The sequence below is a fragment of the Papaver somniferum genome, chromosome 4, assembly GCF_003573695.1.
Source record: "Papaver somniferum cultivar HN1 chromosome 4, ASM357369v1, whole genome shotgun sequence".
Lineage (NCBI taxonomy): Eukaryota > Viridiplantae > Streptophyta > Magnoliopsida > Ranunculales > Papaveraceae > Papaver > Papaver somniferum.
Genome location: NC_039361.1, coordinates 55345915 through 55418003, shown reverse-complemented (window position 1 = coordinate 55418003; position 72089 = coordinate 55345915). Strand labels below are relative to the sequence as shown.

The 72089-nt window shown below is 36.9% G+C and overlaps 5 protein-coding genes and 1 pseudogene across 7 annotated transcripts; 2 read left to right on the top strand and 4 right to left on the bottom strand.

The window, feature by feature from the left end:
- Window positions 1–9382: 9382 nt before the first annotated feature.
- Window positions 9383–13449, bottom strand: LOC113275556 (zinc finger BED domain-containing protein RICESLEEPER 2-like). 2 transcript variants are annotated; one of them, XM_026525089.1, is made up of 3 exons: window positions 13293–13449; window positions 11000–13010; window positions 9383–9929 (listed from the first exon to the last, which is right to left on the bottom strand). In XM_026525089.1, the coding sequence occupies exons 2-3, from the start codon at window positions 13001–13003 to the stop codon at window positions 9909–9911; spliced, it is 2025 nt and encodes a 674-aa protein (XP_026380874.1). In that variant the 5' UTR covers window positions 13004–13010; window positions 13293–13449; the 3' UTR covers window positions 9383–9908. The 2 variants fall into 2 exon arrangements, with proteins under 2 accessions (XP_026380874.1, XP_026380873.1); XM_026525088.1 differs by lacking the exon at window positions 9383–9929 and adding an exon at window positions 10198–10888 and having other exon boundaries at window positions 13293–13448.
- A 37-nt stretch (window positions 13450–13486) lies between these two features.
- Window positions 13487–18807, top strand: LOC113275557 (protein BCCIP homolog). Its single transcript, XM_026525090.1, has 9 exons — window positions 13487–13622; window positions 16592–16775; window positions 16953–17065; window positions 17144–17377; window positions 17482–17691; window positions 17826–17876; window positions 18011–18103; window positions 18195–18245; window positions 18346–18807. The coding sequence occupies exons 2-9, from the start codon at window positions 16628–16630 to the stop codon at window positions 18442–18444; spliced, it is 999 nt and encodes a 332-aa protein (XP_026380875.1). The 5' UTR covers window positions 13487–13622; window positions 16592–16627; the 3' UTR covers window positions 18445–18807.
- A 455-nt stretch (window positions 18808–19262) lies between these two features.
- On the bottom strand, window positions 19263–22997 carry LOC113272550 (annotated as a pseudogene).
- A 10248-nt stretch (window positions 22998–33245) lies between these two features.
- LOC113273890 lies at window positions 33246–35871 on the bottom strand. The gene is made up of 5 exons (XM_026523471.1): window positions 35147–35871; window positions 34904–35057; window positions 34442–34767; window positions 34030–34146; window positions 33246–33724 (listed from the first exon to the last, which is right to left on the bottom strand). Exons 2-5 carry the CDS (start codon window positions 34949–34951, stop codon window positions 33400–33402), a joined length of 816 nt encoding a protein of 271 aa, XP_026379256.1. The 5' UTR covers window positions 34952–35057; window positions 35147–35871; the 3' UTR covers window positions 33246–33399.
- A 78-nt stretch (window positions 35872–35949) lies between these two features.
- LOC113275555 (zinc finger protein VAR3, chloroplastic-like) lies at window positions 35950–40016 on the bottom strand. Of its 2 annotated transcripts, XM_026525086.1 has the most exons (6): window positions 39468–40016; window positions 39244–39361; window positions 38683–39071; window positions 37240–37356; window positions 36936–37034; window positions 35950–36337 (listed from the first exon to the last, which is right to left on the bottom strand). In XM_026525086.1, exons 1-6 carry the CDS (start codon window positions 39890–39892, stop codon window positions 36226–36228), a joined length of 1260 nt encoding a protein of 419 aa, XP_026380871.1. In that variant the 5' UTR covers window positions 39893–40016; the 3' UTR covers window positions 35950–36225. The 2 variants fall into 2 exon arrangements, with proteins under 2 accessions (XP_026380871.1, XP_026380872.1); XM_026525087.1 differs by lacking the exon at window positions 35950–36337 and having other exon boundaries at window positions 36957–37034; window positions 37193–37356.
- A 25914-nt stretch (window positions 40017–65930) lies between these two features.
- Window positions 65931–67655, top strand: LOC113272548. The gene has a single exon (XM_026522371.1). It carries the CDS (start codon window positions 65931–65933, stop codon window positions 67653–67655), a length of 1725 nt encoding a protein of 574 aa, XP_026378156.1.
- The last annotated feature ends 4434 nt before the right edge of the window (window positions 67656–72089 follow it).

The window sequence follows — 72089 nt, the reverse complement described above, 5'->3', positions numbered from 1 at the left end:
CTTAAAATGGTTCTTATTATAAGTTCTACTTATAACTCATTCATGACATATTCTGGTATGAATAAAACAAGTAATTGTAATCTCAAAATAGATCCCAATCAACAAAACTCTATGATAATCTTTCAATCTGATAAATGGGATGTAGTACTAATAAAAATATATGAAAAATGAAAATAAATATATATAATTTATGATCAACAAATTAGAAAAATCCATGATAAATGAACCTAAGGCGAGCCTTATATATTTTGCTTTTGATCCCATCACTTCTTTTTATTTCCAACCCTAAATATCTAATAAAAAAAACTATCTGATCTGGTAAGAGACGTCCTAACAAATATGCAGACCATCATCAAGAAGGATTATCCATGTATAAAAGTAATTCCTCGCTCTTCATATCTAACATATCAACTCGTGGATATGGATATGAATATTAGAATATGTAATCAATATTTTGTTTAAGAGGCAGAGATGACCATGGGGAAATGTTGAGATGGATGCTATTGGTTCTCTACGGTTGATCTTAAGAGAATCATTGCACAATGGAGCGGTGAATGATGTGAAAACAATATTAAGTGCACCAATGGCATTCGATTCGAAGGTCCAAAGTATGGAAGAATTTTGTACCGTCACAAACAAAGTGGTTCACTTTATCAAGACTGCTTCAGTGCCAATTTTCACTGTCGACTCTTATGGTAATGTGAAAGAGTGGAATTCTAAAGCAGTGGAATTAACAAAATCCTGGAACTCTATTGTGGATACGTTGCTCAATGTAGGAGAGGAAAGTAATAAGAAAATTATGAACAGGTGTCGTGCAAATTTCCTGGACTACAACAAGGGAAGCAATATGATAGTGCCAAGCAAAAGTTTAATCAGTCAGAATATTTTCAGGGCGAAGCGAGTACTGTCAGTAGAATGTCACAAACTCTTTTGGAAAGCAACAATGACCTGGACGATACCCATTACCATGTGAATTGGAACATATTACAAGATAATGTCATAAGAACCACCAAGGCGTCACTATAAATATTACAGACCTATTTCATAGAACCAATCACGAATTCCAAGACTCTTCATATAATTTTAATATTTTTATATTAAATCTATAATTTTCTAATATGTCGAACTAAAAAATATAGATGATTTTTGTATTATCTAGTTATGATAAGTTTGCCATTAAATCACAGTTAACAATAAATAATTTAGCTCAATACAGTAAACGAAAATACCAACCAAATGTTTTCGGATTATTATAATAGTAATTATTATATGTTAATTATAAGACCAAAAAAACATGATAAAACCGGATGATGTATTCGTAATATCGTAATATTATTTTAAATATATGTGCATTGGTATTGTATTAGAAACTGTATTTTTTTTATTGCAACTGAAAGTTTGAAACTATGAAATATTTCGATATTTGAATGCAGTAAAACATGAAAAGCTCTTTTCAATGTAATTTATCAGTTTTTCTATTAAGCTATGCAATTTAACAATACCCGGATAAGCGTTCAAATTTCTCAGCCTTAATTGGTTTTTAGTTTTCTATTGAGAGAAAACTATTTTACGCATTTTCCCCCTGTAAACCCCAATTCAATAAATTGACCATATATTCTTTATTTTCTCTTAGCAAAATCATTTACCCACGACCGTTAGAGATGAGTTAGGTTATTATACATTGATGTTATATTTGTGAATTATTCAAGATGAGTTCTTCAGTTAAATCTCAACTTGAGGATATAAAGATGATTACTTATGCTGATGGTTTCCGCCGTGAGATTATTATGGATTAAGTTTACTGATTATGAAGGATTTGTTATCGTAAACCTACTTATTATTTTATTTCTTACCAAGTTGGTTCCTTCTAGTCTAGATATCTGAAGGGTTAGATATTTGAGAGATTCATTGAAATTCTAGAAATATACTAATATATTCCTTTTTTAGCCTCAAAAAATGACGATGATGGCATATCTAAGTTGGATTTTTCATACTGCAACATCCGTATCATCTATATTTTTCCCAGGTAACACACGTTCACTGATTCAAAATGATATCATCTTCCTAACTTTATTTTCCAACTACTGGGGTAATTTTTCCTTGGAAATATTCGTATCCGTAGGTGTCAAGTTATGTAACAGATAACTCATCAATCATTTACTTTTGATCTCTGCAATGTTATTATATAAATCTTGTTATCTGTCATTGGTTTCATGCTGCGATTTCATCATACCTTATCACCATTGTGAACATTGTTATTCCCAACTTAATTACGAAATGTTAATAGCCTCTTATATTTGTGCTTCCGAAAAGTGTTGTCATCATATCCTCTTTCTGAGCTGGTGATGTTAACTATATAACACAATTTCTTAATCACTCAATCAACTCGACCCCTCATGTAAGACATATCTTAAGTATACCATTAGATGTCTTGTTTTCAACTCATCAATTATAGAGTAATTATTTAATTAGTGGTTTTATCACAAGAACCATGATATATTCATACAAAATAAAAAAATCTTGATGTATATATGTACTATATATGGAGGTTTATATGTGAGAAGAATTAAGTTACAATTATATTTGATTAGATTTGAATTACATAATGAAATGGTTAGAGTCAATATACAAGAAACCATAGTTATTTTGGAGATTTACTCTTAGTGTAGGTTTGGGATGCTTTTATGTATACTTACAGTCTTTCTCTAACTAGAGATGATTTTCAAATAACTCTTTATAACTTATATCCTGAGCAGAAAAGTATGGTAAATGTTAGAGCATCGCTCGTTCAAACTCACAAGTTTTGGTATGTCAAGCTTGTTGTTAATGTTAGTTGATCAAAACTAGGAATAAAGCATGGTAGTTGAATATCAAAATTCACCAATCGACCTTGAAGGTTGAAGACTGAAGATGGCGTCAATCATCAACAAATGTATGTGAAGACCGACTACTCTATTTACTCATATTCTCTACCATTCTATCTACTGAGACATGTCGTATGACTTCAATATAATGATGAACTTTGAAAATAAGATGGCAAGCTATAAAGTGTACTCAAGTTAGTTTTTAAAGTTCACAAACTGTTTTGCCAGTTCAATAAATACTTTATTTTTATAAAGAACTAGTTGTTTTTTTATATCCCATATGTACACTTTTATTCAAGTACATGAACTGTTTCGTACAATTCGCGAACTTGTCAACAATAAAACTTCAAAATTTGCGAGGCGACTTTTTAGTTCATGGTCTGTTTTCACAGTTCACGAATTGATTTGGTCGTGTAAAAAATTAATCTTGTCGGTTTCAGAACTATTTAACTATATCTCTCTGGCAAGTCATATGGTGCACTCTGGTTGTATACATCTTATTTGTGAATCAAATAAAACTTATCACATGCTTTATGCATAATCTATATAGAGAATTTTAGCTTACTTGCCAGTTCCATACAAGGCAATAGTTCACGAACTTAAGATTTGTCTGTAAGATACCAAGATTGTTGATCAATATATGTATATGACTCCATGCATACTAGAAACTCAATCATGACAATTCTATATCCTGATTACAGACTACAGTCGTCAACTAAAACCTAGATTTCCTCTGGAAACTGTAATTCTAGGTTACGACTTTAAAAGACTCCTCTAAAGGATACGTGAAGCCCGGTTAGATTGTCTTTTTACCAGATAGTTCTTGTTATCCGGATCTTGTTCTTATTTGATCTTCTAAGTTCTCAAAACTTCATATCAGGAACTTGATTGATGGAAATCACAAAGTTTTATTCGTTTCGGACTTTGTAATTCTACAAGATAGATATCTGAATCACTCTTGGTTTTATTTGTGTAGATTGTTCTAGTGAGTTAGAATTGATTAGGGATCTCTATCACTTTTGAAGAGAATAAGTTCGACATAATCTTTGAGTTTGTATGATATTTTCTTTGCTTGAAGATCCCTCATAGATTTCTATATCTTAATATCTTTCTGAAGGAAATCCAATATGCTTTCCGTGAGAGACAGAACAGTCATAAAAGTCCTCACTTAGGTTGAAGCAACTTATATGCATGTAAAGGATGTCAGCAAAGGAAATCGTGTTGCATTGGGTCTTGCAAGATCCAAGAGACATAAAGCAGCACTACTGAAGCATAATTTCTTGTAGCGTTGATTCAGTCTCAACAAAATTCCAGTCCTAAGTCTGATAGTAGGTCACTGTTTATAGCGGCTTAATGTAAACTGATGCTCAAGTTTTGGACTAGATCCAGGGATTTGTCTGCTTAGCAGTTTTCCTGTTAACAAATTTTTTGGTATCTTTTTTTTTTCTCTCCAAATTATATATATAATGGAAATATCAAAAGAAGTATGCTAAAATAACCTAAACAATTTTAAGCCTCTAAGAATGTATGAAACTTACAAGATTTATCGTTGAGAATTCCTATTGAAAAGACGAGGGTACCCAAATTAATACATCATAATATTTTATTTATCAACCTATAAGTCCTTTACCAAGTGTGATCGTCTATGGACAAAGTCCAGACAATACGAAAACTTCGGTATACACTTCCTGTGATTTTCTATGGATACGAGATCGAGAAAATACAACAACAAGATCACTTGTGTTATTGACTATGGACTCAAGATCCAGACGATACATCAACAAAGTGTTCACTAAATAATAGGTACAATACTAAACTGAAACTCTATAGTATCAATATCAAGTGATATGAAGTTAATGTACGTATGTAATTTACTTAATTATGATAACAATTATAATACGGAAAACAAATTAAATGACACACTAAGATTTTGTTAACGAGGAAACCGAAAATGCTGAAAAACTCTAGGACCTAGTCTAGTTTTGAATACTCTCAGTATTAAGCCTCTATACAAAATCTAATACCAACTTCGTATAGTTGAGACCAATTAGACTACCCCTAGCTACTTCGTTTCCTCAGTATCCCTGCGCCTTCCACATCGAGAGTCACGCACGTGAATAGCAAGTCATCTGGATCATTTTTAAAACAGCAAAGGAAGAATCTGTTTGGTAACTGATCTGATCAATCTTTGCTATAATGATATGTGAGTTGTTGACAAAGGCTCTTTCGTTTATGTTAGAGCATTGCTCGGTCGAACTCGCAAGCGTTGCTATCTCAAGCTTGTTTTTCAAATTTAGTTGATCAAAACTATATACTTGATTTTTAGTCTACTTATAGTTATGTCTCGTATTAGGATAAAATGTATAGTTGAGCTTTAGACTTCACGTCGTTCAACAATTGAAGAAGAATATCTACTGAGAGCTTGGAGGAACTTTATCAACAAAAGATATGTGGAGACTGAAAGTTATCTATCACTTAGGAGTCTATTCTATTCTATCATCTAATGAGACTAAGTCGTATAACTATATAGACTTTTACATTATGCACATTTGATATTTCGAGCCGAGTTTATCTCGCGTATCTATTTCTCGAAATATATGTTGGAAGCTTTTTGGTTTAGATACGTTCATCATATTCTTGATGAGTTTAGTTGGAGACAATTTATTTGTTGGAAACTAAATATTAAGTCAAAAGATGATCATGTGAAAATTACCTTGAATATCTTACATGATTTGTATGAGATGGTCATTCGATGTTATCTTGAGAAGTTTTGTATTGATCATTCGATCAATTGAAAATTACTTATAAGCTAATGGTATGTGTGAGACAGCCGTTGTCGTCTTCTAAGGATGTTTCAATGATTGAAATGAGAGTTTAGAACAATTACCTATGTCTGGATACAACACGGTATGCATACAGTATGCGAACTGGATTGTGTTAATTCAGGTCCGGGAACCTTGTTTGCGTACCTAGTATGCGAACGGTTTTACCTGAGTCGGCTCCGGAACAGTTGTTCGCGCACCTGGTTTGCGAACGACTTGTTTTGACCAAGGTCCGGAGATGTTGTTCGCGTACTTGGTTTGCGAACACAGTGGTTAATTTCTAAAATCGGTTATGTATGGTTTTCATACTCATGAAATAAACATTTATGATTTAAGGAATGAAAGTCTTTGCAAACCGTGGCTTAATGTTCATGAATTGATTATTGTATAAGTACTCTGTACGATTACGAACTAATCCGATTTTGTTTCAATTTGTTCATATACATTACTATGAGATAGTGAACAATTGAAAAACTCTGTTTGAAACACAATTAGATTCATTTGATTATCTATCATGATTGATTGATTATCATATTTGGTTTAGAAGTGTTTGATGAATAAGGCTAAGACAAAATTGTTCATATGGCTAACTTTGGTTAACTGTTATTGAGCCAACTTTATTTACACGTTTAGGTACGGTTACCCATATCCAAATATAAGTATATTTCATTTATGTGTAACAAGATAAGACCATCTAACGGTGGAGGTTAATTGCTTAATTTCTAAGCAGACCTAGCTTTAATCTTAAATCAAGATTTCATCTAACGGTGCATATTAAATGCTTTGTTACTAAGCTATCTTAGCTTTGATTATAAGCAAACCTTGATTTGAAGTACTATATAAGGGAGAACTCTAGCAACTGGAAAACCTAATCCCGACACTTTCATGTGTCCTAGTTGCAAACTAGAGTCGATTCTCCTTTAACCTAGGTTTTTCCAAAACCATATTAGGTTAACGACTTAAAGACTTCATTTGGGATTCGTGAAGCCAGATCCAACTATTTTCTCTGTAGTTGCGTATTCTGATCTTAATTGTTTTATCATATTGAGTTTTATCTTCTCTAACATTTACTCGAGACTTATCTTCAATAGGTAAGATATAAAAGTAATCACAACAGTTCTTCGTCCCAGACTTTGTGATTCCGCGATAACTTCTTCTATCACCATATAGTTATGTTATTGTGAGGTGATTGATATTTCCAGGCTGCTTTTCGAGAGTATAAGACCGGACTATCAATTGGTTCCTGTTCACCTTGATTTTATCAAAAGACGGAACAAAAAGAATAAAATAATAGACATATCTGTGGGAGACATATTTGTTTATAAGTCTTCGACTTTGGGTCGTAGCAACTCTTAGTTGTGGGTGAGATCAGCTAAGGAAATCAAGTGCGCAGAATCTGACGTGGTTGTAGAGGCGTAAGGAACGAGACTGTATACCTTAATCAGTGTGAGACTTGGTTAGGGATCAAGTAAATTCTAGTCCGAAGTTAACTTGTAGTAGGCTAGTGTCTGTAGCGTCTTAATACAGTGTGGTGTTCAAATCTGGACTAGGTCCCGGGGTTTTTCTGCATTTGCAGTTTTCTCATTAACAAAATTTCTGGTGTCTGTGTTATTTCTTTTCCGCATTATATTTGTTTATATAATTGAAATATCACAAGTTTTGCGTAGTTCAATCAGTTGATAAACCCGACCTTGGTTGTTGGATATAACTTGATTGACACTTGGGCATTGATCTTTGGTACCGTCCAAGTTATTTCTCATATCAATCAGGCTCATGGATTTCTATCTGTTTGATTTGTTGATTGTATTGATAAATAGAGATGAAGCTATTTGATATCTTTCTTGATTGAGCTCTCTTTTAAGTAGGTGCTCTCGAAATTATATTGGATTTTAATCCATACAGATTACCGAATGAATTATTGGGTGTGGTTGTTGTACCCCCGCGTTCTTAGTTTAAACTAATTAATAAACTGCTTTGTTTGGTTAGAACAATCTAAACTTTGATTACCAAAATAATCAAACTCTAGATTTGCAATAAATATAGATCTAAAAGAGAAACTATAAGGTGATATCGATCTCACACAACTAATCAGTTAAGTCTATCAAAGATAAACACGATTCTAGTTGGATCCCAGCCGATCGAGGTTTTTGCACTAAATCCACAAGATACAAAAACTAATAAGAATTATTCTTCGTCTTCAAATCTTCTATTGCTTTCGATACGTGCACAACATAACTAGAATCCTCTTGTGACAAATCACGCACAGAACAAAGTCTGTTAACAATGAATTATCACAAGATGTCTTTAGATCTGAAGATTGTTCTAAAGATACCGTTGATACTTTGATCTAGTTTTAGTGACCCTTATGTCAGAAGAGAAAGCTATCAAGAATAATCAAACTAGGTGCAATCAAAGTTACAACAACGTTGAGTCAGTCAAATCAATAATCAAAAACTAAAATAACAATGTAATTATCAAGTTTCCCACCAACGGTACCCGCGAGTTTCTTGATCCCACAAAAGTCTTTAAACGGGCGGTCGTAAGAGATTTTGCCTAATTATGGTACTTTCCTGTCCAAATAGACGGATCCACCAGAAACAACAAGTTTAAAGTTTTCTTGGCTCTTAGGATAGTTTGCAAGAAATGCAAACTCAAGTATTTATAGACCAAAGTTGTTTGTACAACAAGGAAATTCCAAAACCGAAAATATTCTCAAGATAGTCATTAAAGTACCTAATTTCGGTTTTCCTATTTCTAACTAAATACCAAACCATATTCCCAAAAACTCCCTTAGAAAACTTCTATTATTATTCTAGCACGTTAACTAATAATATTTTCCAGAGGATATGCTTTAATTGCTGTAATTAAAACATATATTATGAAAATCATAATTAAATGCTTTTCAATTTTTCGGTATGGGATCACCTTGAGTATAAACGAATATCTTTGAACAATTAATGATAAGAGTTATATACATGTTAAATAATATTGTCATCTAGAAGTTTCTCAACAAACCCTACTTCCAAGCTTCACACAAAACAAAAAGAGATGTGAATATTTGAAACTCGGTTTTGCTCACTGGGATCGGTTCTAGCATGACCCACAATGTAAGTTGTGATCGGTTATACCATGCTTCCCAAACCAGGTTGTGACAGGTTACACCTTGCTTCCCGTATGAAGCTTGTGATTGGTTACATCTTACTTCCCAAGTTAGCTTGTGATCCGTTACACCGTGGTTCCAAAAGTAACATGTGACCGATTACAATTAACTTCCTAAATTAGCTTGTGATCGATTACATCTTGCTTCAAAAAGGTAGCTTGTGACCGATTAAAACATGCTACACAATATAGGCTATGACCGGTTATACTTCAAATCTCAACAAGTTAAGATACGTTCTACCTTGTCATCTTGTATTGGTCATTCAAAAGATATTCAATAAAGAATCTGACCAATTATGATTTCCTTTCGACTATGAAACAAGTTCATATATGTAGTTCATTTAAACAAATGTCATAAAATATCGATTCTTAGGGTGAAATTATACCTATATCTTACACATAATCAAGTAACTAAATACAAAGATTACGTTGATGTCATATTTACGAAGTTCCAAAAGACAAGCGCTTATACTTCGTAATTCAATAAGTTCCTTGACACTTTGATCATAATGATATGACCAAGTCTAACCACTAGAGTATTATATACAACTTCGCGTGTTATGTTTTCAATATAATCTGACTTGAAAGATACATTAGGAATGGAAGCAAGATCAAGTCAATTTTAATTACTAACCTCAAGTAGAATGATGATGTCCTCGTTAACCAGAAATGAACTCATCTATCGAAAACTGCTCGCAACGCTTGAAGACATCTTAATCAGAGCCTTACAGCTGCAACATTAGGAATTTGAATGGGTAAAGCAATGCACACTACCGATTATTCTCCTGGAGACCCACCTACCAGTTCTCTAACAAATAACATCATAACCACAACAACCACCTCAGTAGGTTGGTCCATCCCGGAATCAGATTGCATGCGCGAGTTTTACTTGCTGGGATTCGAACTCGAGAATTCTGATAGCTTTTACACAACCATTGGGAACAACTACAACATTAAAGGCCGAAACTGGACTGCATTGATTGCATCTAAAATAACAACAGAGCAACAATGGAAAAGTGCTATTTGAGACAGATTCTGAAACCTATTGAGCTTCATAAACTCCTCAGCTGAACCTCCATGGAACCTAACAGGAATGATTGCTGAAATTAAATGGAGAATGCGCCAAATTTCATTTTGCGTTATTCAGCACAATTATAGAAAAGGTAACCAAGCAGCAGATGGACTGACATATTACGAGGCCGATGGAAGCCGATCAGGGAACCTCTCAGGAATAATATGGGAACATGCAATTCCATATTTCTTAAAAAGTTGTACTAAATGACTTTATAAGTACCAGATATCCAAGTGTAATTGCCTTTTAGTTTTTTAACAAGATACATGCTTCGAATAAATAAATAAATAATAACCTAATCGATTACAGAATGTGGTACAAAGTACAAACTGGCCTTTACAGAAGGAAACAACTCTTATACTTAACGGCTCCAATTTAAAATAAAGCACACTTATACTAAGTAGAAATTTGCGATTGCATCCATGAGGTTGAGTTTTTCAGCCGTTTAACTTAGTAGACTGCATGTGTTTGTCAAAACTTTTTACCAACCGTGATGCAAATAACTCTATCCATGAAATAGGGGGGAATGTCATTTTTAGTCAACCTATTGTGATTACATTCATCAGACGTAACTCAAAAGAAAAGGAGCGGGACATTCAAAAATAACACTCGAGAGTTACATCAAGGCCTAGTACTTCATATGAAACATCAAGGCATCACTACAGACTTACTCCATATAGCCAATCACGAGTTGTTACCAATGCTTCAGCAATTTCAGGAGTCAATGAACTACAATGTTGGTCGAGTACCCTTCCTTCACTATTATATGCTGACTCTGAGGCAACTGTTGATATAGGGATGGTTAAAATATCGCGTGCCATTCGTGAAAGGTTAGGATATCGATATTCTTGAGATTTCCAAAAATGTAGAATGTCCAAGTCATGATTTAAAGGAAGCGGTGGTTCTACAATGTAAAAATCTAATTCTGACATCTGTGACAGCCTATCTAAGCTTTGAAATGAGGCGAATTCCTAAACGAAGAAAGAAAAAAATTAGTAAAGACAAAAATGTATACAACAACAAACAGATGAAATTTTAACCATAACTCATTTATAAGCATCATACTCGAAAAAAAGACTTACTTGTAAATCTTCTCCAATCTCATCTACATCGAAGGTAGAATTTGCTTCAGCAACTGATCCCATATTAGCTGCTGCGCTGCTTGTGATTTCTGTGGACTTGCATGACGAGTACTGTCGGTAGAGTGAATCCATCTTATCACGAACCTTTTTCACCTCGAGGATGTAAGTCTCAGGATACAGCTTTTGGTAACAAAAATCCACAAATGAAAGTTTCCTGCGCGGATCCATAACAACTGCTATAGCCAGTATTGGACTGATAACTGTCCAGAATTTGACGAACTGTATTTGCATTCTATCAGCCATAAGCCTAACGATTTCATTTGAACTGCTGTGTTCCTTCTTCAAAATCATTTGAATCTTCCATATTCCTTGGAAATATACATTTGCTGTAGGACGCTTACTTCCAGCAAACATATTTGTGACATCATAAAATGCTTTAAGAAGTTTAGAAACTGCAGCAATTTGCTCCCACTCTTCTGAAGTAGGACAATCTTGATAGTTTTCATCAATTAACTTTAAATGCTCAAATACTTTCTGGTATGCGATGCAACTGTCGAGCATATTAGAGGTGGAACTCCACCTTGTAGGAACATCTAGGCATAGATCCCGCGTTGGTGTCAAGTCCAACTTCATAGCAGTGTGTAAGAACAATGCATTTGTTACTTCGGAAGCTTTAAGATACTTTACTGATCCACGAACCTTCTCAACTGCAACATTAACTGTTCTTAACCCTTCTTGCACCATAAGATTCAAAATATGCGCACAACAAGGCACATGGAAACATGACCTTGCATTATGCAGAACACCCTTCAGATAAAGTTGATCCATCAGTGCTTTAACACATGTGACATCTGAATTATTCGAAGTAATAGAAAATATTTTCTCTTCAATTCCCCATTCACCTAACACAGAAACCACCATACTTGCAGTTACATGGTCTTCCTGTTGGGTTTGCAAATGAAGAAAGTTCAAAACCAATTTCTGTAGCACCCAATCTGGATCTATAAAATGAACTGCTAAACATATATACCCATCTGTAGTACCAGACTTCCACAAATCTAGTGTAAGGCATACATTCCCCGGGGAAGGTGATAATCTCTTAAATATGAGAACCTTTTGTTTTTTATGCAATTGAAAAATATCTTCTTGAGCAGTGTCTCTGGAAATGTGCTTAACATTAGCATTTAGATAGCTGCATATGTCTCTAAATCCCTCATGCTCCACAATATCAAGTGGATAGTTATGTTTTACAATTGACATGGCTATTTTTTCACGAAAGATGTCATGATTTACCTTCTCAACACAGTTTACTTTCTCTACATGGTTTATCTTCTCTACACGGGTTACCTTCTCTACATGGTTCACCTTCTCTGCACATGGAGTACTTGTATCACCATTCCAACTCACTTGTGGTAACAGTAACTGACCAACATTAGCTCTCGGAGGTATGGGACTATCAGTATTAGCGGCTACAGCTCCCTTTGACATTTCATCTGGCCCAAGCTTGAGACATTTTCGAACATGCCGTTGTAGAGTCGACGTCCCACTTCTTTTACTATCATGAAGATACTCAATGCCACAATGTCTACACTTCGCTTTCTGTTTTCCATCTCGTTTAACCAAATCATATTCACTCCACACCGAAGATTTCCGATTTCTTTTGCGTTTATACTCAAAGCTGGGATCCTCTTCAATCTTATCTTCTTCTTCTTCTTCTTCATCCATGTCAACAACCTTGTCTTCACTGTCATTGATAAAATCCCTCTCACCCAATTGAGATAAGAGTAGTAAACCATTTTGATTCGACTCGGACCTGTGACACTTTCGAACATGACGCTGTAAAGTTGATGTTCCACCTTTTTTACAATCATAACTATACTTCATCCCACAATGTTTACACTTTGCTTTCTCTTTTCCATTTTCTTCAATCAGATCAAAGTCCTTCCACACCACCGATTTCAGATTTCTTTTGCGTGTTTGCGTGGGACTTAGATTCGCCTCCATGATTGATCTGATTCAATTACATTGCCAGACATGAATTCAAATAAATATTAGGGTTGGAAAGTAGATGATCTGAGTTAGGGCTAAGGGTGTGAACTGTCTGAATCCGCCACCCGTAACCCTAACCCAATCCTAATTCTTTACATAAGCTACTAAATTCAATATAATCAGTAGAGTTTAACATCATTCAGCTTCACCAAAGTAAGCAATTTGAGGATACACAGAGGAATATGAAGATCAAAAAATGCACATTAATCTGTTTAAAAGAAAAAAAATAAGGGATTTTTATTACCTTATTCTACTTCAGAATCCAAAGATCACAGTTAATGATAGAAAATGTTATGAGAAACCCACCAGTTTTTCTTTGTTCAACACTTTAATTACAAGAAGAAGTTGATGAAATTTCAGAGGAGAGCAGTAGAGAGGAGAAGGAAAGGAGGGCTTTTTAGTTTTTAGTCAAATAATGTTAGGATACCGAGAATACCCTTCATAAGAATATAAAAAAACAAACCTAAACCCTTGTTCAATTTTCTGTTGTCTCAAACAGGCGCTGAAGAAAAAACTGGGGGTGGAGATTCTGAGGAATTGCAGACGTTGGTGAAGACTAATATTAATTCATCAGGTTTGAAATTTTATCTCAATTGAAACTATTTTCCTTTTGGTTAATTTTAGGGACTCAAAAAGCCGCTTTTGCTAAAAGGGATTGTTCTTGAGTTGAGGATCACTATTAATAAGACTTAACTACATAAATTCATTCGTAGCTGTTGTTACTGTTTCCAAAGAATCTACATCCGTTTGCACAAAGTGGTTGTGCTGCCTCTGGTTGTGTACTGTAACTAAAACCCATTTTTTCTAGCTTTTTTCTGAAGTGTTCCTGTCGTTCTTGTTTCTTGTATCGTCTTTTCTTCCTTTTTGGCCGATAAATTGACGTACATTGGCTGTGTACTGACTCTGCAATGTAGTAAGTCATATTATAGTAGCTACACTTCCAATGTTTCACCACTCCCTAGGTTGAGTTTAAGCTTTATGATACTATGATGGTTCCAATATTGGGTGTCTGAAGTTCTAGTTTCAGAGATTCAGTTGAGTTCAGTTAGTCTTATAATTTACTGTGTTTGTCCTCTGCGTTTCCCTAAGATCCTGTATGGCAGTATTTGGGTCTGATTGAATTGCAGTGCTTCATACAGGTTTGAATCCTTGGAACACCATTCAGTATTGAAGTAGAATTTCCTAAAATGGGTTCTTGGTTCTTACCCAAAAACTCATTTTTCCAACACATCCAGGAATTTGTGCAGAATTCCCGGGAAAAATGAAGTAAGAATGCATTCGACTATGAATGTGTTTGCTGATGATCATCTAACCGTAACAACTCAATGAAAGAAGAAAAATGGTTAGATGGACATGCACATAATCATAGATGCAAAATGAAACTTGACACAGATTTTTCTTAAGTTTTCATCTTGAAAGAGTTGTGAGTTACAGAAAGTGAATGTGAATAGGTTAGCTTTTCATAAATGCTAAACGAAACTTGACACAGATTTTTCTTAAGTTTTCATCTTGAAAGAGTTGTATTTCTGTTTGAGTTAGGAGTAGGTTAGCTTTTAATAAATTCTTACCAGAATAATGAATAATGGACCTAGTAATGATGATCTTCATTGTGGTCAGATTCGAGTCCTTGTTGACATCTGCCTTTTTCCCTTTCTTATTCAAAATTATCACTGCTACATCCTTTTCTTCTTCTGTTGATTGTGGCTCTGGGTGTTGCGAAAGTTTGTGCCAACATGCATATTATCAAACATACAAATACTGTTGAAACATTTGGAGTTTCAGCATGCTCGGAAAAAAAAAAAGAACAACAAAAAAAAATGTATACGAAATATTTGTAATCTTTTCAACAATTGTAGGGGTGAGAATGTTGGTGTCTGACATATCGACCTCAAAATGGCACACCCTGGTACTGGGTGTTGGACATGGCTCGAGGTACCTGATCCTAATTTAGATAAGTGCTTGTAGCTTGTGGAAAGTTCTCACTGAAAGGTGTTCCTTTGCATCCCCATGTGCAATAAAATTTAAAGAGGACCCACTCCATTTGTGAAATGGAGTGCATGCCTATTTGATTCGTAATAAATAGTTTTGTGTTGATCGTGTTCTTATAGTATGCATTACCTCTTTAGATTCGATGCTGTGTGATAAAATGCATTTTTGAAATTTGACCCTAAAGTCAGGTGTGGGGAAACTAAATTATGAGAAGTGTTACAAGTTTTGTATCTATAGCGTGAATTTAATAAGCATATTCATGGCACTATACATAGGGTTTATAGAATGTAGTAAGTACTGAACTTAGATTTCCGATTTCTCCAGGAATGGTTCCAGAAAGTTGATTTATATAAAGCTGTAATCTGTATAGGTTGCTTATATTACTGATAGAAGTAAGGACTGAACCGGTTATACTGTTTGCGGATTATCCATTATCTTAACTCAGTAAGAGACCTTAGCATTCTAGTTTGTTGAGGAATTGGACCAGAAGGTTGATTTTGGTGAAGAATATAACATTTAAGTTGCTCAAAAAACATGTACAAGTAGGAATTGGACCAGAGAATTTATTTGCCGAATAATTCCAAATTAGTAAGAGACTGTTGTCTTCCGGGAATGATTTTCTTCAATTTGCATGAAGAAACCGGAATCAGATCAATTGGAAGTCAGGTTTTTCTATCTCTGTTTTTCTAGTTTTTGATTTAAATCTCACATGTCATGTACAACTTCTGTATACGTGTTCTCATGCTTATGAGCGATCCTATAAGCATTTTCTTCTTCTATAAAGGAAAACTGTAGAACTGTCAATCAAAATTAGGAGAAACTAGATGAAAAAGAAGAACTCGTATAATCATACACGAATAACGTTTAATTTGATTTTGAAGCCTTCAGGCTATCTGGTGGTGACACTGGAAGATAAACCCTCTCAAGTAGAGACGGTTAATTTGATTTTGAAGCCTAGTAGATGGATTTTAGAGATGTTGAAGACATTGTATGATTTTCTAATTTTGATTGTTGATTGAACACATTTTGATCTGTTTTCTGTAATCCTATCATGGTGATATTAGTAGGTGAACATTAATGTTTGTCTATAAATTAGTCTTATTCATCTTTTTGCTGAGCCTAATAACTTATTCTGTTAGTTGCTGCGTTGTTGAGGATAGATTAGAACTTGTTTGTGTAAGTTGTACCTGATCTAACATCTAGTTTCCGTTGTCGCTAAGATTACCAAGCCTCTGATGGTTCTGTACTTTTTTAATTTGACTGTTTACCGTTTGGTGAAATTTTCATGGGAGCCTTATCAGTTGAATCATCTCATTTTGACAAAATGAGATTTTTTTTTTTGGTTTGGTTGCAAAAATATCGTTTTTGGTTTGTTGAAGCTAATGGGGTTTCCTAGAACATGATGTCTTGTATGCATTTGGTGTACGCTCTTAATCTTCGTATTATTAACCTTGCAATTTCAGCTGTGTGCATTATTAACCTTCTAAGATGAGTATAAAACACCTAAAAGATTTTAGATTATATCATCATAATGTTTTTTGATCTTTGTATCAGGTCATTTTTGGTTTGCAACCTAAAGAAAAGTAAGTTATGACCCGTCGACCATCTAATCGCCGCCATAGGCCTTTAGGCTTCTCCTCATTTGCCCGTAATGTTGATTTGATGGCTTGCAAATCCACCAAATTGAAGCAGCTCAGCTCTTCTAAGTCAGACGAGAAAGCTCCCGTCAAATCCCAAGGTATTGCAACACTTTCTCCCTTTGTTTGTATTTTCTTGTTACCGTCTCGGCCACTGGGATATTGCTATCATCTGCCAAAAGATTTAGACTCCAATACCATTTGAGAATGTTCTATGTTTCTTCAATTATCTTAGACATTCAGTAAGGTAATCTTTTTATCAAAATGTTACTTTTTAGGCGACGAGATTGAAAAGCGTTGTATGAAAGGAAAGGGTGTGCTCTCTGAATCTTCCAGTGAAGAAGAAAGTGATAGTGAAGTAGAAAATGACAGTGAAGAAGAAAATGATGGGGTAATCAAAGTTCGAGTGGTAATTTTAGATTTTTAATTTTAATCTTCTCTTTTCTTACAAATCTGTTTACCTGGACAGGGAATCGTCCAATTAGACTTTGACTTCTTCAGTCCAAAACCTGAAGACTTCCATGGAGTGAAGGTTTTGCTGCATACTTACCTGGATGACCACCAGTGGGACTTGAGTGGTTTTGTAGACTTGATTCTGGGACAAACCACAGTAGGTACCGTGGTCAAAATAGAAGATGAGGAGGATGAAAATGATGACTGCCTATACTCCATTGTCACTGCCCTAAACTTGGGTCGGTATAAGGCAAGCATTTTTTTTTTTCTGACTGCATTGCTGCTGCTGTTGCAAAGTAATATTTTACATGGTTTTTTACTGAGTTCTTGTTCTATTTCTTTCCCTGATACCAGGATACCAAACCCATCAAGGAGCTCAAGAATTTTTTGCTTCGATCATGTAAAGAAAAGGACATTGTAGGTGACTTGAGAATACTTTTGAATGAGGAAGCACAGGGTATAGGACTCTTGGTCATCAAGCATGTGAATAATATCCCTCCTGAGCTTTTGCCTCCCCTTTATAATATACTCTTCAATGAAGTGGCACAGGCGGCTAAACATGAGGTTAGATCAGAATATCGTTTGGGATCTACATGGATTTAAGATGGCTTCTTCTTCTTCTTCTTCTTCTTCTTCTTCTTCGTTCTAATGCATGCGCCACCCTAGATGCTAAGTCTTTGCTCCATTTTCTTTTGCAGCCAACTTATTTCAAATTTAAGGTTCATCTACTGATTACCCGAATTTACAAGGTATTTCTTTTCAACTCATTTACATGTATTTTCATTTGACGAATACTATGGATTTATTTGCTTAAACATTAGCTTTAAGTAACAGTTCTCTTCTTTTACCTTCTTTCCTTTCTTCTTTTGATGCAAAATTGTAGCTTAATAATGCCAACCAGCGGAAAGGTACATCAAAAAATGATAGTGACGAACCAATACTATATGTATGGCCTGAGGATGAAGTTTTTCACAAGGTATCAACCCGTTAATTTTGAAGTATTACAAACTGTAATTAGTTTTTTAGTTTATATATTCTATATTAACAACTTTCCATATTCATTGCAGCTAAGCTTATGGTCCTTCACCTTTCCTCTGCGATCTCGGCCAACTGACGAGGTAAGCATTTAATATTGTCAACATTTTCCTATCCCTTCCATTAAATTGTTTGATATCATGTCTGTGTATTTTTGTCAACAACGATTTCTTATATTTGCAGATGAAGAACTACAACCCCATGGGACTAGTCATGGCCCTTGAAGCAAAAAAAGTTCCGACTTTTCAGAAAGAGCTGCAATCTCTAATCAGCGAATCTTGAGGACATTAAAATCAATGGCGCGTAGCTACATGTTCGATTTATCCTCATTCTGCTTGCCTGGTTAGAAGTATGATTTGTCCTAGTTGTTTTCAGCTCCTTGGTCTTCTATGTTGGCCAATGGTGGTGAAAACAGATCCAGTTTTGTATGTCTATGAATTTGCTGACTATTGTCATGCTAAATAGTGAAATTTTCTGTATTCAAAATCTGGTAGCATGTAGTAAGAAGAGTTTAGATATGCTTGCAGAAGTGTTATTTCGATTTTTGGCTCGGCTCTCTACTTCGATATGTGTTTTACATGCAGTTGCCTAAGCTGTAATGCTGAACAATAATGGAAATACTAAAAATTGAACTTCATCATTCAAGGCAGTTTAAGTGGAATTAAGGGTAGTTTGAAGACTGGTTCATTCTTGGGGTGCTTTATTTTTCTGTGCCTACCAAAAATGGAGTTTTAAGCTGTGTGTGATCAGAGGTTCAGTTTTTCCAGTTTGGAACAGACAAGCAGGGACAAAAGAATTAAAATGAGGATACAAGACATACTAAACCAAATTTGTAGATATATATTAAAAGATAATCACCACCAACATAGACACTAACAGAACAATAACAAACACCTAGTTCCAACAGAAAATCAAAAGCATCCCAGAAACAGACTCAACTTCAAAGTTCAAAGATAGCTAGGCATAACAAACTAAAAACCCAGAAAATGAAATAAAAGTAGAATAAGAACAGAAGCAGCAAAAACAGATATCTCTAGTTAGAAAACCCAGAAAATGAAATAAAAGTAGAATAAGAACAGAAGCAGCAAAAACAGATATCTCTAGTTAGATCTTTTGCCATTGAGAGAAATGCGATCGATAATATTTGCAACCACATCCTTGGAGTCCCTGAGCAGTTTAATGCTTCGGTTCAACTTTTCACGTTTCGCTGCCACAGAAGGTGACTCTTCCAGCATCCTTTCAATACCGCCACAGCCACTAGGACCACCCATGAGTTCACTGGTAATGTCTTGCTCCATATCCTTGTTGACAAGATTCTGAACAGTAAAGAGCAAATGAAGGGCCAAACTGTCAACCAACCTCCTGAGAACAATCTTCCAGTGTGACATCAATCTCATCTTGATATCAAAGGCCTGCTGGACAATTTGAGTGTCCTTCAAGTGACCAAATTCAACATCACCTAACATTTCAAAGTGTAATTTCTTGGGTTTGGACCCATCAATCATGAAATCCTTGAATTGCTGCTGCTGCAACATCAGCCTAGTCCATGTTGAGATGTAGTCAGGACTGCAGCTATAGTCAGCCATTTTCTCCATCTCCACAATCTCCTTCACTCGTTCTATTGAATCGTTCCTTACCTTTGTCATCACATTATGTGCAGCCCATCTAGTAAGAGATTGAAGCTGAGGATAACTTTCAGATTTCATCACAAGTACGCGGACGAAGACATCTTCAACATAATTCCAAACCTTTTGTGCAAACTCAATTGGAGTTTCTGCTATCACCTCAACTCTTCTCTGTAAGATGGTGATAAAAGCTGTGCGAGGTAGGAAGTTAGGAAGCCCAATACCTTTTGTCTCCCCTAAAACCTTAACCTCCTCCATTAGAAAACTATCTCTATTGTTGTTCCATGGAGACTTGGACTCCAGCTCAGTAGCGTAACAATCTAGCATCTCAGACAACCAAGCTGTGCAATGCATGTTTCCATCATCTGGGAACTCATTGAATTCTCCAGTGATAAGGATCTTCCTTAGTGTCTCCTTGGCAGATCCAAGGACACGCATAAATGCGGTTACAGCATCAGCAATGCTGGAAAGGTTTCTTGGCATGTTATTGAGTTCTGCTGCATTCTGGTTAAGCTTTTCATTAAACTTTTTCACTATATCAGGCAAACAATTAGAAATACTGGTTGCCTGAATTTGCACCAGCTTTTGAGCCAAAACTGGCACACCAACAATAAATTTATCAATCTTTGACAGCCACGGGTGCGAACGAAACAATGTAGCCTCCTCGACCCTCGCCTGTTCATAAGTCTCATCACCAATACGATTCCTTACGCAAACGTAGCCAAGACCAATATTAACATCATCAGCAGTAACTTTCTCATAGATTTATCAACTTTGGTAACAACAGCCAAAGTCCTCTCACCAGACTTGTCAACTTTCTGAGACATTCTGATCGACTCACACGTAGGAAAATCAACAGTGGCAGATAAAACATTAAGAATAATGCTTTCTTTAGGTTTGATATACTCCATTATGATATTGTTAATCTGTTCATAGATGTCTTCTGGCTGACCATGAACAAGAACTCTAGTAATTCCAGGTAAATCAACCATTGTCAGATCTGGAACTCCTTTCTTGTTAACTACAAGAGTAAGAGGAGTATTTGAGACGCACTTACCATCTCCTGCAATCTCGTCAGTTGCAGAACAAATTGCTTCAGAAATGCTTGCTTCATCAGTAGGGATTTGCTTTCCATGATATTCCAAGTGAAGTTTTGGTTCAGGTGAAGAATGATTCTGGAGACGCATTATCAGAGGAACACGAGTGCAGATTCCATGGCCTCTAGGAAGACTAATACCAGCCAAGGATTCGAGTACACTTGATTTACCTGAAGACTGATCTCCAACTACAACAATCGTTGGAAGTTGTATTCCTTCATCCATGACTTTCAAATGACGGAGTTTGTCGGCAGCATCGAGCATGGGACGTATACGATCATTGAAGTTAGAGATTAAAGGTGTTAGAGTTCTGTTCGGATTCTTCTGGTTTGGTTTGACTGTTCATACCAGGAAATTTCATTTTGTTTTTTGAAATGAAGTTGACGCTGAACAGAGAGAGGGAGACAGACAGATAGGTAATGCAAAGTTGAGGATCTGCTGGGGTTATTTATAAGGGAAGCTTGAATGGAGAATTTAAGTCTTTAGCACTATCTTTTATGCATCGAAAAATTGAATGAGGAAAATTTGAAACGCTCGGGAATGGACTGCTTCGTGCATGCATGTACTGGGGAATCTGTAAGGGAAGCTTGAATGGAGAGTCTTGTCACTATCTTCTATGCACAGGGAATATGATAGCACACTATTCGAAAAATAATAATGAAGGAATAAAGCTCTAGAATGAACCGCTTCACGCATGCATCCGTATAAATGCATTTAGTTTGTTTTTTTTCAAATACAATCCTAAATTTAGGTGTTTGTTGCAGGAGATATGGGATTTGGAGAATTTCGGGATAGGTGGATTTGGGACCGTAACCAAGTGGTGTAACATTAAGCCATGTTAAAGTATTTACAACCAAAAAATGTCAGTACAAATCATGCGCCAAAAATAATGGGCACAATGTAATCACGCCCTTCTTAGTTTCTTTACATACGTAAAACTGGAACACGTCTAGGTCGAAATTCACGCTGTGGCTGGCTTTGTTGAAACTTCATCCATTTCACTTTGCCTGAAATACGGCGCCTCTTTGGTATATGAACATCATTTTGATCAGCACTTCCATTTGGTGTAGGGACTGTCATCGTCAATCTATCATTATGATGAGTAGTACTTGTTTCACTACCATTTGCTCCCTCCACCGTAGTCGTAGTAGACGACTCGGACATCTTGGAAGAACTAGTCATTAGTGATCTCTTTCTCTTTCTAGGATAAACCAACAAGGTCTTCTCAGCAGTTGGATGTTCCACAACTGCACTTTGATGCTTCTCCTCCACTGATTCTTTAAGTGGAGTGTTCATTTCTGGCATTTGTTTCTGCAATGGCTTAACAGCCATTGTTTCATTATTTTCATCCAAGCTAAATACATCATCATCCTCTGGTGGGGATACTAGTACCATATCAGAACAAGGCTCTTCCTCCTTAACACTATCCTTCCACTTTTTCCGCAACCGTCTTCTTTTCTTTTGTTGTTGAGAAGAACAAGACTCTTCCTTATTATGATCACGGGTTGAACTAAGGCGGGTTGAACCAGGGTTAGGGTTTTGAACCACCTCATCTTGTTCTGCGAGGTGATAGGTTGAAGTAGTAGATACGAAACTTATCTCACCAGAATTAACGAGTTCTTTTAGATGATGATTGAGAAACTTAGAAGCTGCCCATGGTAGTCCTTCAAAATTTGTGTTGATGTAATTTGACATTGATTTTTCGTTTGTATGTTTTCCTTTCCCTCTCAGATTCCTTATTGCTTCCAGTATCATCTGAACAACAAACAAACAAACAAAGAAAAAGTTAATTAGAAAAATCCAATTATTTTTTAACAGAGCAGTAAACAATTCCAATGGAACAGTAAAAAAAAATGTGGCTATAAAACTTGTATTAAATGAAGAATTAGGGACGTACCACTGCGTAAGGAGGATGAGTAGGGATAATGAGATTAGCCGTGAACATAGAAGGAAGATGATCTTCAATCAGCATTTTGAGTTTCTCTGTTCGTGTTGAAGATTTAGTTCTAGTAATAAGTTCAGATGAAGAATTAGGAGGAGAAAGAGATGAAGAATGGATAGAGAGGAGCATTTTGATGATGTCTTCTTTCATCTGTTTTCTCTGAGCATCCATCGCCGTTCTTCTATGTTTAGGGTTCTTTTTGTTGTTTTTTTTACTGCGACTCAAGAAATACAAATATAGGATATCTTTTCTTCTTATATACGAAATATACGACTAAGAAAAACAAACCAATTAGAACTAGGTAAAGGAAATCGTAAGGAGTAATTGACTGGTCAAATAGAGATATTCCGGCTTGTTATACGCCCTGTATCGTATTCCGTTTTGACTCCGGCCAAAGTTAAACACTCTGGTCACTGTTTGAATAATTCATGAGCTCGAGCACCAATGTCAGCCTCCGCAAGAACGTTGTTCTCTGGATTCTTGATGAGCTAAGGAATGAATTTGAGTACTAAGAGTTTCTATTCATGAAATAAAGTGATGATAAAATAAAAATATATCAGAAGGAATTACCGTGGGATATCAGTAGTACCATTATGGTAACAATGATCCCATCTTCAGAGGTAAAAGAATAAAAGATTTTTGCAATAGGAAAAACAGCTGAATAACGGAAAAATTAAATGATGGCTAGTTTTAGATTACAAAAGGAAGAAAAAAAAAACAAACAGAAAAGGAAACTGATTTACTCACTCCAGGCCCATGTCAACAAAGGGAACAATTTCTTAATGCATTGTTTTTACCTAGGGAGATAAATGAGTTTCATTATTGTAGCTTAAGAAGCTAATCTGAGGTCTATTGCATATTTAATCAGCTTACTTCCCTTTTAATGTCTTTGGGATGATCATAGCTGCACTTCAAACATGTTGTGTTATTTCTGAAGTTCACGAAATCGCATCTGTAGGGAGGAAGAAATATACATTTAGTATTGGTAGCCCATGAATATATGGGGGGAAAGAAGTGTCTAATTTTAGTAAAGGGATGTAAGATATGAAATCAAATTTTGCTGCAAAGCTCTTAATGGGATTTTACAGTAACGGTTCTCAGCTTCTTATAATGAGAGAATTAGATAACAACACTACAAGAGTTGGATCACTGACTTGCAAAGTATGTCATCAAATTCCTGCGACAGTACAAGTACAATAACAGCACAAGGCTAGACAATGAGTGCCATGCTCAGCAGATGTACATGTGGCAGAACAAAATATGTCCCGCTACAGTTATCCGTGTAGATCAATTTAGGTGCATGACTAATTGATACCTTAGCACCACAACCTCGGTTGCAGCAAAATCAAACTGCATACAAATTCGGAAAGAATATCATAGGAAGGAAGAAACTTACGAGGGACACTCCCGCTCCCCTAGTTGAAGCTCTCTTTTGGGTCGTAGGTGATGTGATTTGTAGATAGTGGTAAAAAGTGATTTCATTCTCGAACTTGTGAAGGATAACTTTAGACTTAAATTCAAAACTAAATAGAAAACTCGCTAATAATTATAACAAACACCGACAAAGTTGGTATCAATATTAAAAGAACACTGAGGCTAAGATTCCACTATTTTCCAAGTTCAAAGTAATTTGGTCCAAATATTTATATTCATGCAATTTTCTCGTTTAATTTGATTCTAAAATATTGCAACTAATAGATTTTCAAAAGTAATAATTGTAAATACCAAGTATGAAGCATCAAGAGTCTATAAACTAAGCATACTCCATCAAAATAGATCACAATCACTCAAATAAAAATCATATTCAATAATAGTTCAAGGCAAATAATCATAATAATAATTGCAATAAATTAAATAAAATAGATCGTACCGCTTTTTGTTGGAAAAATAGCTTCCTCTATCGCCTCAGCAATGGGGTTTAGCTCCTCATATTAATCATGATCTCAAAATAATTGTTTATGGCCCAAAAGATGATTAAAGAGATAAAAAGTGATAATACAGACGATTCGCAACAGTTTGTTGGTGTTGCAGAATCACTGTTACAGGGAGAAATAGTAGCTAAAGACCTAATGCAACCGCTGTGATGAACGACACATATGTACTGCTGTGAAACAACGATAGTTTGCTGCGACAGTTGCTTGTGCGTCAATGTTCTTCGTGTTCTTGGTGCAGCAGCAGCAGAAAACAATTTTCAACTCGTGATTTCGGCTCTCTATTCTCCTCTAAACTTCTCCTAAGGTTGCCTACCCCTTATATGACTTATCCCCTCTCCTTTTATAGGCCACGGCTCGATTAAATCTCCCCCAAAATCTTGGTTTATCTCCACAGCAAGTTTCAGAGTTTTTTTCCTGCCAAACTCTCTTCACGCGTATTTGACCTCTCCCAATACTTCAAAACGTTTTATTAGATAACTACGAATGTTGGGGAAGCTTTTCTAGCCTTTAATCTCCCTGAATTGTCGAAAAATACTCCAACAGCAACCCGTGACCACAACACCTCTGTCTCCTTCTCCCGGTCGATCTAACCCAATTCATTCGATCTAATCACATATACCGACCCTGTTATGCTCTAGGAAGTCCAGCCCAACAAAAATCCGAGATTGAATCTCCTTAAATCTTCCCAAGAATGCGAACCCTAATCTGCATGCATGTTGGTTTGTTTTACCGCCAAATTTGAAATTTGAATTTGTGAAGAAAGGGGGGCGCCCCCTATCCAGAGTAGGGGTGCCTTTAGCAGCTGCCTTAAGGGGTGTCCTGGGGGTGCCCCTTATCCAAACCGAGGGTCCGAATAACAAGTGTCCTCCGGGTGCTTTCCGACAACTTTTCGAGCCAATTTTTTCCAAAAATGTTTACTGTCCAAAAATACCTACAAATAAATAAAACACCATAATAAGTACAAAAATGAGCCCTAACAATATATAGAATCGAGACAAATCAGACACAAAAATGTGTCTATCAAATACCCCCAAACCTATTATTTGCTAGTCCTCGAGCAAAAATAAAATAGAAATAAAATCCTAACTCACTGTCGCAGGCATCGTCGATTGCATTTAGCGTATGCAATAAGCCTTTAAACCCCTAGGTGTCTCTAGTGGCGGAGTGTTATCTCCGGAGGGCTTACCAGAGGTATACCCACAAAACCTTTATACTCCAGACCCTATCTATCTACACAGAACCTTGGAAGGCACTAAAGAATCTCCTTGGTTGGCATACTTATTGACTACAGGAGGAAGTACCCTGATGCGAAATTCCAGTTGATGTACACGAGTTCGCACTCAAGCATACTAAAATTCATATAAAGTGACAGAGCTCTACTCAGATAGTCGCATCCAAACTCAGAATCAAACAAATCACATGGATAGATTAAGAAGATGGATATAGAAAAACATAGATGGTTTTGATGTTGACTAAGGTGAACGGTGTTTCTCATATCTGTCTGAAGGCCACTTCCATAATGAACCTATCCTAATGGATTGAGATACCGGTCTGACTAATATCAACACACTGGCATATACAAGGGTACCAGTGGTCGATAATCCTAACTCTAGGTAAACACAACTGGCATATACAAGGGTTCCAGTGGTCGACTTTATTGAATTTATTCCAGTTGGTCTGATGGTCTGGTCTCAATTTCTCTTTTTTTTTTGGCTATCTCAATCACTCTATTGCACCCTAACAATGGTAACAACTTGAATCGTGAGCCCCACCTAATCACTTAGAGAAACATATTTTAAAAATAAAAAAAATAAAAATAGAAGTGAAAAGGACTCAATGAGATATGGCGAAACTACCATGTTATTTCTAACACCTGAGCTTTGTGCTTTTATGAATAGACTCTTTAGATGTTTCCATCTAATCAGATTGGTCCCTCAACTCCTACAACCAAAATGCTTCCATCCACTTAGATTGGGTAGTGCCATCCTTAATAAGGATACATTTCTAGGCTCCGGAGTTTATTTATTGCAACGAAAAGGTAACAAAAAGTTCTACACCACCCCCAAACTTAAATCTAACATTGTCCTCAATGTTTATAATTAAAGAAAAATACCAAAAATATAAGTAACATGAGGAAATAGTAAAGAGAGAAGTCGGAAAGATAGTACCTGGGTGAAGTGTAACAAAAAACCTACAAAAATAATATACAACATAAAAAATCGCCTCGATGGTCAATCAAGGTAAACAGGGTCCTCCAGAGGGACCTCCTCAACATCACCTGTAGGAAAAGGCTCTAAAACGGGCTTCAGTCGCTGACCGTTAACCTTCGAAGAGATACTACCATCTGGTGTCTCAATCTCAACAGCGCCATGAGAAAAAAACAGTACGTACCACAAAAGGACCGGTCCATCGAGAGCGCAACTTCCCGGGGAATAGATGCAACCGAGTGTCATATAGAAGAACTTTTTGACCTGGAGAAAAATATTCCTATCATGCACAAGTTTCATTGTGTTCTTATACTCCTTAGCACTATCGTATGCATCTCTACGAATCTCGTCCAACTCATTGAGCTGGAGCTTTCTTTGAGATCCTGCCTTGTCAAGTGAAAAGTCTAAGTTCTTAATAGCCCAATAGGCTCGATGCTCTAACTCAACAGGCAGGTGACATGCCTTGCCAAATACTAAACGATAAGGTGACATTCCAATGGGTGTCTTAAACGCAGTACGGTAATCCCATAAGGCATCAGTAAGCCTCGACGACCAGTCTTTCCTATTTGGATTAACTGTTTTCTCTAGAATACGTTTAATTTTCCTATTGGAAACCTCTACCTGACCACTAGTCTGAGGGTGATACGGGGTTGCTATTTTATGGGTAATACCGTATTGTTTCATTGAAAGAGCAAACGGTCTATTAAAAAAGTGTGAACCTCCATCACTAATTATAGCTCGAGGCGTACCAAAACGTGTAAGTATATTCTCTTTCAAAAACTGGACTACGACCCTGTGGTCATTTGTTTTACATGGAACCGCCTCAACCCACTTAGACACATAGTCTACAGCGACAAGTATGTAAAGATAACCAAACGAAATAGGAAATGGACCCATAAAATCAATGCCCCACACATCAAAGACCTCAATCACTAAAATAGGGTTCAAAGGAATCATATTTCTACGGGAAATGGTTCCTAACTTCTGGCAATGCTCACAAGAAACACAATGACTATGGGAATCTTTAAACAACGAAGGCCAGTAAAATCCACACTGCAAAATTTAGCAGTAGTCTTCTTAGCACTAAAATGACCCCCACATGCATGTTCATGACAAAAGGATATAATACTAGACTGGTCACTCTCAGATACACATCTCCTAATAATCTGGTCTGGACAATACTTAAACAGATAAGGATCGTCCCAAAAGAAATGCTTAACCTCGGCTAAAAACCTAGAACGATCTTGCTTACCCCAATGTTGAGGCATTCGACCAGTAACAAGATAATTCACTATATTTGCATACCAAGGTGATTGGGAAACAGAGAACAATTGTTCATCAGGAAAACTATCCCTTATAGGAAGGGAATTATTAGGGGAACTAACAACTAGCCTAGACAAGTGGTCTGCTACCACATTCTCTGCACCCTTTTTGTCTCTAATGTCTGGACAAAATTCTTGTAACAAAAGGATCCATCTAATCAATCTAGGTTTGGTATCCTTCTTAGACAAAAGGTATTTCAAAGCAGCATGATCAGTATAGATTACGATCTTAGAACCTAATAAATAGGATCTAAACTTATCCAAGGCAAACACGATGGCTAGCAATTCCTTCTCGGTAGTTGTATAGTTCATTTGGGCATCATTCAGAGTTTTGCTAGCATAGTAAATCACATGGAGTAATTTGTTTTCTCGCTGACCTAGCACAACGCCTATAGCATAATCTGAAGCATCACACATAATTTCAAAGGGTAGGTTCCAGTTAGGTGCCTGGACTATCGGGGCAGTAGTGAGTAAAGTTTAAGCTTATCAAAAGCCTTTAAGCAAGCATCATCAAAGACAAACTTAACATCTTTTGCAAGCAAATTGCAAAGAGGTCTAGAAATCAAGCTAAATCCTTAATGAATCGACGGTAAAAACCTGCATGCCCTAAGAATGACCTAATATCTTTTACGGTTTTTGGGACCTGTAGAGTCTTAATAAGGTCAATTTTGGCTTTGTCTACCTCTATACCCTTTGAAGAAACGATGTGCCCTAAGACAATTCCTGATTCAACCATGAAATGGCATTTTTCCCAATTAAGCACTAAATTTTTCCTTACACCTAGTCAACACTAATGTCAAATGATGCAAGCACTCATCAAAAGATGAACCAAATACTGAAAAATCATCCATAAAGACCTCTAAAAACCGTTCTACCATATCAGAAAATATGCTCATCATACAACGCTGAAAAGTCGCAGGGGCATTACATAACCCGAAAGGCATGCGTCTATACGCAAAGGTACCAAAGGGACAGGTAAAAGTGGTTTTCTCTTGGTCTTCTGGGGAAATAACGATCTGATTATAACCGGAGTAGCCATCTAAGAAGCAATAGTGACTATGTCCAGCTAATCGCTCTAGCATCTGGTCGATGAAGGGAAGGGGAAAGTGTCCTTCCTTGTGACCTTGTTCAATTTCCTATAGCAATACACACGCCATCCCGTGGTCACTCGGGTTGGGATTAATTCATTATTATCATTCTGGACTACAGTGATACCTGATTTCTTGGGGACAACCTGAACAGGGCTGACCCACTTACTGTCTGAAATTGGGTAAATAATACCCGCATCTAACAACTTAAGCACCTCTTTTAACTACCTCTTTCATGTTAGGGTTCAGTCGACGTTGCATCTCCCTAGAAGGTTTGGAGTCTTCCTCTAAATGAATTGATGCATACACACAATAGGACTTATACCCTTAATGTTTATAGTCCACCCTAAAGCTTCCTTATTGTCTTGAAGTACTTTACTAGCCTACTTTCCTGATCACTATCCAAATCGGAAGCTACAATCACAGGTAAAGTCTCAGATGGGCCTAAAACACACATAGAGTATCGGGTAGTGGTTTAAGGTCCAACTTTGGGGTCTCTTCTAAAGAAGGAATTAGGGTAGTCTCAGAAACTGGTAACGGTTCGAACCTAGATTTCCATCTATCAGTGTCTAACACAGGGGTAGAATCTAATAGAGCATTCACTTGTTCAATAGTTCTATCGTCATCAAAATCTAAACCAAAATGGGATAGAAAACTTTCTAATGGTTCTTCAAATTAAATGTTTGGTAATGACTTCTGAACTAAGGCTTCTATCATGTTCACCTCTTCAACACATGTGTCATCTAGCTCATAAGGTATCTTACTGACATTAAAAATGTTAATCTCTATAGTCATATTACCAAAAGATAAATTCATCACACCATTTCGAAAGTTAATGATCGCATTCGACATAGCTAAAAACGAGAGACCTAAAATCACAGGTATCTGGTTCTCTGGGTCAGGGACAGGTTGAGTATCTAGGACCACGAAATCCACTGGATAGATAAACTTTTCGACCTCAATAAGGACATCCTCAATAACACCTAAAGGAATTTTAACAGACCTATCAGCTAACTGTAGTGTTATTTGAGTAGGTTTCATTTCACCAAGTCCTAGCTGTAATTACACATGGTACGGAAGTAGGTTCACACTGGCTCATAAGTCAAGTAAAGCTTTTTCTACCCGGTGTTTACCTGTTGTACAAGCAATGGTAGGGGAACCTGGGTCTTTGTACTTTGGAGTTGTAGTGTTTTGAATAATTGAACTTATGTGACTAGATAAAAAGGCTTTCTTATGGACGCTAAGTTTTCGCTTTCGCGTACACATATCCTTAAGGAACTTGGAATAAGCAGGAATTTGCCTAATTGCATCTAATAAAGGAAGGTTTATGGTAACTTGCTTAAAAACCTCCAATATGTCATTAAAGTTCGATTCGTTCTTTGTTGGTACTAATAGCTGAGGAAATGGGGCTCTAGACACAGAATCAGACCTCTCAGGAACTGAGTTGGCATCATCAGAAATTTTATCAGTTTCCTTAGCTAGTGGTCCTGAGGGGTGAACTACAGTATGTTCACTATCGGGCATGGTTACCAGATTGTCTACTATTCTACCACTCATAAGGGTTCTAATAACATTCAATTGATTCGATGGTTTTGTACCTACTTCATGAACTCCTCTAGTATTGGGATTAGTCTGACTTGGGAACCTACCATTATCTCTCTCACTTAAGGTCTTAGCTATTTGGCCGACTTGAAGTTCTAACTTAGCAAGGCTCTGAGCATTAGTTTGAAAATTCTTCTTGGTTTCCTGTTGAAAACTAACATGGCTCTATGCTAACATTTCCTGAGTTTTTGCTAACATCTTAATAGATTCCTCTAAGCTGGTCGTTTTATTTTCTGGGCCTGATGTATTCCTAGTGTAGCCAAAACCTGGGGGAGCATTAGAATTATTAGACTGACCCTGAATCTGGCCCTTAGACCATGAAAAGTTCGGATGGTTTCTCCAACCAGGATTATAGGTTTCTGAATATGGGTCAAACTTCTGAGATTATCCAACCTAGTGTTATTATATAAAGCATTGGCTTGCTCTTCATTGTTCTGGCCTTCCCAAGCATTGGCTTGATACCCAAGGCCTCACCGGTATTACAAGGCGGCGCAGTCACGCATTCAACTTACAGAAACCGTCAAGAACTTCGAAGTATGCTTGAAAGAGTAACCAATATTTTTCGAATGACTTTCCTGTTAAGCTCGTTACCCTATCGGTTTCGTTCTAGTCAAAATTTTAGGCTTAGGTTCGCGTAGGTTACGTGTTCCTAAAGCGGGAAAGAAGAGAACAGTGATGAAATCCGAACCCTTATCTTGTATGGCCGGGCCTTGCCCTTTACTAGAAAAATAAATGTCCGTATTCAGTCCTCAACATATATGCATACGAAGGAGTCCAGTAACTCGCTGACAGGGGATTCGCGAGTGTTTAGAATCTTACCTCTCGTTCCAGACGGGGGATGAATCGGTTGTAGTCGACTCGGGCCACTGACTCCGATGTCAAGTGTACGAACCCAAGGTGCAGAGACAATATCGTAATTGTCCTCCTTCTCTGCAAACAATTTATATTTAAAGTACCCTTCCGTAGGGTAATAAAAAAAATAATGTCCCAAAGTCCAAAAGTCCAAAAAGAAAAGAAAAATTACAAAAATAATAAACCCCAATACAGTTTTTTTTTTTTAAAAGAAAATATTCAAACCCTAAACTAAAATTGTCTAAAATAAAATTGTCTTCTTTTCTGTTCTTTTTGCTTTAATCTTTAGCTCCAAGTCTTTATGAAATCACCAAACTCTTTGGCTCAATTTTCTTTATGATCCAGAACCTATAGACACAAGATAAATACCCAAAAACATAAAAAAGAACAAAAATAATAACAAAAAAATAAAAAAAATAAAAAATAAATAAATCTAAAACCCTAAAAACAAGTCTGTGTCGGCAGCGCCAAAAATTGATGTGATTTGTAGATAGTGGTAAAAAGTGATTTGAATCTCGAACTTGTGAAGGATAACTTTAGACTTAAATTCAAAACTAAATAGAAAACTCGCTAATAATTATAACAAACACCGACAAAGTTGGTATCAATATTAAAAGAACACTGGGGCTAAGATTCCACTATTTTCCAAGTTCAAAGTGATTTGGTCCAAATATTTATATTCATGCAATTTTCTCGTTTAATTTGATTCTAAAATATTGCAACTAATAAATTTTCAAAAGTAATAATTGTAAATACCAAGTATGAAGCATCAAGAGTCTTTAAACTAAGCATACTCCATCAAAATAGATCACAATCACTCAAATAAAAATCATATTCAATAATAGTTCAAGGAAAATAATTATAATAATAATTGCAATAAATTAAATAAAATAGATTGTACCGCTTTTTGTTGGAAGAATAGCTTCCTCTATCGCCTCAGCAATGGGGTTTAGCTCCTCATATTAATCATGATCTCAAAATAATTGTTTATGGATCAAAAGATGATTAAAAAGATGAAAAGTGATAATACAGACGATTCGCAACAGTTTGTTGGTGTTGCAGAATCACTGTTACAGGGAGAAATAGTAGCTAAAGACCTAATGCAACCGCTGTGATGAACGACACATAGGTACTGCTGTGAAACAACGATAGTTTGCTGCGACAGTTGCTTGTGCGTCAATGTTCTTCGTGTTCTTGGTGCAACAGCAGCAGAAAACAATTTTCAACTCGTGATTTCGGCTCTCTATTCTCCTCTAAACTTCTCCTAAGGTTGCGTACCCCCTATATGACTTATCCCCTCTCCTTTTATAGGCCATAGCTCGATTAAATCCCCCAAAATCTTGGTTTATCTCCACAGTAAGTTTCAGAGTTTTTTTTCTGCCAAACTTTCTTCACGCGTATTTGACCTCTCCCAATACTTCCAAACTCTTTATTAGATAACTACGAATGTTGGGGAAGCTTTTCTAGCCTTTAATCTCCCTGAATTGTCGAAAAATACTCCAACAACAACCCGTGACCACAACACCTCTGTTTCCTTCTCCCGGTCGATCTAACCCAATTCATTCGATCTAATCACATATACCGACCCTGTTATGCTCTAGGAAGTCCAGCCCAACAAAAATCCGAGATTGAATCTCCTTAAATCTTCCCAAGAATGCGAACCCTAATCTGCATGCATGCTGGTTTGTTTTACCGCCAGATTTGAAATTTGAATTTGTGAAGAAAGAGGGACGCACCCTATCCAGAGTAGGGGTGCCTTTAGCAGCTGCCTTAAGGTGTGTCATGGGGGTGCCCCTTATCCAAACCGGGGGTCCGAATAGCAAGTGTCCTCCGGGTGCTTTCCGAAAACTTTTCCCGCAAATTTTTTCAAAAATGTTTATTGGCCAAAAATACCTACAAATAAATAAAACACCATAACAAATACAAAAATGAGCCCTAACAATATATGGAATCGAGACAAATCGGACACAAAAATGTGTCTATCAGTAGGCCTTGGCAGCGAAAGCAGATTTTATTTCGATAAAAGTTCATGAAACTACACCTGCCAATAATTCTATTTCCCGATCCATAAAAGATTGTAAGTTGAATATCTCTTATCTAACATGCAACATGATGAGAATAGAGGATATCCAATAGACAAGAATTGCAACTAGAATTAGATAAGACGAAGGATGGGGAATATGGACCGATAGGCTTACTTTGGACATGTCCAGTCTCCTTTCTTCATCTCAGCGCTATTATGACTAACTAGCTTAGGACCATCTTCTTTGCACTTAAGACACAATATGTTTCTGGCAAAGTTCATTAAATTGCATCTGCACCCACAACCACAGTAACACTCAGTCAGTTTCTTTATAATATCTACTAGAGTGCTATATCTTAGTTTCGTGTAAGATGTGATTGTCCTAATACTAAGAAGTATATTGTTGATCACAACGAAGTAACCAGCTGTTTTTAGTACAATAACATAGGGCATGATGAATATGCTGCAAACATGTTGAGAGGACTTGACATTTGAGATCATTCAGGAGCTTTTGAACTTAAATTGTCAAGTACAAAATTGATATTAGACAAAATTACTACATATCAGAATCCGTATATCGAACTTACTTGGAACACATCCAATCCCCTTTCTTCATCTCAATACTTTGATAATACTGAGACTTATTCAAGTTCACCGATTTTCTTTTAGGTTTAACATCCGAATTTGGTAAGGAAGGATCTGGTGGTGCTTCACTCAGCTCAGAGAGCAGTCTCCGAGCAGATGCTTCAACATACTCCCGGACGTTAGGTTTCTCTGACGAATGAACAATTGGATCAAGGGCACACATCAACAGCATACGCATAACATCAGCAGTATGAGCAGATGCCTCAGAGTCCTCTACTTTCATATTTGCTCTATCACACAAGCCATGCAGATTACAACCACCGCACACCTGCAAGTGAATTTTAAGATGTCAATAGACATTAGAGGGTTATGCAATTTGTAAAATGGTTTCCCTGCATAATTTGCATATCCATTTCCAAAACATGTAAAGGACAAAGTCATCAAGACAACACTAAAATTAGCACTTCTCCTTGTAGCAGCAGGTGTAAACAAAACACTTGCATCTTCTTCATCAAGTCCTGGAAGGCCCTCAATCTTTTTGCAGCGTTAACAACTTTTCGATCCAAACTAGGGCATCCGTACTTAACAACTTTTTCAGTATCTTCTCTACATAATGACCTGCAAACCCAATCCTTCAATTTGTTCATAATTCCACACACGAAAAAAAAAATCATAACAAAATAAAATTAAGGTTTAGGGTTTAGTACTTGATAGCATCCAACCGATCTCTTGCAAAACTGAGACAAGCATACCTGAGCTAGCTCAAGTCAGCCAAACCAGTTAAAGGATCTTCATTGAAAAAGTAGCCATTATTCTTCAACTTATCAACGAAATTGGACCATTCTGGCCATGGATGAGAACCAGGAACAGATTTTCTAACTCCAGTTTCAGGAAATTCATCAAGGGAAACAGTTGAAGTATAAGGCTTAGTGATATGGGTAATAGAGAGAAAATGCGTTGGAGTGTAAGATGAAAGAAGGTCAGAAAGATAAGAATTAGAAGAAGACGAAGAAACATTTCTAATAGAAGACAGTAAACGTCTCGAGGCAGCCATGATCACGGCTAGAGGTTTCAGAGCTATGTATCATCCATTATCGGAGGTTCAGGTAGACAGAGAAATTCTTCTTCCTGGGCAGGCTAAGAGGCAAATGAGTTTGATAATGAACCCGGCTTGACCAGGAACCCTCCAAAGTCCAAACATGTACTTAAAAATTAATTGACCGAGTCAAACAGAGACATTATTCCGGCTAGTTATATGGTCCTGCATCATTTTCCGTTTTGACTTCGACCAATGTTAGACGCTCTGGTCTCTGACTTCTTGGTGAGCTCCGGCACCAATGTCAGCCTCTTTCTCTGAATTCTTGATGAATTTGAATGATCAGTTCTACTCATCTCATTAACACGATGGTGAGAGTTTATCCTCTTTTTTCTTTGGTCGACTCTGGAAATATGAAGGGAATGATAAAAATTACCATGAGATACCAGTAAAATACCATTATGGTAACAATGATGATCCCAATAATCTGAGGTAATTGATTGACTTTTTTAACAGGAAACAGTGCTGAATAACGGGAAGGGAAATTGAATTACTCGTTTAAAGGGGGGCCTAAGGATACAAAATTCTAAATACAAAATGACATTATAAGACAGCTTGAATGGAGATGGATACTGTCACCCCAAATCTCCCTGTAATTTTTGACTAATCTCACCTGCAAGATCAAAATTTATGTAGCATAGAAGCTAGATTACTAATATCTCCACTTGTGAAACGGAGCTATAACTTCAGCTAACGAGGGCTGTTCCATATGTGATCTTCATATTCCTTTTCGTTGTCCTTGGGACGATCACAGTGGCACTTGTAGCATGTTGTGTTCTTCCTGAAGTTCATGAAATCGCATCTATGGAAAAGAAAAGAAAAAAACACTCTAGTTATAGGAAACGCTTGAATAAAGTAGCGGAAAGAAGCATGCAAATATATAGAGGAATGCTGCGTAACTTATGAAATGAAATCAATTCGATTGTGTTGCACAGCTCTAATCGGGGTTTAACAATCTGGGTTCTCTAATGATTAGGGTGTTTGTTGAAAAAAACTCTAGTTATAGGAAGCGCTTGAACAAAGTAGCGAAAAGAAGCATGCAGATATATAGAGGAATGCTGTGTAACTTATGAAATCAATTAAATTGTGTTGCACAGCTCTAATCGGGGTTTAACAATCTGGGTTATCTAATGATTAGGGTGTTTAATTGTGTTGCACAGCTCTAATTAAATTGTGTGTCAATTCCTCTTCCTGTGACAACACAAGTATAATGAAAACAAGCCTTGAGTATGTCTGTTTTGCTCACAAACACACAAGTGGCTGGAAAAAAAAAATGTCTGGCACACCCACTACATTTATATCAGTTTCAATGACTCTTTCCTTGTGACCACACCCTTAGCTATAGCAAAATCAAAGTGAATAAACCTCAAAACGAAAACCATAGCAAAAGAGAAACTTACGAGGGACACTCCCACTCTCCTGGGAGAAGCTCTCTTTTAGGTCGTGGCCCTTGGCAGCGTAAGCAGCTTTTATTTTTAGAAAAGTTCATAAATTCACACCTGCCAGCAAAATTCCGGAGATTTGTGCACCCATGAGAGATTGCAAGTTTCAAAGCTCATAATAATTTAGCAACAAGATGAGAATAGAAGAATATCCAGTAGAAAAAATTGCTACAAGAAACGGAAAATGCAAAGAGTAAGATTGTCAGTTGCCATGCCATGTGCAAACCACTGAGATCCATATAGCATCACCATTGGTGCTTACTTTGGACAATTCCAATCTCCTTTCTTCATCTCAATGTCATCCACGCTAACTTGCTTGGGACCATCTTCATTGCACCGATGGCATTGTATGTTTCTGGAGAAGTTCAGGAAATCGCATCTGAGCCCACACCAAAGAAGCACCCAGTCAGTTTGTTTAAATAGTATCGACTGGCATGCTAACAACAAAATAACATAGGGAAAGATGAAGGGAATGAGGTCTGCTCATCAAACTTTTTCAACATATAGAGTTAGGCAGTTCTTTGGTCATTATGATTTTCGAAACCCATTTCTTAAATTAGCATCAGCCTAGCATATGGAATCCAAGGAGTTGAAAAGGAGATTCGGTTTCTCCATATTTGGACAGCTAAGGTTATAGGATCATGCGATAAGGTCACACAGGTTCTCTTATGACTGAATAATCTGTATAAGATGTAAAATCAACGTATGCTAGTCTGGATATTCATGCCTCAATCAAAAATTGTTTCTCCTAATGTAGTTACCTAACCACTAGTAATAATAATATAGCTGACATCCACATTATTAGTTAATAGATTAATGTGAAAGCCTTTCTAGAGACAAGTTCTGAATGTTAATTAGCAGACTACGACAAACACGAAATTAGTCCAGTTACATGTACAAGGTAACGAAGAAACAAAAAACAGAAGTGAATAAAACAGAACTGGGAAAAAGAAAAACAATGCAAAAGAAAAGGTTTCCGTATTTTCATTAATAGATAGTGAAACTGAAATGAGCCAGCCATTACCATAATTAAACAAAAGGTTATGATTTATGAAAATTATCACGATTACCATACACCAAAAGAAATGTCATGGAGCTACATGTCATGGAAGCTTGGCATTTGGAATTCGATCACTTTTTATAACTTCCATACTAAGATATTATGATTAGTTACACAAAACATTTATTTCGAATTTTCTTTCAGTTTTGGCAGCCCATACATTTGTTTCCCAGAAGAATGTTTTATCGTGGTAATGAAATACTAAGATATTATGATTAGTTACACAAAAACATTTATTTCAAATACTAAGAATCTAAGATACATTTGGAATTCCATCAATTTTTATAACTTCAATACTAAGATATTATGATTAGTTGCACAAAACATTTATTTCGAATTTTCTTTCAGTTTTGGCAGCCCATACATTTGTTCCCCAGAAGAATGCTTATAGCAGAACCCTGGTGTTCATCCCTATCGAATAAAAGCATGTGTCTGAGACAGTCTGGATATGCAAGTTCTAAACATCAAGTTATTTTACCATAACCATGGTATTTAAGCCATGACATCACTGAAGGCATCCATCTAGGAGCATAGTCAGGTCCGCAGGAATCAATTTCAGAATCTTTACCATATAACCTACTAGTTAAATAAGCAAAGGATATCTGAGAAGACTATTAGATACCAGAAACCATAAAATGGACTTACTTGGAACATATCCAATCCCCTTTCTTCATCTCAATATTTTGGCGCTTTTCCAAATTCACCACACGTTCACGACCTTCATGTCTTCCTACATGTTCACGACGTTCATGTCGCCCTACATGTTCACGGCTTTCGCGTCTCTGGGTTGGCTTAACAACAGGCTTCAGTAAAGCAGGATCTAGGGTCGTTTCACTGAGTTCAATCAGTTCAGAAAGCAATTTACGCGCAGATGTTTCAACATACTCCCAGCCGTCAGGTTTCTCTGAAGATGGATCAACAGCATAAGCCAACAACATACGCATAATATCAACAGTACGAGCATCTGCTTCATAATCCTTTAGTACCATGTAGGCTCTATCACACGAACGACGTAAGCTGCAATCACCGCATACCTGAAATTGAGTTTAAAATGCATATTAGATACTTGTTAATTCTGTTGTTACAAAAATGCCTTGTGTTCATGGTTTGCTTGTCATTTAAACTATAAGAGCACTTTAAAATGTTATTCTCTTTATGTATATACTACGTTCGAAACCAAATTTGCACAAGTAAGAGAAGACTTACATCTCTTTCATTGAGTTTTACAAATGCCCTCAATCTTTTTGCAGAATTAACAGTTTTTCTGTTTACACTAGGGCATCCATACTTCACAACTGTTTCAATATCTTCCCTGGATAATGACCTGAAATTCAAAATTTCTCTAATCAGAACGAACACAATCCATAAAAAGCTCATAATTACAATTTAACACACACATAAACAAAAATAAGGGGTTTAGGGTTTAATACTTGCAAATATCAAACCGCTCTCGCGCAAAACTGAGACACCCAGTCTTCAATAGATTCAAGTCAGCTCGAGGATTAACATTAACAGTGACAGCATCTCCCTCCCCTAGTAAAGATTGATTGAAGTAACCTTTACTTTTCAACTTATCAAGAAAAAGAACCCATTCTGGCCATGGATGAGAATCGGAATCGACTGTCTCACTTACGATTTCAGGAAATTCATCAATGGAAGAAGCAGTTGAAGCAGCAGCACTATAACAAAGTTTGAAACTTTGAAACGGATAAGGTTTGGTTGTAGTAGTTGAGAGAGGTAGTGTTATTGGAGGATAAGAAGAAAGAGTGTTAGGAAGAGAAGATTTTGAAGAGATAGTTTTGTGAATATTATGAAATATAGTAGTAGCAGAAAGTAAGTGTCTTGAAGAAGCCATGTTTATATGGCTTGATTACAACTGATTATGAAGTTCAGAGGAGGTGTGTATCCATGGATGTTGAGAGAAGAAAACTTACAAAAACTGAAACTCATTTTCTCTTGGAAGGGCCAAGGTCTAAAAGGAAAAAGAAAGTGAAAACGAATGGGAGACCCATTCTACGGATTTTCTACACCGTGAAACTTAGGGGCGGAAAAGTACACACCTGCACCTAATTTTCGTGAGAAATTTTTTCCGAAATCCATAATTTATAAAATTTGGTTTCTTCATATCTTTTCTTCTTCTTCTTCTTCACGGGAATTTCTTCTTCAATTATTTTTCTTTTCTTCCTCCCAACTGTGACTTACGATCAATAATATTGATAGACAATATAATCACATGAAGATTGGAAACAATAAATGCATGAAATCGAAAGTTAGGGTTTGAGGTGCTGTTCTGAGATGAATCGAGATCTTGTTGTTTGTTATTTCCGAAAGATATATAATGGTATTATGATTGAGAAGATGGATCTGAGATGTGTTCTGAGATGGAGATAGGGTTTGTAATTGTTTCAATCAAGTAGAACAAGAAGAAAAGTTGATTTGAGATTTAGAAAATACAGGGATGATGAACAACGAAGAAGAAGATGATGTTGTTATGAGTGCATAACATGTCATGCAGTCGAAAAAATGGATGCATATCACATTATCCGGCATCTTTGTTATTTTGTGTGAAATTGAAAATTGATGCATAATGCATCATGCCGTCGAGAAAATGGATGCATAACCTGATATGCATCCAAAATACGGCTGCATAATGCATTATGCATCGAGAAAATTATTGCATAATCTTTTATGTATCGAGAAAATGGATGCATAACCTGATATGCATCCTTAAATATGGATGCATAACCAATTATGCATCAATTTTTTTATGTACGCACTAAAATCAACCAAAACAATGGCGACATAACTCGTTATAGATGCATAACTTTGTTATGCAATCGAGAAAATGGTTGCATTATTCGTTATGCGTCTGCATAATGTGTTATGCATCTTTTTTGGAGGCTACATAATGAATATGTAGTCAATTTTCGAAAATTTTCCCTAAAACGATGATCACCTCCGATTTTTTCGTGAAAAACAAAAAATTGATATTTTTGTTTGTACTCGTTGCGTGTCTCTCTTAAAAAGATTTCCAACGATATAAAATTTGTAAAATTCCAAGGTACGGACTTTTAGATATGTTATATCCAAGTTGCGTCGCCAATTATACCCCTGATGCATAATCCGCCGTGCAGACATTTTTAATAATTTCATATAATTATGGGTGTCACGGAACTAAAAATTAATTGTGGGCCTGACAATGAGAATATTATTTTTTTAGACCTGCGCCTAATTTTCTCAAAAGTGAGTTTGATGATGGACCTGGTTGAGCAGATTGAATTTGTTGGGCACACTGATGGGTGATGCCTGGAGTTGAGTCAGAATTTTAGGTCAGGTTTTAAAGCTTGGTATATTTTTTTTAATAGCGCGTTTGGATACAAATCTACTTCTGACTTTTGTTTTTCCAAAAGCAGAAGTCAAAAGCATTTTGCTTCATAAAAGGTTAACTTTTCTGCTTCTGGAAGTCATCTTGAGATTGTCCCAAACTAACTTTTGACTTTTTTGCTTCCAGAAGTCAAAAAGCAACTTCTGGATGTGTATCCAAACACGCTATAAGGGTGAGCGGCGGATGGTGGATTCGGTATCACCTGCATTTAATAAAATTTTCACCCATGTCTAATCTATTACCCAGGTTCGACATTTGCAGATTTGAAATTTTTTGTAAAAATTGGTTTTTGATGAGCCTTCACAAATATTCCTACCAACTATAATAAAGTTTGTGGTCTTTACAAGAAAAATCTACTTAATCCATAATACCAAATTTACCATATTCGTATAATATCGTGTAAGAAGACTAAATAGGGTGTTAGAAGACCAAATGGGGATATTTTTGGGGAGCCGATTCAGAGAGTTTTAGTAGGGTACAGAGAAAAAAGAAATAATGTGAGTAGTTTTCTTTTTTTATCAGTTCTTTGATATTTTGAGAGTGGGATAATATATTGTGGCTTATTTTAATTGAATCAATAAAAAAAAATGCTTCTGAATCCAAATATGTCTATTTATTCCACAATGAATATCTAAATCTCATCATGACGAAGGAATACACCATTTTAAATTACTAACTTAAAATCAATTTTAGGTATAAATATGTTCGTTCACTGAGACTTGTGAAGATTTGATTTTAAAAGTGTTCAAAAGTTTATTCTTCAAAAAATGTTAAATCAATTTTACGTGTTTGTAGGTCTTTTCGCAAAAGTTTATTCTTCAAAAAGACCTACAAACACATAAAATATCACACTAAGTACAAAATTAAGCACCAATAATATAAAAAAAATTGAGAGCAAATCAGACGCAAAAAAATGTGTACATTAAATCAGTACGGGACGTTTGCTCAAAAGGTCCTAATCATTGTCCACGAAAAACTGAAGAAACCGTGTGTGATTTTTGAGCATCTGGTATGAGACTTATGCTCAAGAAATCCAAATCCGAATGAATTATCAACAATAGTTTATGTTTTGAATTTCGCGGACGAAATTCTTCAAAGTGGTGAGTAATGTAACACACATATTTTTCACATGACATATGCTCAAAGATGTGTCATTGGCTTGAGATGAAGCCTTATCTCAAGTTTAAGTTGCATATTAAGGGGAACATTAATTAGCCTAGGGCCAATTACGCACCACGGTGGTGCATTACATAGGTTACATTGGCCTACGGACACGCTAGTTGGGCTGAATGGATTTAAGTAAAGTTGCGCCACCATGGCGCATTAAGCAAGTTATATTGGTCAAGGGACAATACCGCACCATAATAGTGCATCATGCCAGAGCAGGCTGGCTGAGGCAATGTAGCGCCATCATAGCACAACATTGAAGTTGGCCTATGATCCAGAACGTAGTAGCGCATCACCATGGCGCATCATGAGACTTGGCCTTGGCAAAAAATTGTCACTTGGTAAATGTCAAAGTCCTTCGTAATTTTTAGTTGTAGAAATGTCAATAACTCATATATAAGGAAGGATAGTTGGTTGAAGGTGCATATAGCGGAGATGTTGAAGATGCGTCAATTTTACTAAGAAGCATAATTTCACAAATTAATGATCGTGGCCTTGATTTGAGAACTCAATTACTGTTATCATGCTGATCTATGATCTTTGGATCGATATCCTGTAATGTCATGTTAGAGTTCTGATTATCTTTTAAGTCAGTTTTAAAATAAGGCGGTTAGAAGCTAATCAGAGAGGAAAGATAAATGTTCTAACTCTGATTTCTATTAATGAAATAAATCCGTATGTATTTTTAATCTTTCTGGCTATTTATACAATGTACAAAAATGAGGATTACATGTGAAATGACAAAGCACGTGATGGTTGGGACCCAATAATGTTTTTCCACCTTGCACTTGTTCGGATCAGAGACAACTCTTTGTTTATAACATCCAGCTTTCCAGGTCTCCACCCAGCTGACATCATCGAGATCTCTTTATCTCCGCATCTGGACTCAGGTCATCGGCGTCTATCTTCGTGTCTATTTTGTGTTTGGTAACATGTGGCTTGATCTTTAGACATCTGGTTCAAGTCTTCAATATCTAACCTTGAGTCTTATTTTACATCTCATGTTGTATTACTCTTTAGATGTTAGTTTTTGGGTAGATGCTATATTTTGTTATTTACATATTTTATCCCAGTTTAATTAAAGTAAGTATGTAGACTTCATTTATTAGACTTTAGTTCATTTTTTTCATTAATGGCTCACGGATATAGATAGCTTATATAACTTTGTTTGTGCCAACCTCTATTAGCTTATTTTGCTGATGTTTGATAGGATACATGGATACCTCTCTTAGGTGTTTGATTTGCCTTTTTGAGTTCTTGGGTATTTTGGGTTTTTCCAGGTTGTACACCTGCCCATTTTCCCTTCCCAAATGAGAAGTCTTTACAAAGATGTTAGAGCACTGTTCGGTCGAACTCGCAAGCGTTGTTATCTCAAGCTTGTTAGTCAAGTTTAGGTGATCAAAACTATAAGTCTTGATTTCTAGTCTACTTATATCCAAGTCTCGGATTAGGATAAAAAGTGTAGTTGAGCATTAGACTTCACGGCGTTCATCGATTGAATTCAAAGAACTACTAAGGAGAGCTCGGGGGAACTTCATCAATAAAAGGTATGGGGATAATAAAACTTATCTATCACTCAGAAGTCTATAATATTTTATCTCTTATTGAGACTAAGTCGTATAGCTATATAGACTTTTATATTATACACATTTGATATTTCGAGCCGAGTTTATCTCGCTTATCTATTTCTCGAAATTCGTGGTGGAAGCTTTTTGCTTTAGCTACATTCATCATTATTCTTGACGAGTTTAGTTTGAGACAATTTATTTGTTGGAAACTAAATAATAAGTCAAAAAATGATCATGGAAAAATTGCCTTGAAACATCTTACATGATTTGTGTAAGACAATCATTTGATGTCGACTCAGAATGTTTCGTATTGATCATTCGATCACTTGAAAATTACTTATATGTTAATGGTATGTGTGAGACGGCCATTGCCGTCTTCTAAGGATGTTTCAATGATTGAAATGGAAGTTTAGAACAATTAACCTTTGATATGAAACAGTATGCATACCAGTATGCAAACTGTTGTGGTATGATTCAGGTCCACAAACCTTGTTTGCATACCAGTATGCGAACGGTTTTAATTGTTAAAGTTCGGGAACCAAGTTTGCATACCAGTATGCGAACGGTTCTACCTGAGTTAAGGTTCGGGATAGCAATATGCATACGTTTTTGCAAACTACTGGACAAGACCAAAGTCCGGAACTAAAGTTTGCGTACCCGTTTGCAAACTTCGTGGTTAAAGTTCTAAAATCGGTTAAGTATGATTCCATACTCATGAACAAATACATTTATAAATTAATAAATGCAATCTTTGCAAACCGTGACTTAATGTTCATGAATTGATTCTTGTATAAGTACTTTGTGCAATCATGAATTAAATCTGATTTTGTTTCAATTGTATCTTGTATACTTATATGAGATATAAACAATTGAACAACTCTATGAGTAACACAATTAGATTTATTTGATTATCTTTCATGATTGATTGATCATCATATTCGATCTAGAAGTGTTAGATGAATGTGGTTAATACAAAAATGTTCATATGGCTAACTTTGGTTAACTATTGTTGAGCCAACTCAATATACACTTTTAGGTACGGTTACCGATATCTAAATGAAGGTATATTTCATTTGTGTTTAACGAGCTAAGACCATCTAACGATGGAGAGATATTGCTTTGGATTTAAGCAAACTTAGCTTGAATCTTAAATCAGGTTTTCATCTAACGGTGAATATTGAATGCTTTCTTTCTAAGCTAACCTATCTTTGATTGTAAGCAAACCATGATTCGAAAAACTATATAAGGGAGAACTCTAACAACTGGAAAATCTAATCCCGACACTTTCGTGTGTCCTAGTTGCGACTAGAGTCGATTCTCCTTTAACCTAGGTTTTTTTTCCAAAACCATTATAGGTTAACGACTTCAAGACTTCATTTTGGATTCGTGAAGCCAGATCCGACTATTTTCTCTGTAGTTACGTGTTCTGATCTTAATTTTTCTATCGTATTGAGTACTATCTTCTCTAATATTTGCTCGAGATTTATCTTCGATAGGTAAGATATAAAAAGTAATCACAAAGCTCTTCGTCCCATTCTTTGTGATTCCACAATAACTTCTTCTACTACCATATAGTTAAGTTATTGTAAGGTTATTGATATTTCTAGGCTGTTCTTCGGAAATATAAGACAGGATTATCAATTGGTTCCTGTTCATTGATGAGTGCCAAATATTGCATATTTCTACACCTTTTTATTGGCAATTATCTCATCTTTTGCGCTTTAAAATTATATATTATCCCAAATTCTGTATTTTCTTTGTTTTCAAGAATAAAAACTTGTACTAATTAATTTTGTGCTTTTAGGTACTAAATAAAGATTGGATTATTTGATATTCCTAAAGGAGCATAAAAATGGTAGCTAGAGACAATCGGAAGAGATACTGAACAAGGCTCCCGCGAGAAAGCCGTGAAGCGCGAAAGAATATTGCGTAAAGAGAAGCCGCAATCCGCTTGAAACTTTCCCACAATCCGCTTGCAAAGCCTAAACCAAGCAGTGGGCTTGGTAGAGAACCCAAGAACCCAAACCCAAGATCCAAACTCGTTTCCATGCCTGAGCCGTCAGATCTAAAAACAACTTCTTATCGTCAAAGGGCCATTTCTAGCTGATACATCAAACTGGATACAACTTCTCAACACCAAAGCCTCCTCTTATTTTCTCTTCCCATCGAACATAAACCAACCCCAAATTCATTTCTCTTTTCTTCTATCTGCAGAACCACCACCACTTGCATCTTCCTCTATTAACTCCATTACCCATTCTCCTCCGTACACTGAGCACAAATTCACCACCGTTAACTCCTAATTCTCCATCTTTCTCTCTATCTTATCTCTATTCTTATCAAGAACAGTAACCCTAAAAGATAAGATTTAGAGAGGTAGAGTTAGGGTTAGTTGTACAATTGGGGGAAACATCGATTTAACGATATTGCAGAGAAATTGAAGGCAGAGACAGTCTATGGAGTATGGTTCGTGAGTTGAGTTATTATTAATTGTCGAATTAAAGAAGGATTGAAGAGTTTTTGTGTATATATAGGGGACTATTTCTCTGTAACAAGATATCCAATTTAGCTGGGTCAATTGTCTAGTTTAATTTCATTGTGTTTACATCTTGTTCACCATGTTCTAATTTTATTTGCTAGGGTTTAGATGAAGCCCTAGCTTGCTGTTATGATATTCATACTGATTGTGATGTTCTTGAATGCGTAAATTGTTTTAAGATAGAATTTAATCTTAGTACGTCAACATTTTTCTCTCACAGTGTATGCCATGTATCCATTGTAGTTATAATACCACTGTGTTGATTATGCTGCAACTCAAGCTTAACCAGACTGTTATTGATCCTTAGATTAGTTGTGCTTTAACTAGACAGTTAATGCTTTGGAAAGATACCTTAGTTGCGATTGAACTATCCATCGGAGAAACACCTTAGATATAGGGCATATTTGACCGTCACCCTTATCTGCTATAAGGACAAGAATAACATCATTACTTGAATACATAGTGCTGGTTAGTGGTGGATTTGAAGACCCTAGTATCCTCATAATCATTATCTTGCACCTTGTTGTATTATTTCAGTCACTACCAACTCCCTTGTCGTATCGACACCCAATAAAACAAATCTTGTGTTACTCTTGTTTCCAATCAGTTTTAGTAAGATCGTAGCTTCAACTTACACCTACCTTTTCCCTGAGGATCGACCTGTATTTGCACCTTACACAATAGGAACTGTGCACTTGCAGTTTATTGTAGGTATCTTTTGTTAGAGCATTGCTCGGTCGAACTCGCATGCGTTGCTATCTCAAGCATGTTTGTCAATGTTAGTGATCAAAACTATAAGTCTTGATTTCTAGTCTATTACAACTAAGTCTCGGACTAGGATAGAAAGTGTAGTTGAGCTCGAGGACTTCATGGCGATTCATCATACAAGTATAAGAACTACTCAAGGAACCGGTGGAACTTCTCGACAAAAAGGTATGTGAAGACTTTAACTGATCTATCACTCAAAAGTCTATCTACTCTATCTCCTACTCTTTGAGATAATAAGTTGTATGTTATATATATATATAGACTTTGATTATACACATTTGGTATTTCGAGACGAGTATACCTCGCCTATCTACATCTCGAAATATGAGTTGGTAAGCTTTTCGCTTTAACCAAGTTTATCTTTACCATGTGACGAAAGTCATGATATGTTTCAATCATATTGAAATTTTCTTTGACGAGAAATGGCGTGACAACTATATAACGTCCTCTAAGAATGTTTCAATGATTGAAATGAGAGTTTAGATTACATAACCAATGGTGTACGTAAGCATTTTTGTGGAAACACATTTATGTATAAGTCCTATTCCTTGAACCAAAGTTTGCGAACTTTGTTGATCAAGAGAACCGGAAGAATGGCGTGAGCCAAGTCCGTGAACTGCCGAAGTTCTCAAACCCGAGAATTTCTGCTGGAGTTGACAAACTACTTGCATGAAACTAATTCCGCGAACTCAGTCCGTGAACCGACGAAGTTCTCATACCCGAGAATTTCTGCTGGAGTTTGTAAACTCTTCCCGGTAACTTAATTCCGCGAACCTAGTATGCGAACTTGAGAAGGTTATATATCTGAAGATGATTTCTGAACTTAAACTTAAAAAGACTAAGGAATACAGTTTGCAAACCGTGGTTATAAAAGTTCATGAACCGATTCAAGTGAATCAAATCATCTTTGCTTCAATTGTGTCTTGTGTAGTACATGAGATTTCCTTGCAATTGAACAACTCTCTAACTAGTTTATGTGAAGTCATTTGAACTAGTTATGGTGAAGAAGAACGTGGTTGATATGAAATGATCATATGGCTAACCTTTGGTTAATTATTTTTGAACCAACAAGTGCATACGTTTGGGTACGGTTAACAAACCTAGAAGTGTGTATTATCAAGTGTGTGTAACAAGCTAAGTTTTCGATCTAACGGTTGAGAAATATTAGCTTGAATCTAAATCAGGTTTTCATCTAACGGTGGATAATGATTGCTTTGTTACCAAGGTTACTTAACAAAATTTCTGGTGTCTGTGTTATTTCAATTTCCGCATTATATATTTTTTATCTTTATAATTGAAATAATACAGGTTGTGCGTTAGATCATCAATTAGGGTAATCCAACCTTTGTCTGTTGATTGTCATTGATTGATCCTTGGATATTGGTATTTGGTACCATTCAAGTTATTCCTTGCATTTGATTAGAACTCGCAGTTCATGCTTAAGTAAATCAAATCAAGAGAGAGATATAAACTCGTTGATATACTTTTAATTGATTGAGTCTTGTTGATTCTCTTAAAAGTATATTCGAGTTTGTCGATACTGATTGCTAAGAGAAATATTGGGTGGTGTTGTTAGACCCACGCTTTTTCATATTTCTTATCCTACCAAGTTTTTGGCACCGCTGTCGGGGACTCGGTAGCGGTGTAGTTGAATCTGTAGTGTAGGATTTTACTAATTTTCAGCTTACTATTTGTATATATATGTTAGATTATTATTTTTTCTGCTGTTGCAGTGTAACTTTGTGACCCATATGTCATATAATCTGCATCTCGTTGTAGGTTCCGATTTTAGTGTAGTCTTGTTTATACTTGTGTGAGTTCTGTTTGTTTTCAGTAACTATTAGTATAATATGTAGATTTGATGTTGTATGTTTGCATCTTGTTCAGTTAGTCCATTGCTTCATATATCTTGCATCACTTTAAAGCAGTATGTCCTTGCACCCTGTAAAATACTTTTAGCTGTAGCCATTAGTTTGCATCTAATAATATTCTGCATCCTTAGCTTAGTTTGTATGCTTGTCTAATTTTTAGTAAATTTTAACCTTTTCAGGTTATTTGTTCAGTAATCGTATAAATCATATCTAGTTTGCAAGTTCTCATCCCCCTGTAACATATCAGTTTAAACATTCTTGCATTGTAAAAATTTGTCCTGCATTCTGCAATCAGCTTCATTCTGTCCAAGTGTGACTGTCCTGTCACTGGTAACTCAGTCTTTTCTGGGTAGACAACCAAATGGAGTAATTCTTTGTCATGGTCGAAAACCCTCTCAGTTATTGATAGCAAGTATCGATACCGATTTCCTTTGCTTTCTTGCATACTTCTGAGAACTGGCGCTCTTTGTTGAGCTGCCGAGTACCTACTCTACTGCTGCGCAAACCAAGGAGAAGAATGAGAAAAAGTAGCAGAATACAGCAGTTATTGTGGATAAAACCGGTTGGTGTCATTCTCGAACCTCATTACACTCTATATCTGTATGCATGAAAACCATGATAGCCTGATACACTAGTTGCCTTACTAAGCACTATTTCAGATCTGTAATTTCTGGTATTCTTGAGCATGATTTTGTGAGAAGTAAGTTGCTTGCTGCAGTTATTATTTCAATTTCCCTACAAATCTGTGCATAATAATCTAAGAACTAGCTTTTGATCCACAAAAACACGATCCTGTGATATTAAAGTTTTGTATTGGTTAGCTGAGTTTGTTATTAGCCATACTAAACTTGAATGATTGTGAATCTCTGAAGCTGACTGTCATGTTCGTAAAGCATTAATCTGTGATACATGAGTGGCATGTTGACCTGCTGAGTCCATTGAGTTTGTGTGCATTCATCCGTCGAGTTGTTACCGTTGTTTCCTGGAATTTTAAATTGCTTGGTTATCTGAGTGCTATAACATGTTAACTGTCATGCTTGCTAGGCTATGATTGTGACCTTTAGAGACCAAACAAATTGACTAGTTAGAATCCATCAAGAGGACGTAATCGACATACCTAGTTCTGAAGTAGACAGTCCCGACTAATCTGAGACCATGGGTGAAGAATTAAATCAGGACCGTAGTATCAAGGAATATATGTACCCAACTAGGGCAAGACATCACTCTTGCATCATTCTACCAGCTGATGTTGTCCAGTTTGTACTGAAAGCAAGCAAAATTCATATGTTGCATGTGTTTAGAGGATTGATGTTGAAAACCCTTACCACCATGTAAGAGATTTTGAAAACATCTGTGGGACTCTGCGTTTTAACCGAATGCCGGAAGAGTCCCTCAAACTGAGACTGTTTCCTTTCTCTTTGAAAGAAAAAGCCAAGTCCTGGCTGTATGCTTTACAACCACAGTCCATCAGAACATGGGATGAGCTTACAAAATAATTTTTTTTAAAAGTTTTTCCCTAACCATAAGACTGGGAGTCTGAATGGTTTTGTGCAATTAGATGGAGAGACTCTAGCCAGATATCTGGAGAGATTTAATGAATTATTGCTCAAATGCCCTCACCATGATTTTGAAAAATGGAGACTTGTGCAAATTTTGTATGAAGGTCTAGATGTTGCCACCCAAACCACAGTTGAGTCCATGTGCAATGGTTTATTTATTGACAAAAGTGCTAATGAGGCTTGGACTTTCTTAATCGAAGTTGCTGAAAAGACTCAACAGTGGGAGTCCATCCGTGAACCTAAAAAGACTTCCCCTGTAACTAATTGTAGATGGTGGATTTTCGACAAGGGTTAAAATCGTAAAACCATAATTATACATGCTCCTGATCCGACAAACAGATGAGTATTGAGGCTCATGTCTCTCATTAAAGCATGCAAGCTCATGCCATAAAATCTCTGACTGAGAATGCTGTCTCTTAGAGTATATGAAGATGTGTAGTTCCTCAGCTGAGGCAACGACACATCTCATGAATACTGAGCAATTTCAGTAATTGTTTCTATATAGAATCGAAAGATTAGACGGCTCCTAGACAGCATGCCTGCTAGTATAGAGCAGTAACGTCTTCAGGATGCAACAAGGTTTTCCCTGACTATATAAGAGAAATATGACGTTTCAACAAGCTCATATCTCTCAATTCTTAGATAATTAATGCTCCTAGACATCATGACTTCTAGTATAGAGCCATCAATTAATTATCTCTAATCGTTAACTGAATATTCAACAATGTTTTATGATTTTTTGTAATATTTCGTCACTTCAATTTGTGGTTCTTCCCAGCAAAATTCCACGGGTTAGTGATAAATATTCAGCATACGGGCATTTGAGCAGCTCTCGAGTAAGCCTTGACCAAAATGGTGCAAGTGTACTCAACAATAATGCACAAACGAGCACCTGAATACACAAACGAGCATTCCAAGACACGAAGGAACGATGAACCTATGCAAAATAGGAAGAAAATAATAAATAATAAAATATTAATCGAAGCGCTGGGAGACTGGGCCCACCGGCCGACCGGTCGTGCCGTGGCCAGTCCCACGCCCAATTTTATGTTTTATCATGTTTTTATTATTTTCCCTGATTTCATGAAAATCTCTTCATTTGAGAAAATATCCTTCGTTTCATGAAAAAACTCCTTGAATTCATGAAATTTTCCTCAAGTCAAAGAAATAATAAAATTAGGAAAGGTGTCGTGGGACCAAGCTCACTATCCGGCCGGCCATGCCCTAGTCGTGTCCGGTCCCACACCTAATGGTTCCTTATTATTTTTATTATTTCCCTCATCCCATGAAAATTCCCTGATTTCATGATATTTTCCTAAACCCATGAAAAATAATATAAAATTGGGAAAACTCGTGGGACCGGGCCATAGCCGGTCGGTCATGCCCTAGCCGGTCCCACACGCCCCTTGTTTTGTTATTATTATTTTTTATGTTTCCCTAATCTCATGAAAACTCCTTGATTTCAACAAATTCCTTGGTTTCAACAAACTCCTTGATTTTATGATATTTCCCTAAAATCATGAAAATATTGTAAAATTAGGAAAAATACCCTGGGATCGGGCTCTTTGGCCGTCCGGACATGCCTTGGCCATAGCCGGTCCTACACTTCATGATTCCTTCATTTTTTATTATTATTTCCCTTCATCTCATGAAGTTTTCACGGTTTCAGCAAAAATCCCTGATTTCTTCATTTCTCAAAATGTTGCTCAAACGCACACCAGAAAATATCAAAATTCTCAGGACTGAGACGCGGACACTTTGGTGACGTTAGCACGTTACCTTGACCGACCAAGGTTTACTCTTTCACTTGCAAGGAGCCGGTCCCATATACTTTTCATGATTTGACCTAATTTACACAATTGCACGTATTTGGTCCAAAAATATTCCAAACAACTTGGAACTTCATAAAAATGATCAACAGACGATCCCATGACCAACCAAGGCCGGTTTCATGATTCCTTGGTCGGTCTTCCTTCTCTTCATAGTTAGGTTTTAACACCTAATGCAGAAATAAGCATTATTTTTCCGCAACAAATGATTAAACCAGCATTTAATCATCCTTTCATCAACTGGTCTTCAAGAGACTTTAATATTTTTCTCACCTCAGCATCTGGACGCTACATAGTCGATTCATCATCCCATGTAGCCGGTCTCTCCTTCATTTCATAAATGATTTTCAATAAATCATCAATTAATCATCAATTCAGCAATTGATCAAAATTAGGGTTTTGAGTTCAAGGTTCATAATTCCAGATTCAAAAACTAAATTTTATGTTAACCCCATGATCAACACTCTAATTAATTATACTTGGTTTGGTCGTCAGTTTTTTAATTTAATATTTATTTGGTCATGCTACCAATACTTCATCAAATGAGCAACATTTGCTCAGACGAGCAATATTTGCTCAGACTAAGGAATATTTGTTCAACTATCAATATTCAACAATTCATCAAATGATCAACATTTGCTCAGATGAACAATATTTGTTCGCACTGATGAATATTGGTTCAACTATCAATATTCAATAATTCATCAAATGAGCAACACTTGCTCAGACGAGCAATATTTGCTCAGTCCATGAATATTGGTTCAACTATCAATATTCAATATTTGCCCATTCCATGAATACCGGTTCAACTATCAATATTCAATATTTGTTCAGTCCACGAATATTGATTATCAACATTCAACAATTTATCAAACGAGCAACATTTGCTCTTACGAGCAATATTTGATCACCTTAACAACCAACATAATTATACCTCTGTATCAACAGACATGTTCAATTCATGAGTCTCAGAACATTTTCAAAGTCACGTTCAACTCAGCAACACAAGGATTTATCGTCCCATAAAGTCAGCAACTGACTCCATAATCACGAGATGTCAATCGTGTCACACGGGGGGATATTAACTAGGGTTTTGGCCTGGAGGTCTACGGCACGTGTGTTCATACACACGATGAGAATGTGGGCAAGTCATGCAATCAGTTGGAGGAGTTAGCAAAGTAGTGGGTGGAAAGTTAACCAAGTCTCCGCATGATGACCAACTGGTTTCAACACGATTTTCACTTCCCCACTCTTTGAATCCAGCAACTGTCACACTTCATGGGATCATGGTGTTTTCAATTCAGCAATATAAAAGGCCTCTGAATCATAATTGAAAAAAAAACAACATTCGTCTAGACAAGAATTTCTCGACAAGTTCACACAGACAATCTTTCGTCTACACGAACTCATCGTCTGAGTAATTACTCTCAACTGAGTAAATTCAATCATTCAGAACCTTCTTATGCAGAATACACAACACACCTACAATCTCGATCACCATTGATCTCACACATTTCTCAGCTTCCCTCCTACAGATCAGCCCATCCTCTCTTGTGACCGAATTGACTCTGGAACGACCATTATCTTGGTTTAGGCCTGGGTCCTACAAATTGATATATCGAACTTAAAGCAATCCCTTCTTGCAGTTCATCTGTGTGAGATTGAGCATTCGCTCAGTTCAAGGAGTCTCCACACGGTCATCTCCTCAATTTCGGAAAAACCAGCAAATCTTTTTTCCCCATCTACAGATTGGAGACCACAGTGGGAGATCATTCTCTCGGTTGCAATATCAGTATTCACAAAGATGGCTGGTCTTAGGTCTGGGTTAGTTACAGGCTCCAACACAAACGACGCTAGCACTAGCAACAATAACAATGAGGATATCATGGAAACCATTCCGGCCTCTAACACTGACGGTGGTGATGTTATTCCTCCTCACGCTAACATGATAGGTCACCCCCTGTTCGGCCGACACCCTGAGGAAGTCTGGGGGAATCCACCACCTACCATGGATGATCTCATCAAGGTGCAAGAGACTCTTGCAAAGAATCAAACTGACATGGATGCAACACAGAAGGAGCTATTCAATTATCTCAAGACTCTCACTGACAAGATGTCAGATAAGACTCAAGGAAAAGGAAAAGGAAAAGAAAAGAAAACATCCTCAGATGCTGATCCTGAAGTATTTCCAATTCATACAGTGGATGACATCGAAGTCCACAAAGCTGCAGACGATCCATCAGCAAAGGAATCATCAAATTTCATTACTCTGGAAGATTTGGAACGCCTCTTGGAGAACCATGGAAAATACAAGACGTCACATATCCATCGTCACCAACCTCCATACCCTTCTGCTACGCAAAGGATTCCTCTTACAAAAGGTTATACCTCTCCAACCTTCACTTTATATGACGGAACAGGAAATACTTGGGAACATGTTTCTCGGTTCCTGGAAGCCTTGGGCGAACATGATCATAACCATGTTGTTCGCCTCAAAGAATTTTCAAAATCCTTGAAAGGTAGGGCATACACCTGGTACAACAACATCGCACTAGGAACTATCAACAATTAGGGAGAAATGATCAATGCCTTCTACAGAAAGTACTTCTTTGTGTCAGAGCAAGTTACTCTCTCTGATCTTGGAAGAATGTTTCAGAGGGTCAATGAACATCCCAATGACTACGTGAAAAGATTCAAAGTCCAAACCCTGGACTGCCATGACCCAAATGTCACGGAGCAACAACTGGTGGACTTGTGCATCAACGGCATGATCCCGGTCTACAGAGCTTTATTGGAAAATCTTCGTTTCCAGACTTTCTCAGAGCTTCATGAAGCGACAAAGAGATCGGCAACTACTTCGCCCGCTCTATTGGAAATAGCAAAAACTACAAAGGATGAAAAACCGCGAGACACTCGAGGTAGCAGACGTCTGATCAACAAGCAATACAACCTTCAGCCTTCCACAAACGCTGTTGCAGAATGGAGCAAACGAAAAGCTGAACCTCCGCACAAACATACCTCAGCTCCTGCAAAAACACAAAGGAAAGATAAGCAAGATGCACAAGCTCCTGACCAACACACAGAAACTCCTGATCAAGACGCACCTGACTTTCTCTTTTCCATTGAAGAGGTGATCGAACTCCTGGATGCTTTGATCCAAGATGGTGCTATCAAATTACCATATGTTAAGAAAGAACCGACTGAAAAAGACATGGTTCGTCAATCATCCCACAAGTGACTGCAGAGTCTTAAAACGCATATCAGGGAAAAAGTTGAATCAGGAGAGCTTAACTTGGGGACTGAAGGAGTGCACAAAGATCCTCTCCCAGTCAGGACTTTCTCCATCTCTGAACATCCAGTCAAAGAAGCAGTCCAGTCATTAATCGAACATGTCTGCGAATTTCTCTATATTTCGAAGGCGCAAAGGGAGACATGTTCATGGCTCTGAACCAAATGGTGTCTGGGAAACGTCTACCGATTCCAGAAGTACCTCCTGAACCCCCAGCCACTGACAAAGAAATGTATGACTGGGGACTGCTCACCACAGTGCATGTTAAAGAAAACAAATTCAAGAGAACATTTGTTGATGTTGGCATTTCCATCAACATCATTCCTTTTAAAACTCTCAGAGCCGCTGGCATTACTCGACAAGAAGCTACACATGCTCCCATATCAATCAGGGATCACGAAGGGACACTCAGAGATGCATACGACCACATCACCCTCAAAGTCAGAGAAAATTCGGTCTGCACTGAGACCAAGTTTTATATAATCCGGGAAGATACATGATATGACATGATTCTCGGACGACCTTGGATTCATACCGAAAAGGCGACTCTAATGCCTTCGATTGAAGAAAGCTCTGATTCAGAAGAAATAGAAGATACTCCATCATTCGAGCATCTGGAGGAAGTTAAAGCCTTGGTGAAATTAGCACAGAGACCTGGAGAAAGTGCACACTCTTTCGTCAAATGATTATGTATTCAGGCAAGTCTGATTTCTCTCCATGCGCCTATACTACCAATGTTTAATTATGTTGCTCTGGTTCGAGGACTTCTTCCCACTGACAACTTAGCTGTCACAAAGTGTTATGAATGGATAGCCTCTCCACAGTAATATTACACCAAGTGGTTGAATACGAAGTTTCTTCAAACTGAGCATTCTATCAAAAGATTTATTTCTGAAGACATGGCAAAGCATGATAGACAATACGCTGGGTACTCCCCTCTTCACGAGTCTCCATATATGTTGCAACCATGGAATCCCATCACACGAGGAATTCCGAGTCAGCAGAAGATATTCAAGGCGCGAACGAACAAACCTAACAAATTTAGTTCTCAAAGCAACTCAGCGCAATCTTCACTCTGGAAGAAGCTCCAATTGGAAGGACCATTTATGGTTGCTAAGTCCATAACCGGAGGATACTACAGGTTGATCAACACAGATGGCAGGACCCTGCCAGTGATCCACGAGAATTGGCTTAAGGAATTTGATGCCTGGAATTATTGGGCATTTGAGGTACTGGGCATTTGAGCATTCATGACTCCTGAGATTTTTCATTTAGGATTTTCTTTCACTGTATTTCAATTTCTCCAAAACGTTTGCAATACTTGCATTCAGTATTTCAATTCAGCAATTTATCAAAATTCAATTCATTTTACTTAAAAGAAAATATCTATCAAACCCAAAAGAAAATCCTCAATCATCTACCAATCCAAAACCAATCAATATCAAAACCAAAATAAAACCTCACATCTCTCAGAAGTTCAGAAGTTCAAGAGATTATGAAAAGAGATCAAAGAAAGTAAGCAAAGAAAGATTTTTGCTCCTCTACATCCTTCAAGACTTGCAAGGCCGCCTTCTCCGTGTTCAGCTCCTCAGCCAACTTAGCAATCTTGTCTTTTTTATCCATCACAACATCATTGGGAAAGGGTATGTTATTCTCACACGAGTTCTTGATTGCATCTATTTTCTTACGAAGCCACTTCACGTTGAAGCCAAGTCTTTCAGAATTCTCCAAGTTGAACTCCCAATCAAAGAGTACATCCGGAGTCACAGTATTCCTGGGCCTAGCGCATATATCACTTACAACACGCAAGATGACACTTACTTGCATTTTTAAAGCATAAGCGCGTCCAGGGTCCCTGGTAACAATGATGTGACCAAACTTCCTTTATATCTTCTCGTACAAGCCTGCATATCCAATAGGAACGCTGAATCCACCAACTAATTCATGATATGGAAGCGATGCATAAAATGGAGTATCAAAAGCAATTCCCGCGCTTGGATATTCATGCACCACTATACGGTTCTCAATTACTGGAGCAACTTCTATGGTCATAGCAACAGTTTCTTCAGTCTCCTCTACTTGTGGCTCGGTTTCTTCTACCACTGGAGTAGCAACACTCGAGGTTTCCATAACTTCAGTAACAACCCTCTCATGGCCTTGAAGTGCATGGATGTTTGTCTCTTCATCAATAACTCCAGGGATGTTCGTGTTATCATTATTAGTTTCAATATCCTCAACTTCGGTGTTTGGTACCTAATACGAAGATTACATGAGGTTAGAGAAATCTAGACATGGAAACCAAATAGGATCATAAACTAAAGCATACAATCAGTCCAAAATCATCAAGTTTCATCATTATGCACTCAAGATGCGAGCAAATAGCGTGAAAGTCATAAAAATACGCTTAGTGGAAAGTTCATCTGAAGAGATTTTACTCTGCCCTGTACAAGATGACGAACTGGGAGCAATCTACAAGAAATATTAAGATTAGTTATATACCATTATCTTCGTATGGATGTTCTCTACAACATGTCAAAATTTCATAACAATCCGATGAACGATCAAGGATATGTGGTCGAAACATTGGACAACGTACAGTCTAAAATGTTCTGAAAGTCTTGTGGAAGTTTACTGTTTCGCCTTTTTCAGGCCCTGAACGTGCTCAAAACTTAAAAAGCTTCTGTTTTAATGATTGGAAATTCTCCGGGCTTAAAGATACATATGCAAACCATGAAAATCCGACTTCAAACGAAGACTCTACGGCGTTTCTACTAAAAGCTGAAGTCTGAAATTTTCTGGTGACGTATTTCGACAAAATTACTTGTATACTCACATGGATCCTCATTCATTCATTCACAAATAAGAAATTCCATACTTCTATGAAGAGGTAACAGGAGATATAATTACTTTGGGAGTCTCCTAAGCATTCAAGGAATTGGAATTGCCCGTGTCAGCATCAAGAGGATCATTACTTCCATCCGGTTTCGAACCTTGGGAATTTTCTTCATCTATATTCTCCGAGGATGAACGGGCATCAGCACTCTACGCTTCCATGACGACATCCTCCTGGACATATTATCAAACAATTAATAGTTTATATATGAAGCATCATATGCGGCTATGTAGAGGAATACTCACATCATTTTCTTCTTCAACGCTCAAATCAGAAATTGTCTGCCCAGCAGCAGAAAATTGAAGACCGTCAATACTTGATGGATCAAAGTTCTGTAACGGAATAACAAATATTGGTTTTGTGATCCTAACAATGCGGAGAAGAAGTCATAACAAAAGGAGTGTTGATAACTCACCAAATAAGCGACTGGGGACTTTATGGTATTAGGTAACAACTTATAATTCTTGCTCCTGCTTTCTCCGCCATGAACAATTACTTCAGTTTCTGAGAAATCTACACGGATTCGAGGTTTTACATTACGACTTTCCTGTGGAAAAAATTTGATGCAATGATCAAAATACAATTATAATAATTTTATGAAAATTATAAAAAAGGGTTCATACTTGTGAACATCCTGGAGATGTCTTTCGTTTATCACCGGAAAGATACTTCAATCTTGGTTGACCAGCGATCATCTCAGCAGAAGGAGCATCTTTCACCGGAGGTTTGCCAGTTGTTGCAAAATCATGTAGACGCTCGAACTGCTGATCCCAAAAGTCTACATAACCTGGAGTCACATATGTAATTCTATAGGATCAAGGGAACCAGTAATCACTTCCTTCTACATGTGTACGGTCTAAATGGGTCCTAAGTTGTTCGACTGATGGTTTTATCCTTCGAAGAGTCGGAACACACTGATTCATACCCATTTGTCGAGCTTCCCTGTCAATGTTGTATTCCTCCACTTAAAGATCCCCATATATTGCTGATATCAAGTGACCAGGAGTGCAACTCAACATGAAAGATCTTTCACCATCACTCAGACCTGCACCAGACGCTGAAGTTATGCTCTCTCCAGTATTGAAATTCGTCGGATGAGAAATACAAGAAGGAACTGACACCCATGGACGGAAATCGAACTCGGATTCACAGTCTAAAACATCAATGATACGTATCTTGAACCGAGGTTGGTTTGTAGACCAGCGCATAATCCTAGCATTATTTTTCTCATAGAAGACATGACGAGCATCATCATTTGGCCCTGGAGAGATAATACGTGGAATAGGAGCATAATTCTTAAAATGTTCCCACAACAAAGCTTGGAGAAACATCGTATTGGCATAACATTTAATCTTCATGGAGCCATTTGATACACTGGAGTCTATAATCAAGGAATCTAAATTAGAGTACAAAGAGCCCAAGAATAGACTACCTATCGGAAGTTTCTCACCTTGATCCATCTTGATAGCAAAGGGATTCACAAACGACTTCAAAAAAGTTCCAGTGTCTTTAAACACATCTCTGGACAGCCATAAGCATAAAAAAGCATCAATAGACAACCCACTGTCAACGGGACAATCAAGAGACTCATCTCTTGTCCACTAATGTGTTAACCAATAAGCATAACAATATCTACCAGACGCCTTGTTGATCCACTCCATTTCTGCTGTCAAGATAATAGAAATTGCCGTCTCTTCAGCTGAAATACCCTCAGGAAGATTACCTGTGATTGGGAGATACAACAAAGCAACCACATCTTCTAAGGTAACAGTAAACTCTCCCCATTTGCATATGAAGGTATGAGTTGGAATACCAACGAGCAAGAAGATCCATTATGCCTCGCACATCATGAAAAATAAGCAAGTCTCCGGATGCTTGAATAACCCTTGTTACTTGTGCGTGGTCCAACATAGATCTGACGCGAGGGAAACCCATCATGTGCATCGCCCATCCAGAAAATTTCTCTAAAGGTCGTCGAGAAAGCTTAAACTCTATGATTGATGCAAGAAAAATTCCTCGTTCAAGACAAAATCGAATTACTGTCTTGGGAGTCACCAATTTCTTTTGAGTAACACTCCTGGAATTTATCAGGAGATGATATGCTGGGGATTTAAGACGTTTTTCGGTCTTCTGTTGAACCTCAAAAAACGCATCATCCACATTTGGAACATTCTTGATCCCAGGTGTTTCTTTTTCTTCCTCACCAATGGAAGTTTCATCCATGCATGTATCATCCCTGGACGCGTCATCATCTATGCATACATCGTCCCTGGAGGCATCATTTTCTTGAGGATCAGACATCCTTGTGAAGTAGCTGCACATGCTCACAATATTTTACTTCAGTCTGCTGTTCATACAAGATGCAAACATCAACGGAATGAAGATTGGAAAAGGGCTCGTGCAAACATCTACAAAATGGTAATTCTCAACTCTCACCTTTTTACAATTCCACTAACAATAGTGACGGTAGTGCTAGAGTTAACACTCTAAATTTGCTTGAATCTACAAAAACGAACAAAAATTTTAGCACCCGATTTTTCATAAAATCATAAACATAATTTTCATCATGTGAACAGTCACAAAGAGGTTATGAAAATTTACATGAAAGCAATATTTCATCATAAATAATTGTTTACTTTAATGATTGCTCAAAATCATATTTTATTTGTCAACATAAATATAAATATATATGCATGTTATATATATATATACAAGACGCGAATTATTCACATATTTTTTAATGAAAAATATATTTCACGTGAGCAAAAATCACTAAAAAAGAAGAAGAAAAAATCGTGACCAGGTCACGGTTTTGCAAAAAATAAATAAATATAGTAATAGTAATCTTTTCCTTCGTACGATCATTTTTCTTTGAAACGAAGGTTTATTTCGGTTTTGTGAAAAGTTCACATCTTTTAATATAAAGTTTTGTCTTCCATGAAAGTTCATAAACAAGATTTTATCATTAGACACAGGTCTATATGTAAAAAAAAATCTCTCCTAAGTCAGGGATTATTACTAGTTTCTTAAACTAACAATCGAAACGAACATACGTTTTCCAAAAACAAGGGTTTTCAACAAAACTCACACTCATATATGCACATGTATATAATTTTAACATGATCAAAGCATGAACAACTCATGAACTCAGCAAAAAATAAATAAATCCGCGTACCTGGTCGGCGTCGGCCGGAAGTTGGTCGGATGGTGATTGCTCCGTTTCGGACGGTGGCGGCGCTCCAGTGTTTTTTTTCTTCTTTTTTTCTTTTTCTCCTGTTGACGTGAGGGAGATGATAAGTTGATGAAGGTGGTGGTCGGCCAAGGTGAAATTAAAAAAGGATTAATTCCTTTTATATCAAATTTTATTTCCAAAACCTAATTTCACAAGGATTTCCTTTCGGGCCGGACCCGTTGATCCTAAACCAATTAAGGTCCCATCACCAAGTCAGCGGATCAACACCAATTTATGCTCATTAGACGATGATCTATCGTATCACTGGGATCTTCATTCAAGCCATGGTCTACTCGCGCAGTCGAAAATCCGGTAACGTCTTATCTTACTACTAAGTTCAATTACTTATTCCCGTTCATAACTGGAAAATCACCATTCAGTGCTCACTGAGGAACATGACTGTCCCACACTAAGCAGGGGACTTAATGTAGACGGTGGATTTTCGACAAGGGTTAAAATCATAAAACCATAATTATACATGCTCCTGATCCGGCAATCAGATGAGTATTGAGGCTCATGTCTCTCATTAAAGCATGAAAGCTCATGCCATAAAATCTCTGACTGAGAATGTTGTCTCTCAGAGTATATGAAGATGTGTAGTCTCTCAGCTGAGGCAACGGCACATCTCATGAATACTGAGCAATTTCAGTAATTGTTTCTATATAGAATCGAAAGATTGGACGGCTCCTAGACAGCATGCCTGCTAGTATAGAGCAATAACGTCTTCAGGATGCAACAAGGTTTTCCCTGACTATATAAGAGAAATATGATGTTTCAACAGTCTCATATCTCTCAATTCTTAGATAACTAATGCTCCTAGACAGCATGCCTGCTAGTATAGAGCCATCAATTAATTATCTCTAATCGTTAACTGAATATTCAACAATATTCTACGATTTTTCGTAATATTTCGTCACTTCAATTTGTGGTTCTTCCCAGCAGAATTCCACGGGTTAGTGATAAATATTCAATGTACGGGAATCTGAGCAACTCTCGAGTAAGCCCAGACCAAATTGGTGCAAGTGTACACAACAATAATGCACAAACGAGCACCTGAATGCACAAACGAGCATTCCAAAACACGAAGGAACGATGAACCTATGCAAAATAGGAAGAAAATAATAAATAATAAAATATTAACTGAAGCGCTGGGAGACTGGGCCCACCGGCCGGCCAGTCATGTCATGGCCAGTCCCACGCCCAATTTTATGTTTTATCATATTTTTATTATTTTCCCTGATCTCATGAAAATCTCTTCATTTGAGCAAATATCCTTTGTTTCATGAAAAATCTCCTTGAATTCATGAAATTTCCCTCAAGTCAAAGATATAATAAAATCGTGGAACCAAGCTCACTAGCCGTCCGGCCATGCCCTAGCCGTGGCCGGTCCCACACCTCATGGTTCCTTATTTTTTATATTATTTCCCTCATCCCATGAAAAATCCCCGATTTCATGATATTTCCCTAAACCCATAAAAAATAATATAAAATTAGGGAAACTCATGGGACCGGGCCCTAGCCGGTCCCACACGCCCCTTGTTTTGTTATTATTATTTTTTATGTTTCCCTCATCTCATGAAAACTCCTTGATTTCAACAAATTCCTTGGTTTCAACAAACTCCTTGATTTTATGATATTTCCCTAAAATCATGAAAAATATTGTAAAATTAGGAAAAATACCCTGGGACCGGGCTCTTTGGCCAGCCGGCCATGCCTTGGCCATAGCTGGTCCCACACTTCATGATTCCTTCATTTTTTATTATTATTTTCCTTCATCTCATGAAGTTTTCACGGTTTCAGCAAAAATCCCTGATTTCTTCATATTTTCTTAAAATGTTGCTCAAACACACACCAGTAAATATCAAAATTCTCAGGACTGAGACGCGGACTCTTTGGTGACATGATCATGTTACCTTGACCGATCAAGGTTGGCTCTTTCGTTTGTAAGGAGCCGGTTCGATATGCATTTCATGATTTGACCTAATTTACACAATTGCACGTATTAGGTCCAAAACTCTTCCAAACAACTAGGAACTTCATAAAAATGATCAACAAACGATCCCATGACCAACCAAGGCCGGTTTCATGATTCCTTGGTCGGTATTTCATCTCTTCATAGTTAGGTTTTAACGCCTAATGCTGAAATAAGAGTATTTTTCAGCAACAAATGATTAAACCAGCATTTGATCATCCTTTCACTAACTGGTCTTCAAGAGACTTTAATATTTTGCTCACCTCAGCATCTGGGCGCTACATAGTCGATTCATCATCCTATGTATCTGATCCCTCCTTCATTTCATAAATGATTTTCAATTAATCATCAATTCAGCAATTGATCAAAATTAGGGTTTTGAGTTCAAGGTTCATAATTCCATATTCAAACACTAAATTTTATGTTAATCCCAATTAATTATACTTGGTTTGGTCGCCGGTATTTTAATTTAATATTTATTTGGTCATGCTACCAATACTTCATGAAATGAGCAACATTTTCTCAGACGAGGAATATTTGCTCAACTATCAATATTCAACAATTAATCAAATGAGAAAAATTTGCTCAAATGAACAATATTTGTTCGCACTGACGAATATTGGTTCAACTATCAATATTCAATAATTCATCAAATGTGCAACATTTGCTCAGACGAGCAATATTTGCTCAGTCCATGAATATTGGTTTAACTATCAATATTCAATATTTGCTCAGTCCATGAATACTGGTTCAACTATCAATATTCAATATTTGTTCAGTCCATGAATATTGATTATCAACATTCAACAATTTATCAAACGAGCAACATTTGCTCATACAATCAATATTTGATCACCTTAACAACCAACATAATTGTACCTCTGTCTCAACAGACATGTTCAACTCATGAGTCTCAAAATATTTGCAAAGTCACGTTCTACTCAGCAACACAATGACTCATCGTCCCATAAAGTCAGCAACTGGCTCCACAATCACGAGATGTCAATTGTGTCACATGGGGGAATACTAACTAGGGTTTTGGTCTGGCGTTCTACGGCACGTATGTTCATACACACGATAAGAATGTGGGCAAGTCGTGCAATCAGTTGGAGGAGTTAGCAAAGTAGTGGGTGGAAAGTTAACCAAGTCTCTGCACGATGAGAAACTAGTTTCAACACGATTTTCACTTCCCCAATCTTTGACTCCAGCAACTGTCACACTTCATGGGATCATGGTGTTTTCAATTCAGAAATATAAAAGGCCTCTGAATCATGATTGAAAAAAAACACATTCGTATAGACAAGAATTTCTCGACAAGTTCACATAGACAATCTTTCGTCTACATGAACTCATCGTCTGAGTAATTACTCTTAACTGAGTAAATTCAATCATTCAGAACCTTCTTACGCAGAATACACAACACACCTACAATCTCAATAACCATTGATCTCACACTTTTCCCAGGTTCCCTCCTACAGATCATCCCATCCTCTCTTTTGACCGAATTGACTCTGGAACGACCATTGTCTTGGTTTAGGCCGGAGTCCTACAGATTGATCTCTCGAACCTAAAGCACTCCCTTCTTTCAGTGCATTTGTGTGAGATTGAGCAGTTTCTCGGTTCAAGGAGTCTCCACACGGTTATCTCCTCAATTTCGTAAAAAACATCAAATCGTTTTTCCCCATCTACACTAATGTCCATAGAATTGAGTCTAACTTTGCAGAAAATGCAAAGGTTGTATCCTTGGCTAGGAGACTAGAAGGGTTAGAGCTGCAGAAGAATGTGAAAACTATTGCCCCTACTCTCCGTGACCAAATTGAAATGGCCACTTGTGCCACATGCCACAATTCAGACCATCTAGTGGATAATTGTCCAGACCTACATGAATTTCAAGAGTCTAGAGTTGAACAGGCTAATGCTTTGTATCATAAGCAAGAGAACAATCCTTATTCGCATACCTACAACCCAAGGTGGAGAAATCACCCTAACTTTTCGTGGTCTAAAGGGCCTATACAAGGGGGTACAACTAGTAATAATCAAGGATACTCATATCCCAGAAACCCCCAAGTGCAATCACACACTCAGTACCCTGTAGACAAAAAGCCTAGCTTTGAAGATAGTGTCGGTCTGTTGACCCAAAATCTTTTGCAACTTCAAAAGACCACAGACCAACGTTTCACAAGTCTAGAACTTAAAATGGGACAAATCTGTGATGCACTAAATGAGAGAGAAAAGGGTAAACTCCCTAGTCAACCTCAACATATTCAGAAAAGTGCATTTCAGGCAAGCACGTCAGCTTGCGATGAGACCTCACATAATCAAGTGAATGTTGTCACTACTCTTCATAGTGGTAAGGTTGTTGAGAATAATGTAGGTGTACCACAGTCAAAAGAGTCTAATTCAAACTTAAAAATGCACACTACACCACATAAAACATCTAGTGTAGAAAAAGAATCTGAGCAAGATAGTGACTCTAAGAATTCTACTGATGTTAATGTTCCAATACCATCGTCTGTGCCTGTGGCCCCATTTCCTCAAAGGTTGGTGCAACAAAAGAAAGGTACCCAATACCATGACATGTTGGAAATGTTTAAACGAGTCAATATAAATATTCCTTTTCTCGAAGTAATCCAGCAGATACCAGCTTATGCTAAATTCTTGAAAGATCTATGCACACAAAAGCGAAAGCTTCATGTGCATAAGCGTGCCTTTTTCACTGAGCAGGTGAGTTCAACTATTCAAAACAAAACCCCACCTAAGTTTAAAGACCCAGGTAGTCCAACTATCTCTTGCACTATAGGCGATCATACGATCGAAAAGGATTTGTTAGACTTGGGTGCTAGTGTGAACTTATTACCATATTCTGTATATGTGCAGTTAGGTCTTGGGGAGATGAAACCCACTCCTGTTACACTACAATTAGCGGAAAGATATGTAAAAATCCCTCGGGGTATTGTTGAAGATGTGTTAATCAAGGTTGATAAATTTTACTTCCCTGTGGACTTTATTGTGTTAGACACTCAACATGTACAAAACCCAGATTGTCATATTCCGGTCATTTTAGGACGTCCCTTCTTGGAAACGTCCAATGGTATCATAAATTGTCGTAGCGGAATATTGAATTTTTCTTTTGGCAACATGACTGTGGAATTGAATATGTTTCATGTTAACCATCTACCCATGGATTTTAATAATAATGAATTGCATAAGATTAACATGATTGAGAGTCTGATTCAAGACTCATTGCCTGACATCTTATTTGTGGACCCTTTGCAAGCATGTTTAGATAACTTTGACTTAGATCTTTTTGATTATGAGTACATTAGTGAAGTTAACTCTTTGCTTGAATCTGTAGCACCCATGGATATTGCTAAATGGCAGATTGCAGTGGATCCCCTTCCACTCCCTGATTCCAAGTCTGGACCATCTCTTGTCGAACCACCTAAGCATGATTTGAAATCATTGCATGACACTTTGAAATATGCATTCTTAGGTTCTTATGATACTTTGCCTGTTATTATTGCATCATGTTTAGACATAGAATAGGAAAGTAAGCTTTTAGAAGTATTAAAAGAACTAAAGAGGCCTTAGGTTGGAATATCTCAGACCTTAAAGGTATAAGTCCCACAATTTGCATGAATCACATAAATCTTGAAGAAAATACTAAACCATCTAGGGAAATGCAAAGGAGACTTAACCCAAACATGAGAGATGTTGTTAAGGGTGATATTCTGAAATTGCTTGATGCGGGTATCATATACCCAATTCCAGACAGCAGTGGGTCAGTTCCATTCAAGTTGTACCCAAAAAGTATGGCATTGTTGTAGTTCAAAATGAAATGAATGAGCTAGTCCCCGCTCGTGTGACCACAAGGTGGCGAGTCTGCATTGACTATAGAAAATTGAACACATCAACAAAGAAAGACCATTTTCCTCTCCCCTTCATTGACTAAATGCTAGAAAGATTATCGAGGCATAGTCACTATTGTTTTTTATATGGCTATTCAGGTTAGAATCAAATTCACATAGCACCCCAGGACCAATCAAAGACCACATTTACCTATCCTTATGGTAGATTTGCTTATCGTCGTATGCCTTTCGGGTTGTGTAATGCACCTGCTGCTTTTCAACATTGTATGATGGGCATCTTTTCTGACATGGTAGATAAATTTCTTGAAATCTTCATGGATGATTTTTCTGTCTTTGGATCTTCTTTTGATGAATGTTTGCATCATCTTACTCTTGTGTTGATTCGATGTAAAGAAAAGAATTTGGTTTTGAACTAGGAAAAATGTCATTTCATGGTCAATTCAGGCATAGTCCTGGGATACATCATTTCTGAATAAGGCATAGAAGTAGATAAAGCCAAGGTTGATCTCATTCAACACTTGCCTCAACCTCGCTCCGTGAGGGAGATAAGGCCATTCTTAGCCCACACCGGTTTTTACTGACGATGCATCAAAGACTTTAGTAAAATTTCGAGACCCTTGTGTAGTCTTCTTGCAAAAGATGTTGCTTTTGTATTTGATGAAGCCTGTGTGCGTGCATGGGAAGAACTTAAAACTCTTCTTACATCTTCCCCAATAGTCAGACCACCTGACTGGACCTTTCCATTTGAAATTATGTGTGATGCGTCTGACTATGTTTTAGGACAGCGAGTAGACAAGCTCCCTTATATGATCTACTATGCTAGTAAAACACTTAATGATGCTCAACTGAATTATTCAATACTGAGAAAGAATTGCTAGCTGTTGTGTTTGCATTGGATAAGTTTAGATCTTATTTGATAGGGTCCAAAGTCATCATATATTCTGACCATGCTGCATTGAAATATCTTCTTTCTAAGAAAGATGCTAAAGCTCATCTAATTCGATGGATACTCTTGTTACAAGAGTTCAGTCTCGAAATTCGAGATAAGAAAGGGTCTGAAAATGTTGTTGCCGATCACTTGTCTAGGTTGAATGTTGAATCTGTAGATGAATCTTTGCTTATTAGAGAATCATTCCCTAATGAACAATTGATGCTTGTATATGAAATGCCTTGGTTTGCTGATATTGTTAACTACCTTGCTACAGGTAGAATGCCCTTGCATGGTTCTAAACAAGACCAATCCAAGTTCTTATCTGAAGTAAAACACTTCTTTTTGGGATGACCCATACTTGTTTAAATACTGCCCTGACCAACTCATTAGGAGATGTGTCCCCAACTAAGAGATGTCATCTCTTTCTGTCATGACCATGCATGTGGAGACCACTTAGTGCCAAGAAAACAGCTGCAAAGATCTTGCAGAGTGGTTTCTATTTGCTATCATTGTTTAAGGATAGTCATGCCTTTTGTGTTGCTTGTGACCGATGCCAGAAATTAGGAAGTATCTCAAGAAGAAACATGATGCCCTTACAACCTATTTTGATTATTAAATTGTTTGATGTATGGGGTATTGATTTCATGGGTCCCTTTCCTAACTCTAAAGGTAATTTGTACATTCTTGTTGCTGTTGATTATGTTTCTAAGTGGGTAGAAGCCATTGCCACCAAAACAAATGACCATAAAGTAGTTCTTTCTTTTCTAAAAGAAAACATCTTCTCTCGTTTTGGAACACCTAGAGCAATAATCAGTGATAGTGGTAATAGACCTTTTGAATCACTTATGTGCAAGTATGTAATCACTCATAAGGTAGCAACAGCATACCATCCTCAAACCAGTGGCCAAGTATAAGTTTCTAATAGGGAAATTAAACATATTATTGAAAAGATGGTTAATCCAACTAGGAAAGATTGGTCTTAACGTTTAAATGATGCTTTATGGGCCTATAGAACTGCATACAAAACTCCCATTGGCATGTCCCCTTACAGGCTAGTGTATGGTAAAGCTTGTCATCTACCTGTTGAGTTAGAACATCATGCATATTGGGCTGTTAAAAAGTTGAACTTTGATCTTGATAAGGCTGGTACCCAAAGGAAACTTCAACTCAACGAGTTGGAAGAATTAAGGAATGATGCTTATGATAGTGCCAAAATGTATAAACATAGAATGGAGGTGTTTCATGACAAGCACATTCTGCGCAAGTCTTTCACACCTGGTCAAATAGTTTTGTTGTACAACACTCGTTTGCATCTTTTTCCAGGGAAGTTACGTTCTCGATGGTCAGGTCCATTCTTGGTACGTACTGTTTTCCCTCATGGAGCTGTTGAAAATGAAAACATAGAAAATAATAACATCTTCAAGGTCAATGGTCAGAGACTAAAACCATTTCTGGAGCCTCTTCTACCAGAAGTTGAGACCATGGATTTGGAAGATCTCGTCTATATGGACTAAACCGGTCCACCTGTGTACATACAGATGGCTTAAAATTCCATTCTCTTTCCCTTTTCTTTTTGCATAATTTTTATGTCTGCTAACCAAACTTTTTGTCTTGCGCTCATGTTGTTTACTTTAAAAGCACTCATCCTTTTATGGTTTAGCACCATCCTTTTGCATACGGTAAACTCTTTCCTTTTAGTCTACTCTGCAATGTTCTCCTGGTATGTTGTTTTAATTTTGATCTTTTGAAACATTGAGGACAATATTAGATTTAGGTTTGGGGGAGTATTTTGCATATAGAGTTTTTAGTCTTTTCTTTTCCTTATAGATAAGTTTTAGTCTTTTCACTTTTTAGAGAAATTTTTTCAAAATTTCTGTAAATATTTGCATAAAACCTCCAACTTTTAGAGATCTTAGAGTCACTAGCATGCTTCTATCTATGTTTACATAGAGAGTCTGACCGAAATAACTAAACTTGGAAATACTGGAGAACACAATCGGGTTTCTTGTTTGTCTGAGCGTTAAAGTTGGATTTAACCGTACCGATGGGCGAATTAGGTGCAACAAAGATATTTGGTATTAGAATTGTGATCACCCTTAGTGGAGACTACCTAATTTTACATCAAGTGAGGCACCAACCTTCAATTTTTGTGACTTTCTAAAAATTCCTTTTAGAGTGTGTGTCATCGTACGTAAATTCCGGGTAGGAATGCTGAACTACCCAACTTCGTACCACTTTCAGCACTATTTTTGATCTCTTAAGTGCTAATTTTGTCAATCATGAGGATGACGTCTAAAGATGAAAACTCCTTCTTGTAGTTTGATTTGCAGTTAGCACCATTCTCTCTCGAACAACATCAACGGATCCATAGAAACACATCATCAGCAACGAGCAGAGCGACATCAGAATACATGAAGAAAGTTGAAATAGTCCAAGGTTTACATGCAACAATACAAGGAAAAGAAAAATTCTTATTCAAAAGTGAAGATACAGTACAAAAAGCAGAGTTATATACACAAGTGAAGACTTATCTTACAAGAGCATAGAAAACAGAAAAAAGATGAGAATTAGTGAAGTTCATAAAATCAAGACAATACAGGTTGTGAAGAATTGAGTAATAAAGTACTTCCTCTATGACTTTAGTAGTTTCACTATTATTCTGTTACTTTCATTTTGTGTTAATACTCAAATTTTTTTTATTTTTTATTATAGTTTGTTTTTAGTTTTATTTAATAAACGCCTCGTAAAGAAGAAAAAATAAGAGAAAAATTTGAGCAACATGAAACTGAAAAGAAGAATCAGAAATTGTCAAGGTTCTACGACATTCAGAAGTTCATCATCAACAGTTGAAGACCGAAGACGAAGACGTTTCTACGGATGCTGTGAGAGTGGTGTTGATTGCTAATCGGATGTGAAGGTGAGTGAGTTCTCCCATCCTCACTAATGATTGATTTCCTTTCTTAGAGATCATCAGAAAAAGATTCTTATTCCCACAATTTTGTGGAGTCTCCAGAAAATTATTTCGGAAGGTTGTCCTTCCCACCATTCAACGTGTGTAGAATTTCACACTTTATTCCTATTTGCACACATGAGAGACTAGAAAAACGGTCTTTTTGAGTGCAATTATCATAAAACCCTATCAGAGAGGCAGAAATTGAGGCTTGTGATCACTCTTGAACC

Bases quoted from the DNA above. Each gene is read 5' to 3' on its own strand.
- LOC113275556 (XM_026525088.1), bottom strand. From the start codon at position 13,003: ATGGAGGCGAATCTAAGTCCCACGCAAACACGCAAAAGAAATCTGAAA. The intron at 10,889-10,999 runs GTAAGTCTTTTT...TTCTTCGTTTAG, and splicing joins AGATTGGAGAAGATTTACAA to GAATTCGCCTCATTTCAAAG.
- LOC113275557 (XM_026525090.1), top strand. From the start codon at position 16,628: ATGACCCGTCGACCATCTAATCGCCGCCATAGGCCTTTAGGCTTCTCC. The intron at 17,877-18,010 runs GTATTTCTTTTC...GCAAAATTGTAG, and splicing joins TGATTACCCGAATTTACAAG to CTTAATAATGCCAACCAGCG. The intron at 18,246-18,345 runs GTAAGCATTTAA...TTATATTTGCAG, and splicing joins GATCTCGGCCAACTGACGAG to ATGAAGAACTACAACCCCAT.
- LOC113273890 (XM_026523471.1), bottom strand. From the start codon at position 34,951: ATGAAGAAGATGCAAGTGTTTTGTTTACACCTGCTGCTACAAGGAGAA. The intron at 34,147-34,441 runs GTAAGTTCGATA...TTGTGGGTGCAG, and splicing joins GGGGATTGGATGTGTTCCAA to ATGCAATTTAATGAACTTTG. The intron at 33,725-34,029 runs GTAAGCCTATCG...ATTTATTTGTAG, and splicing joins GGAGACTGGACATGTCCAAA to GTATTTTTGGCCAATAAACA.
- LOC113275555 (XM_026525086.1), bottom strand. From the start codon at position 39,892: ATGGCTTCTTCAAGACACTTACTTTCTGCTACTACTATATTTCATAAT. The intron at 39,362-39,467 runs GTATTAAACCCT...TTTGAATTTCAG, and splicing joins GAGCGGTTTGATATTTGCAA to GTCATTATCCAGGGAAGATA. The intron at 37,357-38,682 runs GTAAGTCCATTT...GTGTGGGCTCAG, and splicing joins GGGGATTGGATATGTTCCAA to ATGCGATTTCCTGAACTTCT.
- LOC113272548 (XM_026522371.1), top strand. From the start codon at position 65,931: ATGGCCACTTGTGCCACATGCCACAATTCAGACCATCTAGTGGATAAT.